Raw genomic sequence first — 72,089 nt, 5'->3', positions numbered from 1 at the left:
TAAAATCAATGGTAAATAAACGCGTAAAAACCACTGATCACTTGCAAATCTTTGATTTGATCTTGAAGGCTTTCTTTCTGAATTCAAATTGCTTTTGGCTCATTAGAAACAAGTTGGGAGCTAAATGCAAGAGTTGTTGGTGATTAAAGTCACTTTACTAGAATGGAAGTGTAACCTTTATGCTTGAAATGGAATGATTCAATGGTTAATGGCTTGAGCACTTGGATCATAGCCCTAAAGAGTGTATAATCTTCTGATTATGGTGTTAAAATAGTTAGAGTGACTGTACTTTAAATATCTTTCAGATTTGAACCAAATTCAAACGTGTTCTTCATGTTCATCTTCACTTTTCAAGTGTTCATGGTGCCTTCTTCACAAAATCATATCTCATGGATGGAGTCATGGATTTTCATGCTATTTATATCTTTGGAAATCCCTTGCTACATAATTTAATTCACTTGTTGAAAGTTTCCTCAAATTCTTTTTGGATCATTGAGAAAAATGGTCATAAAGTTAAGAAAAAATCCAACTAAAACACTTGAAAATATCTAAGTCTTTTGAAAATTATCTTCTTAATTCCATATCTCTCAAAATAATCATTTTTTGCAAAAAGTTCCATTGTGATAAGTTGTATTTTCTGCCAAGATCTACAACTTTCATGTTGGGAGATTTTAGAGTGTGTAAGCAAAATTTTGAGTTCCCAAAATTAGGTCAAATTCACTTAAAACCTTAACTTTGACTTTTTGTTGACTTTTTTATTCTTGATGAAATCTTTGAATTTTCTTTGATAAAATGTCTTCAATATCCATATGATGATGATTTGGATCCTTAAAAGTCCATGGTTGACTATTTTTCTCAAAAGTCAAAGGTTGACTTGCATAGTTGACTTTTTCCAAAAGAACTTTAGTTTTGTGATTTCCAAATGAATCAAGCTCTCCTATTCAAATGAATGATATGAATGGACTATAATGTTGATTTGGATGCCCTTGAATCATATTTTGAGACTTAGAACCATCTCCTGATTAAAAGTCAACCCTCCAGTGAAATTAGGTCAAAAACCCTAATTGGAGCTTTTGATGAACTTGAAGGTGATTGATCTTGCATTGACCCATCCTTGGACCTTGGTATTGATTAGAGAATCCCTTGAACCATAGAATAATGTTGGGTTTCTTTGTGGTCCCCAAAACCCTAATTTTTCCAGTCGCTTTTTGATCAATCTCTTGTCTTGGGACACAAGCAACAAACAACAATTTTTTGTATTTTAGTTAGGAAATTATAAATGAATGATGATTATAATGACATTGATGATCCTAATATTTAAGATATGGTGGGATCTCATTGGTCAAAAATTGGGGTGCAATACAAATGCATTTCATAATCAGAGTAAAAGAATGCATATCAAGAGGGAATCACATGTATTACAAATTACAACAACAATAAACTTCATAAAGCCTCAAGTCATGTTCATAACACACATTTGAATGTCATGTTTCATATGCACATCACAGAAGAATAATAAAAAGATACCAATTAACAATATCTCAACATATAATAATCCATGCATACACAAGTATTAGACACTAAGGCCACATCACAAAAACCAACATATTCAAAACTATAAATAGAGTAATACAATATGTTTCAAAACATAACATGAAACCAAACTTAAACCCATATTGTTACATAACCAAAGCACGAGACTATCTCTACCTAGGAAAATGATAAAAAGAAAGAAAATCTCCTCGGCTAAATCCTCGTAAACAAACGAGCACCTCTACTCCTTCATACCTGAGCAATGTTGTACAAAATATCATTTTAACAGAAGGGTGAGAATTCATATCATTATGGAAATATATAATAATAAGAAAATGCATAACAATATACAACAGCAAATTCTACACACTTCTAACATACATGTATTCAACACTTTATAAATACATAACATATGTTTACATGTAAGACGTAGCTCAATAGTTTCAAGATAAACAAGTAATCCAACACAATCATCATCAAAATACTAATTTATGCAATTAGCACAAAACCACATAAACACAATTCACATCGATCCATGTGAATCCAATGAGACTCAATGAAAATGCATGTGGCACCAATAAGCCCGTCCTCTAAGCTTCAAAATAGTCCTCTAGGTTTGGGACAAGTCAATAGCTCCCATAAAACTAACAAATATTGTCTCTTTCTCACCGAATGAATGCATGTGCAATATCAACAACTATATGCAATTAAGACCATCCCACAATCTTAATCATACAACCATATATCTCACCATTCATCACGTATGAACTTCACATAATTGCACAAACATACACATATTTCATATAATCAATCACACATGAGAAAATTTTCACAACACTCACCAAATCAACACACCACCAATAAAAAGTAGCAAACAACTCCTAACAATATTATTCTTAACCAATAGTAACTCACAACATACATACATACATACAAAATTCAGGTATCATGTTATCACAAAGATTTGATTAAGAAACCATCTAAATGATTCCATAAAATTATGGAAAATTAACTATAATTCATGATAAATCATAAGTATCCAAAACCCAGTCCTATTTCACATAAATATAAAATTTTGCAGAACAAGGTGTGCTAAGTCTGCCCAACCGCGCTAAGCGCGATTACAATTCTGCAGAAAAATTCTTTTGCGAACAACATTTTGTCCAACACGAATTCTTCACTAAAACCCATCCAAAATAGCAAATTGATCATGGAAAGGATGTATTCTAACATATATATATATATATATATATATATATATATATATATATATATATATATATATATATATATATAACATATAGAATCATGTAGCAACACAAAAACAAGATTTCATGACATTGATTTCATCACCTCATTTCAAACTCGACCCTAAAATTTCAAGTCTATGAAGATGATAAACAAATCCTAGTTTTATGCTACTACTCTTGCATAATCATTATATAAACCCTAATTTCAATAAACTCTGACACTTAACTTAGATTCTTCCTCCTAGGATTGCCTCCTCATCTCTCTTTCTCTTATCTTCTCTTTCTCCTCTTTTCCTCTTTTTTCTTACTACCTTTCTCTTTTCTCTTATTTTGTTAAAACCTCACTAACACAATATTATCTAAATGGGCTTACTCATTAACACCTCACTATTTCTCATTTTAACCAACATTAGGCCAAAATCAACTATTTTATTAGTTTCACACTTACTAACCCAAAACACAAATATCACATATATTTCACAAAACACATATTTAATCAATTATCATACCACATAATAATTAATAAAATAAAAAATAAAAATACTAAAAACAACATGTTACAACTCTCCCCCACTTAAAAGATTTCCGTCCTCAAAAATCTACCTCAAACGAACAATTCAGGATACGACTCCCTCATCTTACTCTCGAGTTCCTAAGTCACATTCCCATATGTCGGTCCTCCGCAAACAACCTTCACCAAAGCAATCTCTTTACCATAAAGTTGTTTCAACTCTCAATCCTCAATTCTCATAGGTAAAGTCTCCACAATAAGGTTATCATTCACTTGCACATCATTTACATGGACTACATGCGAAGGATCCGCAATGTACATCCTTAACTAAGACACATAGAATACATCATGAAGATTAGTAAGTAATAGAGGCATAGCAATCTAATAAGCCACTTCACCTACTCTCTTCAAAATCTCATAAGGTCTAATAAAACGTGGCGTCAACTTACGCGACTTCAAAGCTCGTGCAACACCCTTTATCGGAGTAACTCTAAGAAACATATGATCTCCAACATCAAACTCGAGTTCTTTCCTCCTCTTATTATGATAACTCTTCTGAAGACTCTGAGAAGCCTTCATATTCACCTGGTTCCTTTAACTACGGTTTTGCAAATAGATTTTGAGTAAGCAAATAATATAAAAGAAGTAAAATAACAATTATGAAAGTTCATGTCATTAATTCAATGCAATTACACTTATTGGATCCTTTAACTACTGGGTCATGCCCACTTGGAGAAATTAAAATCACAATATTGTAGAAATTATATATAATAGTAATTTAAAGTTACATAATTTTTCATTCAAAAGGATTTATTAATAATTCTCTTGGGTATGTTTTGCTTGCTAACAAGGAACCAATTTTTTAAATGTGTTTCAAAGTACTCAAAACCTTAACAATATTTTAACTTATAAAAAATACTATAAACAATGAAACAAGATTAAAAACAATGAAACAACTTATATTTAAGCTCAAAACTATCAATTAATGTACACAAATTGGTTAATCTTGTTAACCGATTAATAACAATGAAACAACTAATATTTGTAGTTTTAATATACACAAAAACTAATCAAACGAGATTAAAATATAATAAAACATAAGGAAGACTCTATACTGAATCTTATATTCATGCAATATATATTGAGGCAAAAAAAGACTAGCCGATTTGTGTCAAATTTGCAAACCAATAACTCATCGGTGAAATTGTGCTCGGTTTCTAAGGAGATGAACGAGGCGTTTTTTGGTGAGCCATCGAGTCGTTGCAACCTTTGTACAAAGAGATGGACGAAGAAGGGAGTATTTGTGTGATTGGATTCTGGGTGTTTGGTTTCTTAGGGGTGGTGAATGTTGTTCGGTTCAAGATTCTGGTGAAATTCCTTTGTCGTGCCATGCGTTTTAGAGAGGTGAAAGGTTGTCAGAATGGGTCCATCGAAGATAAATAGATATTTTATAAACAAAATAATAATTAAATAAATGAGAAAAGTAATAGTTATTATTCAGGCGCAATTTATTTATCATAAAATTGCACCTTATTTTAATATAACGGGAGTAATAGAGATTTGATGATAAATAATATTTCAATTTTATACCCATTTTTTAAAAATAGGGTGTCTATTGTTACGCGCTAAAACATAGAAATAGGCTTTATTTACAAAATTGTCACCACGTTTGTTATTTACACGCGTTTTAGTACAATGGGTGTAAATTCTCAAATTATATTCTTCTTTTTGCACTAATTTCATATTTTTAATTAAAATCGACGGACACCCTAACACCTATGTTGCATACTTTCTTATATTTTTATGAGAAGAATTGTTGAAGCGGTAAAGCGGAAAGCAAAAAGTAATAGGTATATTTATTACCGGGTGATATAGGTTATATCGTATCATAGTCCATAGAGATTGGTAGAGAAAAACTGTCATTCAAGGTTCTCGTATTCTAGGTTTCAAGATTGGGTTACGGAAAGTAAAATGTGGGAAAAGTAAAAAAAATCAAATAAACAATCTATTGTAGCTTAAGATAATTCATTCTGGAATCGTATTTCTACTCAACCCGTCGAATACTTAAATCTGAAAATCTTACGCTCAACACTCACAATACGCATCAAAATCACCGGGCATCATTCGAGACGCCACATCAATGTCCATTTCTACAACATCGACGAAAGCTCAACCGTACTATTCACATCAGCGATTTCCCAACCGACACAAACAACATGGAGGCATTAAACTCGATACCCATTGCAATTATTAGCCCCAAATTTATTTCTACAATTTATAAACTAATAGTTATCACAATTTAGAAACTAATAGTTATCATTCCTACAATTTATCTATGATGTCTATTTCTACAACAACACAAATCCAGAGCATTTAAGCAAAAAGATCAAGAACAACAACAATGATGATTTGTAAAGCAAATATATAAACGATCCCAAGATCAACAAATATATATACAAGAGAGGAAAAATATTACAAACCCCACCATTGGAATGGGTCACAGGGATGAAGAAGAAGAACAAATGGAAACTTCTGGTGTTGTCGGCACAATCGGAGACCACCCGCGTTCATATCGACATGATGAACCACCCAATAGTGTTGCTTGAACCTCTAAACTATAAAGAATGGATCAGAGCTCAACTTTGTCAAAGAAGAGATGATAAACCTTAACTAAAACAAAGTTGTATATAAATAGAAAAACAAAAATACTCAGAGCACGTTTAGCACGGTCCAGTGCGCGTAGCACGCCTTCACTAAAAACTTAAACCGCCTTAGAGCGCGTCGCACCCTCGAGGTCGCGCGTCGCGCGGTAACTTCTGCCAAACCAAGCTCTTCATCTCCCAGACCGCGCTTAGCGCGGTATAGCGCGCTACACCAGAACAACAAACTTTATTTCTTCAAAACGCGTTCGCAGCCGTGTCTTCGACACTGTATTCCTCGAAGCTCTGAATACGCAAAAATACCTACAAAAAGATACACAAACTATCAAACAGTATAAAAGTAAACGTATTTACATAAATTCACAATGTATACAAAATTACACAAAAACGGAGAATTATTCAAATGGTATAAAAAAAGTATCGATAAGTGCCACTATTTATATACACCAAATAACTACATTTTGGCACTTATCAAACGTGCACCTCTACTCCTCGGTACCTGAGCGATGTCCTACAAAACATCATTTCAATAGAAGGATGAGAATTCATATCATTATGGGATATATAATAATATGTAATGCATAACAAACATTCACCAATTAAATTCATCACACTTCACATATTTATGTATTCAACACATTCGAATACATTTCATATATTCACATATACAACATTACTCCACAATTCAAGATATCAAAGATAATCATTCACAATTACCAAAAATTTAACAATTAAATCAATTATCACATATTGCACACCAAAACATAACATTCACATTGACACATGTGACTCCATTGCAGCTCAATACAATATGCATGTGGTACCAATCGTGAACACTAGGTTCACCTTGTTCCAGATCCCCACCATAGGATCAGAGCCACCAAATATGAACATATAGTTCACCGTTTCATATCCCCACCATAGGATCTGAACCACCAAATATTAACATATAGTTCACCGTTCCATATCCCCACCATAGGACCAGAGCCACCAATCGGACACCAGCTTTCCATGAATGCATGTACAAAACAATAAATATATGCAATTAAGACCATCACGAAATCTTAATCATTTAAGCATATATCTCACCAATTCATCGCATATAAATTCATCACAAATTTGCACAAACATACAAAATTCCATGTTATTAAATACACATGAAAATATCTCCATAGCACATCACCAAATCAACTCATCATCAATAACAAGTAGCAATGCATAACTCAACAATGCTATTCTCAAGTAATCACACTCCACAACATACATACATGGAAATTCACGTATCATGTTATCTCGAAGAATTGATTCAAAACCACACCAAACAATTCCAGAAAATTCACCACAATTTATAATAAATCATAAGGATCTAAGATACAGTCCCATTTTACAAAATATAAAAATCTGAAAACCAGACCTCGCTAAGCGAACTCGCGAAAAACCAAAAAAATCTGCATTTGAACAACATTATGTCCAACATGAATTTCTCACCAAAAACCATCCAAAACAACAATTTAATCATAGAAATGAAGTATTATAACATATACATAACATATAGAATCATTTAGCATCATTAAAACAAGATTTCATGACATTGATTTCTTCACCTCATTTCAAACCCTAACATTTAAAGCTATGAAAATGATGAACAATTCACAATCTCATGAAATAAAAATATTTTAACATATATACATCATATAACAATAAGTATTAACATCAAAACATGCTTCAATCACCAATTTCATGGAATCTCAACCAAAACCTAACATGTTAAAACTAAAATCAAAATATTTCTCAATCCTAACATATTTCTAACCATCACATCATACAAACCCATAAATCAATAAATCTCACCCTTACCTTAGGTTTTCTCCTTCTAGGTTTCCGTCTTCTTCCTTTCTCTTCTCTTCTCCTTTGTTCCCTTTTTCCTACTTTTTTCTCTTTTCTTTCTATCTTTCTCTTTTCTCTTAGTTTTAATTAACTCTTACCAACTTCTATCTCACTAATGGGCTTAAGAAATAACACCTCCCTATTTCTCATACTAACTCAACATAAGTCCAATTAGTTATTTTCTTATTTTCACACTTATAACCTAAAACCACCTATATTACAATTATATCACAAAATACAAATCTAATCAATTATCATACCACATAATAATTAATAAAATAAACAAATAATAAAATAATTAATAAATAATAAACACTAAAAATAAGATGTTGCAATGTGTTCCTGCATTATGAAAACCAGCCATTGTGCAATATAACTAGTTTATTCTGAACCCAGTTGGGTCCGACTACCAAATGAAACAGTTCTCCAGAAGCTGGACTAGCGCGACGCCATGTGCAACATGCCAAATATAATCCCACTATTGCCTCCATGCTTCAATCAACTCAGCCTCATTCAAATGAAAATATCACACCCAATTTTAATCGTTCCAATAGCCTATTTCAGAGATCTTCAAAATCAGCCTCCCCATACTACTATATAGCTCTGGATAAGTTAAGGCCAACTCAGAATTACCCAACCATATAGCCCTCTAAAAATTCAAATGTTTCTGGTTACGAAGCTTTCCTTTTATATTGTTGGAGAACTTGAAATAATTGGTCAGTTGACCGCTTCCAAGCATAGAGAGATCCCTTCACCAAATTGAATCTCTCCTACCTATTCCAAAAGTTGAGTCCTCACTAACCATAAATAATATATCTCCATATCTAAATGATAGAACACCATGCCAAATAGCCTCTTTCTCGCCTAAAATTCTCCATATCCATTTGGTCAAGAGAGCTTTGTTAAAAATTTTACCATGATTCACTCCTAAGCCACCATTCCTCTTATCGTGACACACCTTTTTCCAACTCAACCAATTTATCATCCTCCTTCCACCTCCTCTCATAAGAAATTTATGTATATCTTAATGAACTCTTTAATAACCATTTTTTAAGCCACCATCCCCCTTATCATGACACACATTTATTCAGTATTTTAGTGCAAAGAAAATAAATCACTACTAATTAAAAAGTCGTCATAACCGCGAAAAATCATTATTACGGCCAATATGAAATTTTCGAAATCAAAGTACTAAAAATACAAATCACAAAATGTATTATATATAATTGCAAAATTCTAAACTAAAATTTTGTACATAATAAAAATAGAATCAAATTGTAGGGTTGTGAATTATTCACACCGCAACGACCACAATCTTAATACAACAGTATTGTGATTTATTCACACCACAACGACCACAATCTATATCTTAAAACTTATACAAACTGAAATTGTAAAAGTCTTTACGCAACTACAAAGTGACCGCAATCACTTAGTTCACTACTACAAAAAAAATACATATAACAACGGTCGCGAAAGACCTATAATAATGGTTGAACAAGCATTATTAGGTAGGGTATAGTTGTATGTGGATAATTTACCATCACAATCTATTGCCCGTGGTAGTAAACTCGATAACACGTTACATACAACCACGGTTATATTAAACAACCGTTGTTATATGTCTTTTAATAAAATTTAAAAAAAATGCAGCTGTTATACCCCAAAATTTTCCCGCATCTTTTTCAGAGAGAAGACAACAGACTTCTGTCTAAAAATTGGGAGTTTTATATAATCTTGGATTTTATTTCGTAAATATCCTGATTTTATGAATATTCAGTTTTTAGAAGGTTTTATACGGTATTTTGGTTCGCTGTTGAATTTATTCTTACACAAACGCCAAATACTATTTATCACTTCACACACGCCGTTTATTTGAGATTTATTTTCAGATAAATAATACTGACGCAATTGGTACAGAATTAAATTTTGCAGGCGCAAAGTCCGGGGATTCAGACTGTACTGGTAACAATTAAATTATTATTAGTTTTTGTTTCCCACTAATTTTTGTACTATACTATTGTTTTCAAATCTTTTCCTTTCTTTTCAAATCTATTTCTTTCAAATCAAATCCTAACTTTATTCCATACACTTTCTTTCAAATCCTACTACCACTCAAATTTTCCTTTTTTGTACGGTATCACTTCATTCCCCAACGTCTCTATCCTTCTTTTCACTCTATAAATACCCCTCATTTTTTTTCATAAATTCTCACATCAAATTTCACTCATTTCCCAAATTTCTATCTCATAATTATTTTCTCTTCTTCCCCGGCAAAAATGGCAAAGTGGATGGACACGTTTTTTCTTATGGTCATCACTGTTTTGGTGGTGATCATGTCTTTTTTCTGTCTGCATAGTCCTGAAAAATGCGGACCTGGGATGTTTACACTCCCGTGCACCTATATATTGTTATTTATAGCATGGGTTTTCAATCGTCATACTTAAAGTTTGTGGTATCTTTTGCTTTCAAATAATGTACTGTTCATTTTGTTGTACTGTTCGCTATATTATTATGTAATATTTGTACTGTCAGTATTAAAAATTGTATTGTCTGTCGTACCGTCGTTTAATTATCAAGATAGTATTATGTGTGTTTATTGCTAGTTAAATATTTATTTATCTGTGCATTAAATATTTTTTCAAGATTATTATCGGTAATTTCGTTCGCGTACGGTATATTTTATTTATTTATTATGTTTGTGTTTTTCTAACAACTCATGTAAATAAATTTTCACCATTAACACAATAAAAAAACAAAAAGAAAAATTAACTTTAACTGTTAAAGTTTTCACTTTAACTGTTATGGTAATTCCCGGACAGCCAGTTAACAGTCAAACCCGCTGACAGCAAGATTCTCCGTGTTTGTACTATCATTCAAATCAATCTTTCATATTTCAAAATTCCAAGATTTTTGTTCTAGAAGTCTTCTGATAATCACATGATCAGCAGAGACTCAACACTGCACAAAAATCAGGTACGCTTAACTGTCTCCTACACAAACAGTCCCTAACTAGGGTTTTTGTTTTTTTCAGGAGAACAAGTTTTTTGAGACCTCAAATGGATTTCATGGACCTCCATATGTCTCAAAGTACCACCAGACAAATTTTCAAACTTCAATTCGCTCGGACGCACAGTCAGCAGCTCAAACAGTCAACAGACGACCAGTTTGACCGAAAAGTCAACAGACAGTCAAAAAAATGAATTTTTTTGTCAACATCCATATTTTGTCAAAAGATTCATCATTTGATCAATGGTTGATCATAATTCATCAAGAAAAGTTCAGAAATCAACAAAACCCTAAGTTTCAAAATTAGGGTTTTCTCCTAAAAAAGTCAACTGAACTTTGACCGGCCATAACTCTCTCCTCGTTCATTCAAAAAATTCCAACCAAAGCTTTTTTTGAAGGAAATTCAATTATCTTTCAAATGAAATTCATCCTATGGTCATTGGATTTACCATTTGGAAAATATGAGCCAGGACATTACAGGTCATTTTCAAAGTCAACAAAAAGTGGTTTTTTGTCAAAGGCCATAACATCAAGATAACTTCTCCAAATGCAAAAAAGTTTCCCAAAGTATCTTGTAGAGGACATCTTGAGGTTTCTAAAAACTACAAGAACTCCTTCATATGATCAAAATTGAGGGAGATATGCCTTGTTGAAGTTGACTATTTTTTGGGAAAATGGATGAAACTAGCATTGATCAAAAATGTTTTTTTTCAAAAGAGGCCAAGCATTCATGATCCAAATATGTTTCTAATGATGTTAAAGGGCTCCCATGACCAACATTTGGCCCATGACATTTTTGTTTCTTTTTTAATTTAATTTTATTACATTTAAAATTAAATTAAAAAAGAAATGGTTCAAGACAATTATCCAAGGCTTTTGTCCTTAGCTTGAGTCACCAAGATGGCTTAACTTCTGCAGCATAGAGATTGTACAGCAGGCCTAGAGCAAGAGGGTGAAGAAAAATGAAGCCATGGCCAAAGAATTCAAAGCTTTATATATTAAAAAATTCAAAAGTTCAAAGCAATCAATAATTGTTAGCTTATGTTTGCAGCACTTTTGTTGCTCATAAATAGCTTAGCATACTTCAGTAAGAAGAGACACAAATTCAGAACAAACACATGCTTGTATCACTCTTGTATCAAACTTGAAATTTTGAAAGAAATTTGAAATTCGAATTTTAAGTTTAAGCTAATTTCAATCCAAACTAAACACTCAAACACGTTCCCTGACCTCCACTGAACATAACCAAATCAATTTCAAGCCTTGAAACCTCAAGAACACGTACATATAACCCACGGTTTGCACTTTTAAAAACTTCTTCGATTTCAATTATACACTCATAATAAATAAATTCTAATGGCATATTCATGATTGGTGTTACCTTGTGAACGTTTCTAGAGCTTTAATTGAAGTTTGGTCGCTTGTATGAGCACTTACCATTTTAGGGTTTTTGAGTTCAAAAAAAGGGATTCATGATTTAGGCAAAATTACAGGTTCTAAGTGGTACCATTAAACTCGTATGAACTAGACGAATCGAACCATGACCTCGCGCCAAATTTATATTGAGTCTAACCCCTATTCGTGTTGCACAGGTGTTATACGTTAGAGCTTTTTACAGCTCTCTACAAATGAGTGGTGTAAAAAGTGTTTCTTGAGGAAGAAGATGAGACGTGGCCCCCTCCTATTGGCCAGAGCGCGCGCGTTTTTATTTTCTTTTAAATTTTTGATTCAGTGCTTTGCAGGTTCTGTACGTGTCACGCATCCTCGCTTAATCACCATCAGATCAGTCCAATCACTTCATCCAACTCACATGACACGCTAGTCCATGTTATGGACTTACCAGCCAGCCACACATGATCCATATTTAATATATTTTACTTTTTTCTATTTTATTTAATTTTCTTTGCAAAATTATTTAAAAATAGTTTTAAAAATCAAAAAAATATACAAAAAATATTTTTAGGTTGATAAAATATTGTATTAATTTTTGACACAAAAATATTTTATTTTGCTTAATAATTAAAATATTTTGTTTAATTAATCAATATATATATTCATATATTTCCCTTTAAATTATTTTTAACCTATCAAAAAATCAAAAAAAATATTTTCTTTTTATTTAAATTAAGTTTATATATTATAAACTAATTTTGTACATATTTAGAATATTTTTCTCTTTAAGTTTAATTTATGTGTATAATTATTTGTGTAATTATATGTTAATTAACTTAATAATTTCAAAATCATTTCAAAAATCACAAAAAAATTAATTTTATTTTAAAATTAATTAGCAAGCAACTTGAAAACATTTTTAGACTTAATTTTTAGGTTTAAATTTTATTTCTAAATTATTGACATTTTAATTAAATTAATTATGCATTAATCTTGATTAAAATCAACCATCCAAAAATCCAAAAATATTTTCCCTTTATCTTATTGCAATTTAAATTCATAGATAAGTGTATAGGTTGTCAAACTCATGTAAATAGCGTAGTTTACATTTCTCGCACAATCGATGTAATAGCGTAGATTTACTTTCCGCACTTTACATTTCGCATTTTAATTTCTGTACATATTAAATTGCGTGTATGGCAAAGATAATAACTGAAGCGCTAGATAATTAATTTCAAAGACAAAAATATCTGAAAATAAAACACAATCACACTTGCACCTCTTAGGGTAATCCCTATGTTACTCTTTCCAAAATCAATTCTACTGTTTCAAAGGCGATTCAAATAATTTCTTTCTGTATCCAGTCAAAGAAAATTTTCTAAAAGAAATAAGAAAAGGACCTTACAAACTTAGGGTAGATCTCCTAATTGCTTGCTCAATCAAAGATAACAAAAGCTTTTCACATATCACTGTTTTTTCCAAAACAAAATTTTCAAAAAGACAATACTTTGTATACATCCAAACAAGGATCATTACGAAGTTAAAAAAAAATCTTTTTTGAACCATCAAAGTATCTTTCGAAAGATAAACACTTTGTATACATCTATACAAGGATCATTACAAAGTTAATTCTTTACAAAAGTATTTAAAACCACATACAAGCATTTCAAAGCAAGACTGTAACGCCCATAATTTAATTAATTATTTAATTAAATTAAATCAAGGATTTATTCGTTGGAATTAGTCGAAGTCGAGATTTATCGGTATTATTCTAAAGGCGTAATTGGATTAATATGTTGATTTGAGCAGTTAAGTTTATGTGTGGATTAGTCGGAGAAATACAATCGCGATTTGGTATTAACTAATTTAAGGAGCAAATGTAGTTGGGGAATATTATTGGGAATAATATTCGTTATGTTATGTGGCTATTCAATTATATGCGTTATTTGGCTTAATTGAGTAATTAGCGAAATATTATGAATTGAGCCTATATAGAATATGAGATTGGATTGTGGGTTAAGCCCAATTAAGAAAATAAGGATAGTAGGAGAGTTGGGGTTTTAGAGACATAACTCTCATTTGGTGAAATAAGAGAAAGAACGGAAGAAAGAGGAAAATTATGGCTTGAAGAGGAAAGGACTCCATTGAAGAAATTGAAGCTTTTGCTAAGGTAAGGGTGAGGTTCTTACTCTCTAAGGGTTGGCATGATGATGTTTATGGTGGATTAGATTGTATGTTATTCTCCATGGATGTGTGATTTTAAATTGTTAGGGTTTATGATAGAATCCATGAAATTGTGTCATTAATCATGTTGTTGATGTTTGTGTATGAACCCATGGTTAGAAACATGTTTAGGAACCTTACATGTGTGGTATTTTGCTTTAAATTGATGCATAAATGGTGTATGGATTAATGGGTGTTGTATGAGGGGATTAGGGAAGAAAAATGGTGATTTCCTGAGTTTTATGCAGCATAGGTCGACCTACACAGAGGCATGAGTCGACCTGAGCAGCCTAAAACAGCAGAAAATCCACTTTTCTTCAGCATGCGTCGACCTATGAATTCTGTGCGTCGACCTGTAGATCCCTTGCGTCGACTCATGGGTCGTCCTGCGCATACCCGAGGGGGACAAAAACGTTTATGCGTCGACCTGAAGATCCTTTGCGTCGACCTGCAGATTTCCAAATTTTGACTGATTTTGTAAGGACCATAACTTTTGATCCGTAACTCCGTTTTAGGCGCTGTTCGAAGCGTTGGAAAGCTAACGCAACAAACTATACCATGATGCAATAAAATGATCCGTATGATATAGTTTACTATTATGTTTATTAGGCTTAAGTGATGAACTATGTTGTGTTAACATATGAGGTATGCTCTTTGCAACGAATTGACATAACTATGTTGTAGTATAACTTGATGTATGTTTTCTTATGATGATACAATGTTATTGAGATGAAGATATGTACTTTCCTTATGATGAGATAATGATGTATGTGATGATATGCATAATTGATAAAGATGTTGTATGCTATATGCGATTAATTATGCGTATTTGATATGTATGAGTCGACGATGATGCCATGCGATGAATTAACAATATATATGAAGTTGAATATAACGTATTATGATGATTACTTGAATTAAGAAATATGATGAATGTTTTGATGTTGTTGTCAATATGATGAATTGTTGATGTTTGTTATAACATGATAAATTTGTTGTTGTTGTTAACATGATGAATTTGTTGTCGTTGTCGCTAGTATGTGGAAATTGTTGTTGTTGTCGTAAAACCTATGGTCAATGTTGATAAGTTGTATTGTGATGTATTGTGAGGTGAATTATTGTTGTATGATGATGCAACATAGTGACGTGATTGTGAAGTGATGCATTCTTATGAATGATGATGATTTTGTTGTTGTTGAAGTTCGACATTATATTGATAATGTTCGATGGTGATTTAGACGATGTTGTGACGTATTAATTATGTGTGTTGTGTTTGTGTGGATGTTACATTTATTGAGTCACATCCATTGCATAAAGAGACGGTGGCCTTAATGGCAAAAGCGACGGTGGCCTTGATGGCAAATAGCGACGGTGTGCCCAATGGCAAATTTTGAGAAGGTGGGAGTTTTACTCCAAATGGTACCACATGCATTTGCATAAGTCGAGTCAATGGTGAATTGCATTTGAGTCTTATTTGATTATGTTTGTGGTGATGTGTTGACTTGATGATGAGATGTTTGTCGGGATGTGTTGGAATCTTACTTGTGAATTGCATATATTGTCATGGTTGATTGTTGACATTGTTGCTATTTCATAAGTTGAATATGTTATTTGAATTGTCGAGACGGTGATATGTTGTTGTGACATGATGTTAGTATAATTGTGAATTTGAATATGTTGTCTTAACTGATTAATGATATTGTTACCGTTTTGAAAGTTGTATTATATTGATAAGTTGTTTTGCGATGAAAATCGTTGTAAGATGTTATGAGATGCGAAGTGGTGAAATTATGTATGATCTATATCTCCTATATTATTTATCATGCATTCCTTTATATTGTAAGATATCTCACCCCTTTGCTGATATTTCCCCTACCATGGGAAATGGGCAGGTACTCAAGATTAGTCGTGGATGTTAGAGGTTATTGATGTGAAGTCTTTATGTTACTTTATGGCAAGTCGAGTTGGTGTTCATTGCTCTGATACGTAGCACTCGGGGTGATTAGTCGTTATTACTTGATTGTTGTATTCCATGATGACATTTGTGTTAAGTTGAATTAAAAGATATTTACAAGTTGAAATTGGAAGATGTTGGGTAAAGTCTTGTTTTCCGAATGCTATGTATCTTTGTTGATTACAATATGAGTATGTTTGTTTGGTTAAGTCGAAATGTGACATCCCATCGTTTGATGAATATTTTTTAATGAACTATGATTTTCGCTTATAACTGCGGGGTAGAATTGGGGTGTTACAATAGTGGTATCAGAGCCAGGTTGGTCTGTCCGACCAATGTTGTCTAATGTTGTTTATTCCCGTGTACGCGACAAGTGTTTGAAACACTGTCGGTACTCGTTGCTCTTCTGATCGTTTGTCTGCAGGAGTTGGTTTAAAGCTAAGTGGGGAGAAGATATGCTTCTCGGATATGTTCAGTTGTAAGGTGTTAGTATATTGCTTCTAGTGACAGTGCAAGTGTGGTTCAAGTTACGGTTGTTTATGAAGGTAACTTTTAAGTAACAAGAATAAATTCTAGAAGATGGAATTTAGAAGTAGTGATGTTCCAGCACTACTGATGGACTGTGAAGTCGTTGGTTGGGTAGCCTTGCGTAAGATGTCGATGTTGGATCAGTTATTAAGTAAGGTATTGTTGTAGACCTTACTATAGGATTATTGGTAAGTGATTGAGACAGTGGTAGAAGCTATTGAAGTTGTTGAAACGTTTTGAAGCGCGAGTAAGAATTGGAAATGCGAAGAGATGAGCATGATTTAAATAATAAGAAGTGTTGATAATAGCGTACGGGAATTTTGTTTTGATGTATCGTTAGAGGTGTTTTAGTAGGAAGCTGCAAGACGTCGGTGTTATTTTGTTCAGATGATTTTGGAAGGTTAGTGGATTATGGAATTATAGTGCTTCTGTGATATGAGTACAAGTTGGAAAAGAACATTATTAATGTTGGTAATGATGGTTTATACTCCATTATGGTTGTCACCTATCTATTGGCAAATTAAGGACTTGATCACGCTTAATCTCTTGTTGATAGTAGACGAAATCGTGATTGGGTGGCATAGACGTATCTTGCTAGCCTGATAGTGCGTAAAAGGATGAATGTTATATCGTGAAGATAATTGCTCTCTGGTTGGTGTGAATTAATGGAAAAGTATCCATGAATGGTTGAGAAGTAATGAACAAGTCAGAGAAGCTGATTTATAGGCGAGATAACATCGTAAAGTGAAGAATTGAGAATGTCGAGTGAGCCACAATTTTGTGAGGGATGTTTAAGGAAGTTTGAACTAGATTAAGACTTGTGAACCATGTAATTGACTGAAAGATTTAACATGGATGGTGACTTAAGATGGATTATCAGAGTTGTGCAGCGGATGTGTAAGGTGGCGCAATTGCTATGCGTGTGTGTTTGTTAGAGGTGAAGAACTAGGTATCGGATGTAACACCCTTCTAAACCCCGCGGAAATTAATAAAATAATTCAGAGTAAAACATGAAAACAAGGGTGCCACAATTCAATTTAAAACAATTATCATAAATCGATTGTCATGCTTCACTTAGGGACAAAATCATCAATTTAACAAAATCATGTTTCTACACAACGGAACATTAATCAACAGATAAGCATAACATCATCTATGCAATATCTCACAAAATTAATCCGATAACAACAAAAATAGAGTATCATCATAAACTCTAAACTAGAGTTCCCCCAGTATTACAATATCAGAGCATGACACCGACGCTATACTTAAACAAATTGGCCTATGAGCTATCCTCACCAAAGCCAAAGCCGCTACTCGCCAATCTGAAAATGTCAACAGTAAGGGTGAGTCTCATTCAAATTAACAAATGTTATCGAATCATAAATAATAACACATCATAGTTACATCATTCACCCAATTGTTTCATAAACAGACATTCAGACAAATTTCATCATCACAAAACAATCCACCAACACATCATCAATATTTATAACACTGGAATACATCCAATCATGTTATAAAAGTCATGCATATGAATGCAACTGACACTATGCATGTGGTACCAACATCATCAAATGGGAATAACCCATGACCGATCCAACATCATCAAGATACGGCCCTGCCAGCACAGATTCCACACAATGGGAATCATGCCCTTCACTGATCCAACACATCATCATGGATACAGCATCAACAATGAATATGAATGAATGCAAACATATATGAAACATACTTATACCATCGTCTAGTCTATGAGTAACATCATCTAATACTCAAATTATCATCATCATCATCAAAGTATGTTTATATACATTAGCATCATTCAAATACAATCAATCAATCATCATCATCATCATTAAAGAACATACATGTATTCACATCAATCATCATCATCAATAAGAAATAACATACATGTATCCACATCATTCCAAAAACAATCAATCATCATCATACAATTCAAACAAATCGTCATACGACTCATATTTTAAACACAACATACATCGTCATGTCTTATCATATATATCCACAACACGTCATACATCAAAACAAGCAAATGATGATAAAATAAATTCAAGATGCTGCTCATTTCATTATTATAACACAAAGAATATTTCATAAGCCTCATCCTGCTCGAAACGGTACTTAAAACAGGCCAACGGTTCAAAAGTTATGCATCTTTAAACTTTCCAAAATCACTAGCAGCACGCGGCGCCACACAATGTTCGCGACGCGCTGCCAGGAAACGACGCCTTCGCGGCGCCAACAAGGGACGCGGCGCGAACTGAGTAAAATAATTTTCCTTAAGCTTTCTGCCAAGCAGTTCGCGGCGCCAACACATGGACGCGGCGCGAACTGGCGATTTCACAGATTCTCAATCGCAAAATGACGGCATACGAACTTGAATCCCAAATTCCTCAATCTTGACCAAATCGATTCAAGTTGATCAAACACCACAAAACAGCCACACAACATATATCATACACACATATAACATATATTATGCATCATCAAACATCATACAACACCAAATTCATGGAGATTCATCAAAACAGATAATTATCAACAAACATCCCCAAAATCCCAACTCTATCATACGACTCAATTGACATGAAATAATATATCTATATCAGTCCTATTATTCATAACCCGATAATAGATGTTAATCGGAAGAGTCCCCCCTTACCTTAGCCAAGAATCTGGACTTTTCCCCTTCTTCATCAAACCCGTAAGCCCTTTTCCCTCAAATTTAGCAAGAATCTCCCATCTTCAAACTCGCTTATATCCCTCATCGAGAACCTCCCTGACACGAATTAATATATCAAATCGAAGGAAATTTCATATAGAATCTGAATCTTCGAGAATTACCTGATTTGGAGTTACGAGCCGAGAGTTATGACCCATTTTGTGAAGGCTGCACCATGAATACGAAAATGGCTTTTGTATATGAGTTCTTCTTCTCTCCCTCTTAGGTCTTTCTCCTCTCTTTTCAATTTTCTCTTATTTTCTTGTTTTATCAAAACATAACATAATTTAGTAATGGGTTTCTTCACACTAACACCCCCACATTACTAACTCCACCAATGGCCCAACACTACATTTTATTATTTCTTCCCCACATAATTCCAATAAAATGCCAATTCAAATTAATTAATTTAAAACTTAATTAAATTAATTAAATAATAAATTTTGGGATGTTACAACTCTCCCCCACTAAAAGAGTTTTCGTCCTCGAAAACATCCTTCAATCAAAGAGTTCCGGATATGAGTCTTTCATCGGGCTCTCCAGTTCCCAAGTAACATTTCTATCAGTCAATCCTCAAAATCCATCTGACATAACCAACAGGAAACACATCTCACACATTCAATCTCAGCTCTTACGTCGCATTTGACTACCCAAAGGTGTACTACTCGTTATACCTCTAAAAGGTTAATAACAATAGAACATTGAGGTACAACCCATTCAATACGCCCAATAACTGAATTATATAATTACGCAACCATGGTATGATCACATTGTTAGTTACCAATTTGTGTAAATATCTTAGGTAATTTTTGGTAACTTTCAAGTCTTTTTGTGGTTAATAGTAGTATTTTATTATCATTTGGTATATATTTATTCTTATATTTATATTATTGTTGAATAGTTCTTATCTTTGCAATCTATGTTGGATTTTGTAGTTTTTTTTAGATAATTGGAAGCTTGGACCGTGGAAAAAGGACTTTGAAGATGTTCCAAGACCAAAGCCAAAGATTGCTGAAAAGAGGTAGCGCGCTAAGCGAGGTTGAGCCCGCTAAGCGCGATTTTGAAGAAAAGAAGGAAGTTCTGGCAAAGAGTTCCGCGCTAAGCGAGGTCTGGAGCCCGCTTAGCGCGGTTGGGCGGTTTAAGCAATTTTTGATGGCGCGCTTAGCGGGCTACACCGCGCTAAGCGCGGCCTGCGAAACTTTGTTTATTTGATTAGGGGCCAAATCACTTTGAGATGTATGTAGAGATATTTTAGAGAGAACCAAGAGCATAATATACTGTAGCAAACATAGAGTTGAAGATTGGAAGCCTTGATCGTCGATTAATCGCCTTTGATGCTTGTTGATCTTCATCCTTTCCTTCTTGTGCAAGCTACCATTCTCATGGATAGCTAAATCCCTTTTGTATCAAGATAAGATGTAATCTTCCTAGCCTTTTGTATGTTTTTCTTGTGAATATAGGTGTATGAACAAGTGATGATCAATATAGATGGTTTAGTTTGTTTATTAAAGCTTTTTCTTTGGTATAAATGTTTGAGACATCAATGTTTGTATCTAGACCTAACTCATCATCTTTCAAACTATAAGTTGCAGACATGGATTTAGAGTTTGATGTTTACTAAGTATCGGTTTTAAAACGTTATTTGTATTGTTTAAACGGTGGAGAAATCGTCGGTTAAACAATACGGTAAATCTAGCTATATCGTTGCGGACACGGACGATATAGGTGTCGATACGTAATTATATTGATCGTTAGCAAGTTCATAAGCATATATTTATAAGGAAACATACAAACTTAGGTCGATGAAATCGAATCTTGATGCATTTTCTTTAACTTAGAACCTTCATTAATTTACTCTTTGCTACTAAAGTGATTGAATGACCTTTTGCAAACCTAAAACTAAAGTAAAATTAACTCAAGACAAAATAGGCTATAGAACGGCGGTGATATCGCAATAATCCTTGTGGATACGATATAAACGAAAAGTACACCACAATACTCTTTCAACACACATTGATCAACACTGCAGTAATGCATTCCATCTACCAAACATACCAACCTTAGACACACTCTTCCATCTGAGCGATAAAATAATACTTACACTTTTTACCAACTGCTTCCTTCAAGAAACTCAATACTCATATTCCTTTACCATTGAATTCCAATTATCTGACTCCTCTTAAGTCACACCATCAATTATCTAACACTTTACATCCTGCTTTCACTACACTACTCTGATTACTCATTACAGTCATCTATACCAATTAGATTACTGAGTTATACCCAACTCTGGTCCTCTTTACTCACTCGTTCAAGAATCATTCTTTACCATCCATGGTACTAGTCCACCACTCATCTATACTTACTCGCACTCAAAAACAAATTCCTGATTTACTTCACCTATTAAACATTCCAACCATCGGAATGAGTGTACACAAGTAGTTATAATCACACTCATCAGCCTGGATATACCATTGCTTACATAATAGCTCAAACTGAATCTCACTCTTCTTTAAGAATTAAATCAACTTCGTCCTTTATAGAGTATAATTCCTCATTATATCTGGAATCCACAATATCACCTTAACAACGAAACAAAATTATTATAACATCATATAGTATCAACTCGTCATCTTAACTTTGCCAAATACATACCTGTTAACTACGTACAACCATAATAACATGTTCGTCATCTCGAAAATTATTCAAAAGAGTTCTAATTCTTCAATACGACATCATTACCTCCACTAGATTCTAAATCCAACATATAAATCAATACATATTCTCTATGTAGGCTTCCGACATATTAATTCCTCACTGTCCACGAATAGTACTTGCACACTACTTCACATCACACTTTCGCTGCGCGACTCTGATTACCCGTCTTAAGTCATCATCCAATATATTGCACTCTTTCGTATTCACTTCTTCATAAGTTCACACAACATGGTGAGTGATTATTCTCACGGCTTAGTATTCATCACATCTTAAACCATTAAGGTAATAAAACAAGCTCATCTCATTTATATGATTTCCGTCTACTATCAACAAGAGATTAAGGGTGATCAAGTCCTCAATTTGTCAATAGATAGCCGACAACCATATTTAAGCATAAACTGTCGTTACTACATAATAGTGTCCTTTCCGAGTTTGCACTCAAACTCATTAACATTGTCATAGTCCAATAATTCACTTTGAGTCTTTATAACTTGCACACTTCCTTCTCATTGGATCTTGTCGGTGAGACACCAACGTCCAAACATTTTACGCAATCCGCTTCATAGTCACTTAGCATCACACACTTGTTAAGTACTTCCGAACTTCATAATCACTAATATACTCGTACATTACTATTCATCTCGTTTCAATCAAATCCTGATTTTAGAAAAAGACCGCGACAACATTAATAACTCGTGGTTTCATTCTAAATCTGATGACATCTTTCGCGTTCAAGTATCATTCCACTCGAAATCTCAACATAGTCTTCCTCACATCAATAGGTGTTAGAAATTCTCTACAATTCTTCTTTTATACCTATCGTTACTTTGGCATCACAATTACGACTTCAACTGTTCCCAAAGTTTATTCCACCCTTCCTACTAATTTACTCTTCACTAAAATCCATCGGCACTCAAATCATCTTTATTATCGAACATCTCATCAGCCTATTCATCAACAACATGTTCCACTCAATTGTGTTTCAAACAATCGCGGTAGTAGGTATTCCTATTCAACAAGTTCCACGCTTCCTTAACCGAATTCAAAATATCTCCTCATAGTATCACCTCTACTGTATTTATAACTCTCTCATAAGGTAGAACATAATCTCTCTTCTTCGTAGGTTCAAACGGCACGTTGATCCGACACTCGGAACTCAAGATATGAATTTTCCAATTGTTGTCCGAAAATGCAACACTGACGCCATGCAGCGACACTTTAAATGATATTTCCAAAACTACTCAAAGGGTACACTTAATTCCTAAAATTGCTTCTCAACAAACCTTTTAATTATTCCTTCAATTTGTTCAACTCTGACACTGACATCCCCTGCGGTATCAACGAACAAGTCTAGTTCTAAGGACAAGTGTAACTGTAACTCCACCTCTTTTCAATATCATCCTGTCACAATTAAATATGTTACAGCTGCTGCAACTATTTTTATAACAAAGTTCATATTGATAGCTTTCCGTCGCTTCAAACGGAACTCGAATCGGATGTCCAGAACTCCAGTTATGAATTTTTGAAGTTCTGCAGCTATTCAGCAATTTTTCTGCGTTTTGCTTACGAACATCTCACTCCAAAACTCATTCTCTTCAACTCGATCACATTCCAAACAGCCCCTTATCATATCTCTTTGCTTCCAAACATTCTTACAACTTGAGCAACACATTCCATCACCGAAGTTTCTTTTCTGAAACGTCACGACAGCAATCCTCTCTGCAAACTTGCAACTGAACCTCTTCCGAGACGCAAAGCTACTCAACTGACAACTTCGCAGTACACCAGCAGAGCTGATACATTGCAATTTTCTAATTTTCCTCTTCTACAAATAATCATCAATTACATCTATTCATTCTCCTTCAAGATGCTCCAACTTAATTACCAGCCAAGTCTTTATTCCAAGTCACCCTCGATTCGGAAAACAACAACTCCAACAATGCTTGCACTGTTGCCAACAACAGCCGACTGAATCAATCATCTTACAACTGAAACATAACTGAGAAGCGAAGCTTCTCCCCCACTTGTTTCAAACCAACTTCCACAACAAACAACCAAGTACCGACAGTGATTCACTCACATGTCGCGTACCAAGGGATAATATGCCGACAGTATTCGACTGTCGTGCAACTCAACTGACTCGACAATTGGCCGGACGGACCAACCTGCTCTGATACCACTATTGTAACACCCTTCTAAACCCCGCGGAAATTAATAAAATAATTCAGAGTAAAACATGAAAACAAGGGTGCCACAATTCAATTTAAAACAATTATCATAAATCGATTGTCATGCTTCACTTAGGGACAAAATCATCAATTTAACAAAATCATGTTCCTACACAACGGAACATTAATCAACAGATAAGCATAACATCATCTATGCCATATCTCACAAAATTAATCCGATAACAACAAAAATAGAGTATCATCATAAACTCTAAACTAGCGTTCCCCCAGTATTACAATATCAGAGCATGACACCGACGCTATACTTAAACAAATTGGCCTATGAGCTATCCTCACCAAAGCCAAAGTCGCTACTCGCCAATCTGAAAATGTCAACAGTAAGGGTGAGTCTCATTCAAATTAACAAATGTTATCGAATCATAAATAATAACACATCATAGTTACATCATTCACCCAATTGTTTCATAAACAGACATTCAGACAAATTTCATCATCACAAAACAATCCACCAACACATCATCAATATTTATAACACTGGAATACATCCAATCATGTTATAAAAGTCATGCATATGAATGCAACTGACACTATGCATGTGGTACCAACATCATCAAATGGGAATAACCCATGACCGATCCAACATCATCAAGATACGGCCCTGCCAGCACAGATTCCACACAATGGGAATCATGCCCTTCACTGATCCAACACATCATCATGGATACAGCATCAACAATGAATATGAATGAATGCAAACATATATGAAACATACTTATACCATCGTCTAGTCTATGAGTAACATCATCTAATACTCAAATTATCATCATCATCATCAAAGTATGTTTATATACATTAGCATCATTCAAATACAATCAATCAATCATCATCATCATCATTAAAGAACATACATGTATTCACATCAATCATCATCATCAATAAGAAATAACATACATGTATCCACATCATTCCAAAAACAATCAATCATCATCATACAATTCAAACAAATCGTCATACGACTCATATTTTAAACACAACATACATCGTCATGTCTTATCATATATATCCACAACACGTCATACATCAAAACAAGCAAATGATGATAAAATAAATTCAAGATGCTGCTCATTTCATTATTATAACACAAAGAATATTTCATAAGCCTCATCCTGCTCGAAACGGTACTTAAAACAGGCCAACGGTTCAAAAGTTATGCATCTTTAAACTTTCCAAAATCACTAGCAGCACGCGGCGCCACACAATGTTCGCGACGCGCTGCCAGGAAACGACGCCTTCGCGGCGCCAACAAGGGACGCGGCGCGAACTGAGTAAAATAATTTTCCTTAAGCTTTCTGCCAAGCAGTTCGCGGCGCCAACACATGGACGCGGCGCGAACTGGCGATTTCACAGATTCTCAATCGCAAAATGACGGCATACGAACTTGAATCCCAAATTCCTCAACCTTGACCAAATCGATTCAAGTTGATCAAACACCACAAAACAGCCACACAACATATATCATACACACATATAACATATATTATGCATCATCAAACATCATACAACACCAAATTCATGGAGATTCATCAAAACAGATAATTATCAACAAACATCCCCAAAATCCCAACTCTATCATACGACTCAATTGACATGAAATAATATATCTATATCAGTCCTATTATTCATAACCCGATAATAGATGTTAATCGGAAGAGTCCCCCCTTACCTTAGCCAAGAATCTGGACTTTTCCCCTTCTTCTTCATCAAACCCGTAAGCCCTTTTCCCTCAAATTTAGCAAGAATCTCCCATCTTCAAACTCGCTTATATCCCTCATCGAGAACCTCCCTGACACGAATTAATATATCAAATCGAAGGAAATTTCGTATAGAATCTGAATCTTCGAGAATTACCTGATTTGGAGTTACAAGCCGAGAGTTATGACCCATTTTGTGAAGGCTGCACCATGAATACGAAAATGGCTTTTGTATATGAGTTCTTCTTCTCTCCCTCTTAGGTCTTTCTCCTCTCTTTCTCAATTTTCTCTTATTTTCTTGTTTTATCAAAACATAACATAATTTAGTAATGGGCTTCTTCACACTAACACCCCCACATTACTAACTCCACCAATGGCCCAACACTACATTTTATTATTTCTTCCCCACATAATTCCAATAAAATGCCAATTCAAATTAATTAATTTAAAACTTAATTAAATTAATTAAATAATAAATTTTGGGATGTTACATCGGAAGCCTAGGAGAATGATATGTTTTGATCTGCATGTTTGATTTGGTGAGTGTTGAGATAAGAACGATGTATCAGAGATATGGTATTTTCTCGTGAATACTTGCTGAGTTTATAAGGATGATATAAGGGATGTTAGTTGATGGTGGAGTTGAGTGTATTCGTTGAGTAATCTTGTTAAGTTGACGTTATAGTGATTTGATTTCTGTTGTCATGATATTACTGAGTTGAGTATGCTGGCTATGTTGATGTCACTATAAGATTGATACAACGAGGCAGCGAGAAAGTTGTTAGTGTTTGTTGAAGATTGGCATGTATAATTATGGGAATAAAAGTATGTATGTGTTCTGATGTTAAGGATGTCGTTACGATAATGGTATGGTGTTGAAAACCCAAGTATATGAGAGTTACGGGTGTTACTACCTTAAGAATCATATGTCAAGGTATTGTTGAGCAAGGATGATCGGTCGCTAAGTTAATGACATGAGACTATATCTCCACGTTTAAGTGTGTTATAGTTGTTGCTACCTTAAGCATTGATAAGCCGCGAGATTCCTGAGGTGGTTAGTAAGTTGTTAACAAGTGTGTCGTAGAGATGTCGGATAATTGACGCTGGATTTAAGTCGGATTAAGTTGTTTTGGTAGTCGAAGTGTTGTCAAGCGCAACTTAGAATCGGAGGGTTAGAAGCGAAGTTGAGGATGGTTATGTCGGATAGATTTTCGAGGAAGAAAATATTCTAAGTGGGGGAGAGTTGTAACGCCCCAAATTTAATTAATTATTTAATTAAATTAAATCAAGGATTTATTCATTGGAATTAGTCGAAGTCGAGATTTATCGGTATTATTCTAAAGGCGTAATTGGATTAATATGTTGATTTGAGCAGTTAAGTTTATGGTCGGATTAGTCGGAGAAATACAACCGCGAGTTGGTATTAACTAAGTTAAGGAGCAATTGTAGTTAAGGAATATTATTGGGAATAATATTCGTTATGTTATGTGGCTTTTCAATTATATGTTTTATTTGGCTTAATTGAGTAATTAGCAAAATATTATGAATTGGGCCTATATAGAATATGAGATTGGATTGTGGGTTAAGCCCAATTAAGAAAATAAGGATAGTAGGAGAGTTGGGGTTTTAGAGACATAACTCTCATTTGGTGAAAGAAGAGAAAGAAGGGAAGAAAGAGGAAAACTATGGCTTGAAGAGGAAAGGACTCCATTGAAGAAATTGAAGCTTTTGCTAAGGTAAGGGTGGGGTTCTTACTCTCTAAGGGTTGGCATGATGATGTTTATGGTGGATTAGATTGTATGTTATTCTCCATGGATGTGTGATTTTAAATTGTTAGGGTTTATGATAGAATCCATGAAATTGTGTCATTAATCATGTTGTTGATGTTTGTGTATGAACCCATGGTTAGAAACATGTTTAGGAACCTTACTTGTGTGGTATTTTGCTTTCAATTGATGCATAAATGGTGTATGGGTTAATGGATGTTGTATGAGGGGATTAGGGAAGAAAAATGGTGATTTCCTGAGTTTTATGCAGCATAGGTCGACCTACACAGAGGCATGAGTCGACCTGAGCAGCCTAAAACAGCAGAAAATCCACTTTTCTTCAGCATGCGTCGACCTATGAATTCTGTGCGTCGACCTGTAGATCCCTTGCGTCGACTCATGGGTCGTCCTGCGCATTCCCGAGGGGACAGAAACGTTTATGCGTCGACCTGAAGATCCTTTGCGACGACTTGCAGATTTCCAAATTTTGACAGATTTTGTAAGGACCATAACTTTTGATCCGTAACTCCGTTTTAGGCGCCGTTCGAAGCGTTGGAAAGCTAACGCAACAAACTATACCATGATGCAATAAAATGATCCATATGATATAGTTTACTATTATGTTTATTAGGATTAAGTAATGAACTATGTTGTGTTAACATATGAGGTATGCTCTTTGCAACGAATTGACATAACTATGTTGTAGTATAACTTGATGTATGTTTTCTTATGATGATACAATGTTATTGAGATGAAGATATGTACTTTCCTTATGATGAGATAATGATGTATGTGATGATATGCATAATTGATAAAGATGTTGTATGCTATATGCGATTAATTATGCGTATTTGATATGTATGAGTCGACGATGATGCCATGCGATGAATTAACAATATATATGAAGTTGAATATAACGTATTATGATGATTACTTGAATTAAGAAATATGATGAATGTTCTGATGTTGTTGTCAATATGATGAATTGTTGATGTTTGTTATAACATGAAAAATTTGTTGTTGTTGTTAACATGATGAATTTGTTGTCGTTGTCGCTAGTATGTGGAAATTGTTGTTGTCGTAGAACCTATGGTCAATGTTGATAAGTTGTATTGTGATGTATTGTGAGGTGAATTATTGTTGTATGATGATGCAACATAGTGACGTGATTGTGAAGTGATGCATTCTTATGAATGATGATGATTTTGTTGTTGTTGTAGTTCGACATTATATTGATAATGTTCGATGGTGATTTAGACGATGTTGTGACGTATTACTTATGTGTGTTGTGTTTGTGTGGATGTTACATTTATTGAGTCACATCCATTGCATAAAGAGACGGTGGCCTTAATGGCAAAAGCGACGATGGCCTTGATGGCAAATAGCGACGGTGTGCCCAATGGCAAATTTTGAGACGGTGGGAGTTTTACTCCAAATGGTACCACATGCATTTGCATAAGTCGAGTCACATGTGAATTGCATACTTATTTGATTATGTTTGTGGTGATGTGTTGACTTGATGATGAGATGTTTGTCGGGATGTGTTGGAATCTTACTTGTGAATTGCATATATTGTCATGGTTGATTGTTGACATTGTTGCCATTTCATAAGTTGAATATGTTATTTGAATTGTCGAGACGGTGATATGTTGTTGTGACGTGATGTTAGTATAATTGTGAATTTGAATATGTTGGCTTTACTGATTAATGATATTGTTGCCGTTTTGAAAGTTGTATTATATTGATAAGTTGTTTTGCGATGAAAATCGTTGTAAGATGTTATGAGATGCGAAGTGGTGAAATTATGTATGATCTATATCTCCTATATTATTTATCATGCATTCCTTTATATTGTAAGATATCTCACCCCTTTGCTGATATTTCCCCTACCATGGGAAATGGGCAGGTACTCAAGATTAGTCGTGGATGTTCGAGGTTATTGATGTGAAGTCTTTATGTTGCTTTATGGCAAGTCGAGTTGGTGTTCATTGCTCTGATACGTAGCACTCGGGGGGATTAGTCGTTATTACTTGATTGTTGTATTCCATGATGACATTTGTGTTAAGTTGAATTAAAAGATATTTACAAGTTGAAATTGGAAGATGTTGGATAAAGTCTTGTTTTCCGAATGCTATATATCTTTGTTGATTACAATATGAGTATGTTTGTTTGGTTAAGTCGAAATGTGACATCCCATCGTTTGATGAATATTTTTTAATGCACTCTGATTTTCGCTTATAACTGCGGGGTAGAATTGGGGTGTTACAATATTGGTATCAGAGCCCGGTTGGTCTGTCCGGCCAATGTTGTCTAATGTTGTTTATTCCCACGAAAAATAAAAGAAGAGTCAGTTCGTATCCCACGAAAAAAACCGAGGACGACAGCAGCATTAGAACAACAACAACAAGAAGGAGAAGAAGAAGAAGAAGAAGAAGAAGAAGAAGAAGAAGAAGAAGAAGAAGAAGAAGAAGAAGAAGAAGAAGAAGAAGAAGAAGAAGAAGAAGAAGAACAACAACAACAACAACAACAACAACAACAACAACAACAACAACAACAACAACAATAAGAAGAAGAAGAAGAACAACAACAACAACAATAGCAAGAAGAAGAAGAAGAAGAAGAACAACAACAACAACAACAACAACCACAACAAGAACAACAAGATCAACAAAACAACAACAATAAAAACAACAAGAACAACAATAACAAACAAAAGAAGAACAACAACTAACATTGCTAACTCGAATCCATACTTTTCTTGTCTCATTCAAGTTGAAGAAGAGATGATGTAGTTCTAAAAATTGTTAATGAAAGAAATGATGTTTTCGAGTTTTGTTTATGAAAGAAATGATGTTTTTGAGTTTGGTTTAGTGGAGGAATAGAGTGTAGTAAATGAAAAATTATGTTTAGAGGTAGAAGATGAAATTCATCTAAGTTGAAAGTTTGTTTAAGTTTTAGGTTTCACGCGGATCACTAATAGTAGTGTCTTGAGCGCTGATAATCACTGAATGGGCGGCTAGGATTTGTTTAAAGACAGTGAAGAAACTCAATATGGGTGTTACATGCAACAATAGTTATATTAAATAATTGTTGTTGTACATCTTTTTATATATAAAAAATGCAGTAGTAGAACAACAACAACAACAACAATAAAAACAAGATTCGAACTCATGAGAATGTGCTACATACAACAACGATTGTACTAAACAATTGTTGTTGTATGTGGTTTGATAAAATATAAAAAAATGTAGCAGTAGAACATCAATAACAACAAGATTCGAACTCATGACGATACGTCACTTTTCACCACTTTTAAAAGTTCCAACCGTGGTGAAAAGTAGGCTTAAAAATTAAAATAAAAGAAAACTATTCAATTGAATAGATTCTACCATAATAAATTCTTTAGCCGTCGTGAAATAAAATTCGTTGGTGTTGCAAAAAAATACTTTTTATAGTACTAGTTAGTATCATACATGAGTTTTTTTACTAGTAGATTAGTTATTCCTACATGAGTTTTTTTCCTAGCAGATTAATAATTCCTACCATATCTTACTTGAGTCAATAATGATACTTTTCAAGTCAAACAAACTTATACACATTATAACGCTAGTGTACCATAAAAATAATATCTAACTACATCTAGATACATTAAATTGGTGTAAAATCAAGGTGAGATCAATTGGGAGATACAACTACAATCCATTCTATGTCATATTGAAAAAGATGTATAGTACTAATATAAGTAAACAAAAATGTCACCCTATTGGTTTTGTGAGTAAAATTTGCGAGTCCTAAAATATAGAATCAAAGCCAATAAAGTCCCAAGGCAACAGAAGGAACCCCAAATGATAAAAGTGTTACTAAAACATTCCATGCCCATGCATTTTCCATGTCCATTTTCTTTCTTACGGTAGATAAGTGCAGCTGAGTAACCAAATAAAAAAGATCCAATTGGAATATTAGCCACAACCACATTATGGTTTACAGAGAAATTCTTAGTTCCAAATAGTTCAGTGGTTGTGGAAATAGCAGTGGAAGTGATTACTCCAGTTGAGACTCCAATCACAGCTGTGCTTATGTAAAGAGCAATGTCAGTTTTGTTGAGAAGTAAGAAGAATGCACCTGCTGTTGGTGCCATTACTGCCACCATTGAGGCAGGTCTTGAAATTGTACGTTTTCCCCTGAAATTAAAATAATTGTTATTCTCATTCCTAAGACAATGAAAGTAGATAATAAAAAAATTTTAGAAAAAATATTAAACAGATTCTTTTTCAAATATATTAAATAACTGATGTATTTAATATAGAAAAATGCTAATTGTTAAGAAAACATAAAAATAAGAAAGACAAGAATAAATCTCAATCATTTATTATCACCACCACCGTATGATTCCTATTAAAAATAAAATTAAATTAAAATTTTCCCTATAATATAGTGACATGTGTTCATTCTTGCATTCCTTCTCCAATTTCCTTCATACTAAATAGCATTACTCTTTAATATATGTCTACTGATTAACTATTTTGAGATGGAAGAGTAAATATTAACTTTCATATGAAATTGGAAGCTTTTAATTTTGATGGTTTGATTGTCTTCATCAATGTAGATCAACCAACATTTCTATTATCATTATTTCCATTAAATGGAAACATAAATGCAATGTTTCAGTCGGTATTTCATTTCATTATGTTTTTTTTTGTAAAAAAAATGTCTGTCAGTCGGTATTTTATTTCACTATGTTAAATTTTATTTTTTTTATAAATCGAGTTTCATCCGCGCATAATAGTAAAAAATAATCTCCAATGTCGGGTAGGACAGTAATAAACAATAAAATACTCTTTCAAAAAATTTAACACGGTTATAGGTTCAGAATTCAGTATACATATAAGATATATATTTAAATTAAAAGAAACACTTATTATCTCAACCAAATATTATTATTAAAACATTATAGCTTTTGTTGTTTAGTCTACAAATAACTACTTTCTTCTATCTCACTCTTATAAAAAGAATATTTTTTATATTTATTGAATAATTAATATATCTAACCTAGATCAGAAATAATATATTGTTATTCAGTAAATTTAAAAACTATTTTTTTTAGGGTTAAATATGTTTTTGATTCGTATAAAATTATCAAATTTTATTTTTGATTTCTATTTAAAAATGACATGTGTCGATCCCTACAAAATTATTATGCACGTAGTTTTAGTCTCTAATGTTAAACCGATGTATATTGAATGGTTATTTTACAGACATGTTATGAACGTTATAAAAAGCTTCTTAAAAAAAAGATTTTATTTTTAAATCGATATTTGCATTATTTTTATCATTATCTTTTGAAATTTAAAAAATTCATATTTAATTTTTCATGTTAAAAAATTCTATAATTTAATAAAGAAATATTATGTAATATTTTAAACTAGTATAAAAAAAATTATTCAAAAATTTTAAAGTTTAAGGATAATAAAACAGTTTCAAAATTTTAAAAACTAACAAGAACTAAAACTGCACGCACAAAAATTTTATAGTTATTAAACTGCACGCACAAAAATTTTATAGATATTAAAATATGTTAATTTTTAATATGGCCAAAAATATATTTAATTTTTTTTAAATAGCAATCTTTTTTATTATAATAATATTGAAGTAAGTATGATTTAAGTTGCATAAGACATATCAACCGCATTTCTTTACTATATAAAAAACTAACAAAATTATAAGTGTGAAAGAAATTTAAAACAAGTAAAAGGCATAGAAATTGTTCCAAATTACCTGTAAAAGTAGTCTAGAAGAGATGGAATGAGACGACCAAAGAATCCAAAAGAAGAAGACAAAGACACCAAATATGAAGTTGCAGAGCAACCTCTTGATTCAGCTATTTGTCCCAAATTGTTGAGAAATACTAAACCAATTGTTGCACCAAAAAAATACACAAAGAAATATAACCAGAAATTCATTCTCTTCAACATTAACTTCACACCAATTTCTTCCATAACACAACCATCTTCAACTTCACTCTCTTTCTCATAACTCTCTATCCTCTCTTTGTTAATATTCTCCTCCATGGTAAAATGGTAGATTCTTAGTTTTTCTCTTTTCTTATGCAATGATTCAACTATCTCCTTGGTTTTCACACAAATTGGGAGTAGAAGAGGTAAGAGAAGAGATACTAGAATACCAATAAGAACACCAAGTGATGAAATTTTGTTTGTGAAAACTTGCAAGCTGCTAATCACAGCATATATTCCAGTGGCTATTGTAATAATAAACATCAAAGCAAAAACAACACTAAAATGCTTTGAACTTTTCACTTCAGTTTCTCTTACTATAGGTGCTAATACTAAGCAAACAGCTACAGGTACTATAGAGTTCAAGAAAAGAAAAGTTTTAGCTTTATTGTATGGAGAAACAACATCAGCAATATTTGTATAAATCTTTGCACTTAATCCTTGATAACTAGTTGTTAATCCGACCGCGACCTGGCGATCGGATAGAAAGTTTCGTATGGCAACAACATAACAGACAGTGTTGATCCAACAAATGCTATTGCCAGCAAGAAATGTTAGGAAGAAGACATGCCAATATGATAGATAAGAAATTTGGTTGGTTATGAAGAGATATTGTACACCATAACCGATTAGTCCGAGAAACGAACCGATGATGAGGACGAGCCAGAGCGGGAGGTAAATGGCAGCAAGGCCGGAAAACCAACCAAAAAGCTTGCCAGCATCAGATGCAAAAGCAAGGTTGTTGAGTTCAATTTGTGAAATGGAGAGAAGCTGTTTTAGCTGGGAAGAATAAGCTGGGAAGTTTGTGTTTGTTCCATTTATGACTTGGAGCCAAATGATGCCAACTAGGCTAAGCCATTGAAGAGAAGAAGAAGAAGGCATTGTGAAGAAGATTGATAACTAAAATTTTAAGCTGGTAAGAGAGGTTATATGGTGTGGTGTGGTGTGTGAAGGATTAAATGTTGATAAGAAAAAAGAATGGGCTAGATGATTAAGGTAGGCAACAAAGTCAAGAAATTAATATGGTGACACATAAAATCGAATAACGTGGCTGTACCTGTATGTGTAAGATGTTGTTTTTGTATTATGGACATTAATTTATACTACTCATCATTCTTATAAACAAATTTTACTTTTTAAATTAGTTAAATAACTTATAAATTTGGTTTATATTAACTTAGATATATCCGTTATTTAATATATTAATTATTCAACTTTAAAAATTAAATTTTTATTTATAATAGAAATCCGAGAACATTAAATAATATGCGCAAAGAGGATATATAGTTTATATAAAAAAAAATTGATAAATAATATATATTATAATAGTAACCATTGAAATAAATAGAAATTAAACGACAAGGGCGTTCCAATATAAAACTCAGAATTACAATATGGTAAGACGGACATCAAATTGATACTTTAATAATGGTGTTGATCATAATCTTAACATGAGCTCAGATATGATTGATGCTTTGGTACGACACTGGGGGTAGTAACTGCAAACAATTTGGTGTTCAAGTTAGTAGTTATTAGAGGCGGGCATGATTGCTTAGGCCTTTTTATCAGGTAGGTGGAGTAGCCAGAGTCGTCTCAAGTCTTTGGAGGCTCCATGTAGGTCAGCCACAGTTTAACCATGGAAAAACAAATAGAGGCCATATATACTCACTATTTAATCTAGTAAATATTTTATGAGGCCCTATTTAGGTATAATTTAACTCTGACAAATTTGAGGCCCTGTGCGGTGTTAGGAGTAAATTAATGGTAAATTCATGTGTTAATAGAAGTAATTTAGTCTCCAAACCAATGCAGAATGTGATAAATCCATAGGTTTTTATTAAGAATTGAACTGAACAAGTTGAGTTCGTGCGTAAAGCAAATCGAATCACTTGTGGGTGTTATTGTTGCAGGTTTAGAGCTGAATTGAAGCTTGAGAAGAACATGAGGAGGAAAGAGAGCTGGAAGTCTCAAAGGCAGAAGAAAAAGATGGAAGTTGCAAAGGGCGCGCCGCGGAAGTCCTGTGAGGCGCCGCAAAAATATCTCTGTTTTGAAGCGCGCCGCGCCAGTCCGATGCCGCGCCGCGGCCTCGGCGTTAAAAGCCCAAAACTTCTATTTAAAAGCCCTAGCTTCCAAGAGAAAAATAACTTTGGGAAGAGCGAAATTAGGAGAGCAATCTGAAGGTGCAGCCACAATCATCAATTGAAGACCAATTCTCTATCAAGCGAAGACATTCCTTTGATGAAGATGAATTCTTCCATTAATCTTTGTGTGTTCTTCATGTCTATGGAGAGCTAAACCCCTCGTGTTGAATCTAAGGTAGTAGTTAACCTATGAATATACAATACCATTAATTAATTCCTGTGAACAATTGTTTGAATTCATTATCAATAAGAAATCCTGTTTTTATTCTTAAATTATCGTTGAATCTTTGATCGAAAGAAAGGATTTAACTTTTGCCCTAGGTTACTATATTGATTCAATACCAATTCGCAGAGATGGAATTGGGATTGAGTTTTCATAATTATCGTTCTTAATTACTATTATCGATATTGATATTTGGAGAGATCGAATCCCATACCGGTAAAAGTTATCTAATTTGATTTGCAGACATGGAATCTTATTTGAGGATAAGTGAAGATAATGATTTAAAAGATTGTTCAATTGTGAATTAAGTAATAATTGTATAGGAGTAGGTTGATGAACCCTAAGGTTCAACATATTTCTCTAATCATTAACAACAGTTCATTACTCGCTTTTAATTTATTGTTTACTTTTGATATTATTAAAATCATAAAATAAATCAACTCAATTTTCCTAACTCAAAATAAACAACTATAGAACGGCAGTGATATTAACCAATCCCTGTGGATACGATATATTACCGAAAATATTTACCCACAAATACTTTCAACAAATTGGCGCCGTTGCCGGGGATTGGTGTCAATATTGCACGCATTGCAATAGTTCTTATTTTAAGTTTTAAATTTTATTTTCTTTATATTGGTTGTTTCACGTGTTTGTTAGTTTGTGCAGCAATTCGTGTATGCGCAGCAAAGTTCCCAGTGACCAACTTCTTTTTGATCCCGAGATCGAAAGGACTGCTAGGAGGCTAAATAGCAAGGCACGAAGAAGAGCAAGCATAGCAAAGACAAGAGACAACGCAGCTGCGTCATCGTCACAACAACTCGAAACAATTGACGAGTCGCAAGAAGGACTCTTCTTTCACGAACTATTTGAGGAAGAAGAAACAGAAGTTACTAGGCAACCGATTGCTGTTATAATGGCTGCCCCTGGACCATGTGCAAACAGTCCAAGACTTAATCCGCAGTTCGCCAGAACTGCCGCCAACGGGCGAACGTCAGAATTGAAGACCGGTATCATCCAGTTGATATGTGCAAGTCCTTTCGCCGGATTGGACCACGAAGACCCTTATACACATCTGACTAGATTCTATGAGTTAGCATGTACAACTGGTGTAGCTCAAGCTGATGAAGAAGCATTGTTTAAGAGGTTGTTCCCACACTCTTTACTATCTAAAGCCAAAGATTGGTATCTGGATCAACCCGAAGCAGTGATGACTAATTGGAACACATTAGAAGAAAAATTTCTGGAAAGGTTTTACTCTCAAAACCGATTCTTCGAAGCAAAAACAGCAATAGCAGTATTTTCTCAAGGTAGTAATGAATCTTTGAATGAAGCATGGGAAAGGTATAAAGCTATGTTGAGAAAGTGCAAAGGACACGGTTTTACAGACGTTGATCAAATCCATATGTTCCGTAACGGTCTCACAGCTACAAACAAGACACTCTTGGACGCCACAGCTGGTGGTTCACTCATGTCCAAAACACCTGAGGAAGCTACTCAGATAATAGAGCGAATGGCTCTAAATGATCGTCAAGGCAACCATGATCGAACGGTAAGAGATAAGAAACCCGGAGTGTTGGAGCTGAACAACAGTGATGCTCTACTTGCTCAGAATAAATTGCTAACTTCACAAGTGGAAATTTTGACACAACAAATGTCCAAACTACCACAACAACTTAAGGAGCTGAACGGGATATCCAATTCTTATCAGGTTGCGAAGTGTGAATTATGCAAGGGCAATCATCAAACAGGATTCTGTCCACCAGTCCTAGAAGAAGAAGTAAACTACATGAACAACACTCAAGGACCAAGGCAGAATCAATACCAAAGTCAGCCATATCAACAGAATTATCCTCCGAGGAATAACAACCAAGGATATCAACAAAGACCCAACAATCAAGGGTATCAACAACAAACTTTTCAACCATACACTCAACCGCCACCACAACAACAAGGAGGACAATCTAAGTTAGAAGAGACCATGAATCAATTCATGCAAATGTCAATGACAAATCAGAAGAACCAGGAAGCTGCAATTAAAAATCTGGAAACTCAAGTAGGGCAACTGGCTAAACAAATTGCAGCTACTCAGTCAAAGGCAGCATTCTCCGCCAACACTCAAGAAAATCCTAAAGAGCAGTGTAACGCAGTGGTAACGAGAACACGCCACCAAGGCGAGGGCAATGAAGTTGAAAGTAATGATACCGAAAAAAGAAATACTAATCATGCTGCAGAAGATGAGGAGAATGATAATATAGTGAGTACCATGAACAAAGAGGCTGAAAGAGACATAAAGGAGAAAAGAAAAAGCGGCAAGAAAACGAAGGTAGATCATGCGATACCCAGCCAACATTTACCATACCCCCACGCTCCGTCAAAGTCAGACAATGCCAGGCAATATAACAGGTTTATGAGCATCTTCAAGCAACTCCATATAAACATACCGTTGGCTGAAGCATTAGAGCAAATGCCCAAATACGCAAAGTTTATGAAGAACATGCTCACAAAGAAAAAGAGATGCACTGACGAAAAAACGGTGGTGCTTGATGCTCAATGTAGTGCTATAATCCAAAGAACTACTCCAAGAAAGGAATCCGATCCGGGGCGAGTAACCTTACCATTAAATATTGGAGGTAATTTCACTGGCGATGGGTTAATTGATCTGGGGTCGAGCATCAACCTAATCCCTTTATCCATTGTCAAGAAGCTAGGGAATATTGTGATGAAGCCCACTAGTATGACTTTACAATTGGCCGACAAGTCTATCACTTCACCCTATGGAGTGATTCAAGATCTGCTAATTAAAGTAGACAAATTCTTTTTCCCGGTAGACTTTGTGGTTGTTGACATGGAAGAAGATCATGAGGTACCTGTGATTCTAGGAAGGCCATTCATGAAAACCGCTCGGATGATGATTGATCTGGATGAAGGGATCATGAAAATAAGGGTGCAAGATGAAGAGGTAAAGTTTACTCTGTTCAAGGCCAAGAAGCATCTTAAGAACAAGAGTGATATCTTCCAAATCGATACAACTAAGGGAGCAACCAAGAAAGACAAAAATCAACCTCCGAGCTACTTCCAAGTTGGACAAGAGGTACTCCTGTGCAACTCAAAACTAAGATGTCTCTCGGGTAAAGCAACAACAAAATGGTCTGGACCACTGATAGTAAAAGATATATGCGACCACGGTGCCATTATGGTAGAGAATCCACTGACAAAAGAGAGGAGAACCGTTAATGGAAAACGGTTAAAAGATTTCTTCGGGGGAGTGGAGCAACATGCACCATTTTTAGTTCCTTGAAAGCATGAACCGTCGAGCCATGCGACGTTAAACGAAGCACTTCGTGGGAGGTAACCCACACTTCTAATGTTTTATTTTGTTTTGTTTATTTTTATTTCAGGAAATAATAAGGGAACCTTTCTGGTGAAAGCTAGGAAGAGGCAATTGATATTGCAATTCCCTCTGTGAGTCAACCTTCTCGGGACTTGTTACAAAACATTGAGGTCAATGTTTAGTTCAAGTTTGGGGGTGGATTTACTCTTTTGCATTTTTCAATTTTATGCTTGTATGTTTGTTATTTGCTCCCAGTTAGAGTAAGTAGTCCCATAACAAAACGAGAATCTCAAGCGAAGTATCAACAATGAAGCAACATGTATGAAAGTGGTAGGAAGTGAATGTTCAGAATTTTTCAGTTTCACTCTCTTTTTCAATAAGTAACAAAGCAGGTATGAATTTTCAAACTCAAACTCTTAATGTGTGCAATGAAACTTAAGGTGTTAGTAAATACTGTCAGAAGTTCTTTATGGTACATTGTTTATTGGATCAGCTTAGCCTTAACCATTGTGAGGAAAGCTTTCCATTGTTTACTATATGCAGGAGACCATCAATTATTTTGATGTGTTTGTATCATGCTAAACCGGTTGTTGCATCGTCTGTGGAAATCTGTGAAAGTGATTTAGGCAATTGTTTGAATCTGAGAGTTCTTTTAGCCTATTCTAAACATGCAACTTAATTTCTTCTGTGAGAGTGTGATCTTTTGCAAACCATTCTTTGAGCCTGAGGTCAAGATAAGCATCATAATATGCACCAAGGAAAATACCTGGTGAGTTTTGATCTCAATAAAAAGTTTTGTTCTGGATCATCAACCATAAAATTTGGTGATGTGTTTTCTCTTTGACCCTTTTTAGAAAGTAGGGGAGCATTCATATAATCTGAATACAGGTTGATCTCCAAGTTGGGGAGAGTCACAGTCAAAAGAAGAGTAAGTACTTATGGTAATCGGTGAAAGAAAAAAAGTCGTAGCTTGAAAAAAAAAGAGAAGTAACAACGTTTGAATATAACGATTGTTGAAAAAAAAAGTGAAAACGAAGAATCAAGCTACGAATGAATGGAAAAAGATGGACAGGTAAAGGAATTAGAGTTTTAGAGAAAAAGAAATAAGTTATGAATTGGATGCTTCCCTATATTAGGAACAACCCTTGATTATCTTCTTTTCTTTGAATCTAAACCACATTACAACCACAGAAAGACCTTCTGATTCTCAGATTCCACAGTACTTGATGCTAGCAATTTGGTGAACGTATGATATGGATTTTTGTTGATTTAATTGTTTGGATGAGTGTTTAACCCCTCTTTGAGTCATCATATTTTCTGATAAGAGTGATTAGTGCTGGTTCAAGCAATTATGTAGTGTTTTGAACTTCTGGAGGTAATTTGCTTTCAAAGTTTGTCTCATGTGTATATTCTGAGTTTGCAGGTAGAAGAGGAGTATTTGACTTAATTACTGGATTGAACCACTTGAGAAAAACTTTTTGAAAAACTTGTTGCATGATTGTCGGTAAACTTTGCTGGAGGTAAGTAATTTTGTTTAGGGACAAACAAAACTCTAAGTTGGGGAGAGTTTGTTAGGAGTAAATTAATGGTAAATTCATGTGTTAATAGAAGTAATTTAGTCTCCAAACCAATGCAGAATGTGATAAATCCATAGGTTTTTATTAAGAATTGAACTGAACAAGTTGAGTTCGTGCGTAAAGCAAATCGAATCACTTGTGGGTGTTATTGTTGCAGGTTTAGAGCTGAATTGAAGCTTGAGAAGAACATGAGGAGGAAAGAGAGCTAGAAGTCTCAAAGGCAGAAGAAAAAGATGGAAGTTGCAAAGGGCGCGCCGCGGAATTCCTGTGAGGCGCCGCGAAAATATCTCTGTTTTGAAGCGCGCCGCGCCAGTCCGATGCCGCGCCGCGGCCTCGGCGTTAAAAGCCCAAAACTTCTATTTAAAAGCCCTAGCTTCCAAGAGAAAAATAACTTTGGGAAGAGCGAAATTAGGAGAGCAATCTGAAGGTGCAGCCACAATCATCAATTGAAGACCAATTCTCTATCAAGCGAAGACATTCCTTTGATGAAGATGAATTCTTCCATTAATCTTTGTGTGTTCTTCATGTCTATGGAGAGCTAAACCCCTCGTGTTGAATCTAAGGTAGTAGTTAACCTATGAATATACAATACCATTAATTAATTCCTGTGAACAATTGTTTGAATTCATTATCAATAAGAAATCTTGTTTTTATTCTTAAATTATCGTTGAATCTTTGATCGAAAGAAAGGATTTAACTTTTGCCCTAGGTTACTATATTGATTCAATACCAATTCGCAGAGATGGAATTGGGATTGAGTTTTCATAATTATCGTTCTTAATTACTATTATCGATATTGATATTTGGAGAGATCGAATCTCATACCGGTAAAAGTTATCTAATTTGATTTGCAGACATGGAATCTTATTTGAAGATAAGTGAAGATAATGATTTAAAAGATTGTTCAATTGTGAATTAAGTAATAATTGTATAGGAGTAGGTTGATGAACCCTAAGGTTCAACATATTTCTCTAATCATTAACAACAGTTCATTACTCGCTTTTAATTTATTGTTTACTTTTGATATTATTAAAATCATAAAATAAATCAACTCAATTTTCCTAACTCAAAATAAACAACTATAGAACGACAGTGATATTAACCAATCCCAGTGGATACGATATATTACCGAAAATATTTACCCACAAATACTTTCAACATGCGGTAGCTCGCTTTGCACGCCCTCAAAGACGGTCTTGAGTAGCCCCCCAAGCCTTTGCTGATGAGAAGAGTGTAGTGTCTCATTGGGTTCGGGGACTTTGATTATGATTTACATTTTGTGTCTCTGATTTTATCGGCATCCTATCATTTCTAAGAATAAGTTCTCAGCCAAGACGTAAAATTCCCCTTCTCCGAACTAAGGAATAGCCCTTGATTCAAGGTGGATATAGAATCATTATCCATCAACTTTGATGGCTATTAGAGAAGTGGTGTACTGTCATTATGTTATTAATATCGGTCTACCAAGCGTAAAAGAAACTTGAAAGGGGACGATTTATTGAAAATAAGGGGTTGTGACTCTCACTCGGCCAAGCATATAAGCTTGGAGTGGGAGACCAACTTTCTTTCCTACATAATAAAAATATATTCTGGCCAATTCCAAATAAAAGCTTTACTCCATCACTATATAAGTTTATCAGTGGAAAATGAACTAAAATGGTCAAATTTGTTTGATCGGTTATCTGGGTCAGTCATGAACCCATTTGGGTGGAGTTAGGGGCTCATTTGTCTTTGCATTAGGGCCTTGATTAATGATCATTTTCACCAATTTGTTGTGCCAACAAACACAAAATGAAGAGTGACAATATTGAATGTTAGCACTTCAAGGAACTATAAGTTAGTTTAACTAATATAGATTATATTTTTCCATTTCTTGAATAGTAAGTGTGAAGATACTCTTCAACAGAACGGATGGGTCGAGTGAAGGAGCTTAGTTTTTGAGTTGTCTGGTCTTTTCTCGTCCCAACTAAAGAGCTAAGCGAGGGAGATGACTCTCTTAATATTGAAGTTATACTTATCCCCTATTTATCTACTAGAATGTTTAATGGTTTGTACATAATACTGCGTACAAAATTAGACATATAAGCTAATATGTATCATGAATCTCATAAATAAAACGGGTTTCCCTTGTAGGGAAACTACATGTGGCAGTGAGGATAAAATCATCCTCTCAGAGATTCCACACTTTAGGCTTGTTGTTTTCCATTATCTTTTGGTTCTTTTCTATAGCGGATTGTGTTCCTTATAAAGTTTTTCACTATTAGTTAATGTGAATCTTTTAACGAACATAGCATAAAAATGAGTAAGTTAAATATTTGAGCTACTATTCGACTGAGTCATGAGTGCATTGTGTCAGAATCACAAAAATAATGGTGTAACGTCATCTATTAAAAGTAAAGCAATTGCATTTATCTTAGTCGTTTAGGCATCAACTAGGTATTCACCTTTATAGGGTGTATAAGGTTGTGTGTCGTTGGAGGACGCATTAGGCTTTCTGCCTCTGTGACCGGTGTCCATTTTAAAGGAGGTAATGATTTTGTCATATGGATTGACAAGGAAATGGCCTATTATAATAGACACACTGGGTGAGACCATGGACTATTAACTGAATAGTTTATACATGTATTTTAGGTTTGTGTTGTTACGTTCGACTTTTTCCTCTAAGACGATTTCTCGCGTATTTACTATGTTATTTGTTAGTTGTCCATTCTTGGGTTGTGCCATATGAGGCTTATAGTATGAAGGGTCGGATATATGGGATTAGGGGTGTGTAAAATATCCGGTTGTAAGACCCATATCCAAATCCGTTTTAAATATCCGAATATAATTAAATGGTTATTAACATGTTTAGTTATTAATGAGTGGTTATTCATCCATATAATCCAGATATAATTAAATAGTTATTCACCAATTAAATTATTTTTGGATTCGGTTATAATTCGATTATTATTTAAAATTCAAAATTAATCCAAATATTTTAATTCAATTAAAAATAATATTTTCAAAATAAAAAATATTTTTAAAATTGGATTTTTTTTAAAAACAACAAACTATTATATATAATCATAACTAAATTTATAACCGACTTAATAATCAGTTTTGATTGAAATGTGATTATGGTTGTAAATTCAAACTATTTAAATAGTTTGAAAATGTTATGATTTGATCATAAACATCCCTATATGCCATAATATCCATAGAAAAATTTACACCATTTCCTAATAAACGTGTGTGACCCTATTATCATCTTTGAAGGAGGCCGCATTAGATTTTCTTCCATTGGAGACCGCATATCGCCTATGGATAAAATATCTAGCGTTATAAAGATTCATTTACCTTTAACTTACATGTATACGGTTGGTCGCACAAATTGTGCCATGTTACAACGTGCCCTAAAAAACAAAAGGCATTTGTGGTTTTCAAATGACTTCAAAAAATACTCGACATTTACATGTTAGTCGTGCTTAGATGTATTGTAATCAAATTTATAAAAGTAAATAAAATAAAATAGGTTCACTTTTCTGTTTGAGTTTATGGTATTTGTATTGTTCATCGCTTCCTTTCACAACCGGTCCTCCACGCCCTTGCCATTTAATAGGTAATTGTACGTTTTCAATACCAATTTCATGTTGAAACTATAATGATTAATCTCTCTATTATTTCAGACTAATGCTTCTCTTTTGAGACGTAATTTCATTTATATTATTGGTCCATGCCATAGAAGGTTTAGAGTGGATAAGACTGAAAACATTTAACTTTCCTTAAATAAGTTTTAGACATCCTTCAATGGACGCAATAGATGACCCTCTAGTGGACGTATTTCAATAATTATCATAAGTTTAATGTGTTAAATCTTACCATAAGCAATGTATATTTTATTATTATCATATTTTATTCCTATATTACATACGGGAAAATAGATTCTTGACAAATATATATATATATATATATATATATATATATATATATATATATATATATATATATATATATATATATATATATATATATATATATATATATATATATATATATAAAAGGAGGGATATTCTTACTCCACGAGTAAGTTATGAAGAATTATCATGAATATTGATTCTTTTCAATTTAATGCTTAAAAATTAATAAGTAATTAAATATGGAAAGAGAAAATAATATTCATTAATTTTAACCATTAGAGTGAGAAGAATCAATGGTCATGATGAAGAGTAAGTCTTGATAACTTACTCTTAGAGTAAGGATATCCCTCCTCATATATATATATATATATATATATATATATATATATATATATATATATATATATATATATATATATATATATATATATATTTTATAGGAAATTTTCATTGCATCCATATACCTTATTAGTGATCTCTAGCGAAATTTTTTTTTTCCCTCAGAATTCGGATATGCATCTCCAAACGTACCAAATTTATAATTTTGGGTGTTTTCGGAGATGTATATCTGAAATAATTCAATTTTTTGTGTTGGAATTTTTCAGATATGTATATTCAAAATAACTAAATATCTGTTAAAAAATTAAAACCAAAGTGAATCAACACAATTAATAGTAAAACTTATTGTATTAATTAAAATATATAATTAAATATATATCATTATAATCAAGATATAATAATAATATCAACCTATTAAATATTTAAATCAACACATTATTTTCATATAAAATTAATTAAAGAAAAAAACTAATATAAATTAAAACTTATAATGTTAATAGGAGGATATTTTTAACATGATAATTTCATTAATTATAATACATAATGGTGTAATGGTTTAAAAATTAATTATTTGTATAATTTAAAAAAAATTGTGACAAATAAATTATTACAAAATTAAAATTTTATTTAATCTATTTATTCCTTATTTATTACATTTTGTATTTAAGTTATTCTTTATTAATAATAATTTACTTAATTATATTATAACTATATTATAAATAAATATCTTTTTAAAATAAAATAAAAAAAATTGGGATATTGATTAATTCGGAGATGCATATCCTAATTAATCAATATTTCAAAATTTTCAATTTCTTTTGGTTTTTTTCGGATATGCATATCCGAAAAAAACACCTGACACTTTAAATCCAACGTTTAAATAAAAAAACGTGTGAAAAAGGGTGAGTTCGAATATGCATATTCGAAATGTTTGAAAATGTAAAATGGGTGCCTTCGGATATGCATATCCGAAGGGTATTTTGACGCTTTCATAGATGTCTTTCACCCTATATAGATGCAATGAAAAAATCTCTTAAATCATATATATCATGTGTGGGTGGAGTTCCAGAGAGCTAAAATTAGGGATAACAAAATAGATAGTCTGCTCCGTCTTAACTCTATCATAATAAGAATAGGGTAGACAAATCTACCAAATTAAAATGACATTAAAACCTAATCCGTCCTGCCAAGGTGGAAGGCAAACTTGCCTATTTTTTTTAATAGATTAATAATTTTTTTTACGATTCAATTAATTTTTTTTAGAATTTTTTAGAATTTTTTTAAAACATCTTATTAATAAATTTTATTTTAATAAATATTACATATATTTACAAATTAATGTTTAAAATAAAAACATCAAAAATTTAAATTATTAAAATTAGTTAAAAAATGACGGACTTAAGGTGGAACAGAATGAATGAATAGGCGAGACAGATTTTGACGAGCAACAAATTTTAATAGTGCGACCTTTAACCGATGATGGATTTTGACGGAACAGGGAATCAACATCCTAATCTAACCCACATTTTTAACGGATGCGCAGACCGACCGTGCAGACAAGCATGTTTCGACACCCCTAGTTTTAGAAAATAGTAACTTGTGTCATGCATTAATAGATTTACGTGGGCCACTTATGATCGTTTTGTAACCATATATTTTATGGACCTACTTTGAAATTAAGAATTACGTTCATGGTATATGGGAATTAACAATAAATTCTGTATCATATTGATGGACATGGAGACTCGTCAGCCATAACCGTAGGTGAACGTATTAACTATGCTCAAAATCGAGATGGAATAGTTTAAATTCTCCAAGCAAGAGATACCTTTATACCCTACATTTGATTTGACATGATAATATACGACAAATTTTTAACATTTGATATTGTTGCCTCATCATAACTAACACTGTTGAATTGGTTAACGTGGCTTACATTAACACCTCATGTACGGTTGTTCAATTCCCCATTTTTGAAGTTCCTAGTGGAACCATGTTCTTAAAATAAGTAGTGAATAAGCTTAAGATACTATGTAGTATGTATGTACGGGAGACTCACACGACATAAACATATGCCAAATCCATGCATATGACAACGTATGAGCTTTATTTTTTCATGTGCTTAATCCCATAAGTGGGGGTTTAGATTATGTATGTTTGTTAAGTTTGGTCTAACTTGACCTGATGTAGGTACTGGCCTAATGTGTGTAGGATTGAATTTGGAGTACTATTACTTTTTGGTAAAGTATGAATTTGGATTTTGTACTATCACTTAGTTAGTCACGTTTTTGTCCATCTAAAGGCTTGAAATGATAAGTTCTATAGTCTAATAAAAGTCCTAGTTTTTAGGATATTTTGTTATATGATTTGATTTGATCAAGTTCATTTTCTATTTCTTGATCAAGTTCATTTTCTATTTCTTAGGTAGAACGTGGTTGTGAATGTGATTTCTAGTTTACTTATTTTATTTCTATTTTTTTTTATACTTACTCTTCTAATTCAAAATACATGCATTTAATGTTCTCGCACTCTTCTAATTCAAGATACATGCATTTAATATTCTCGCATCAGAGCACTGGCTTGAGAGAAAACACGTAAAAGAGTGAAGAGAAATGTTAAAAAAATAAATACGTAAGCGAGTGAAGAAAGATAAAGTCAGAAACAAACCGTTTTAAAACCACCTTTCATTTCGAAGTTTGATGGCAACTATAATTATTGGAGCATGGTCATGGAGAATCTTCTTCGATCTAAAGAATATGGAATTGTTGCCGAATCAGGTTACTCACATCCTCGGAGTATGGACGACGAAAACACAAAAGTAAAATTTAGAGGAGATGAAGCCATAGGATTTAAAGGCTAAGAATTACATGTTTCAAACTCTTGACTAGTCAATTCTAAAGACAGACACACAAAATAAGACAATTAAGCAGCTTTGGGACTAGATAAATATGAAGTGTCAAGGCAATGCTCAAGTCAAGAGAGCTCAACTCAACTATCTACAGAGAAATTTTGAGGTTTTGGCAACGAAGCAAGATTAATCTATCAATGATTACTTTGTTCGAATAATGACGGTTGCAATCGACATGACAAATTATAGGGATGATATAATATTTTGAGAACCCATACCGATAAATGGACTTATATTGTTTATTCGATTGAAGAATCCAATGATGACCAACTCTTTGTGGATGCCTTACAAAGTTCTATGCTCGTTCATGAGTAAAAATTCAAAATAAATGGAGAAGAATAACACGCTTCAAAGATGATTCACAAAGAGATTAATGGTGCTAGAGGTAGTGGAAGAGCCACTTTTAGGGGAGGGTATGGACAAGGAAGAGGTAAGGATCGTCAAAATTGGAATAAAGAGACCATTGAGTGTTATAAATGTCATAAACTTGGAAATTTTTAATATGAATTACACGAAATTTATACAGATAGAAAGATTCATAGGAGATGATATTAATGACGCATGTCAAAATTGGAATAAAGAGACCATTTAGTGTTATAAATGTCATAAACTCTGACATTTCCAATATGGACTTCATAAAGGTTATGCTTAATTGGAAGATTCACAGGAGACAGTATTAATGACAGAAATTATAAAGGTTCGTTCGATCTCTCGGCCTAATCTTCTCTTCAAGAAACAAATTTCTTGAGAGTTCAACTAATAATATTAATATTGTTGAATTTTTACTATGTAATGTCGATGAACCTTATTACACACAACTAAGAGATATTACAAGGCTGATCCTTCAAACAAAAAGTGGAGTTTTTCACAAGGCTAAGCTTGCTGCGAATCAAGAACGAGATTTTGACAGGTTAATCTTAAAAAAAAGGTTTTGTTGGACAACCTCCTAAACCAATCAAGAGAGATTTTAAGAGAATCTCAATCTTGATGAAATAGTTGAACACCAGTACAACTAAAATCTCGCAAGACATTACTACAACTTATAAATAAATAAATAATATAAAAGAGGGGCTAAACAAGAGAAAAATAATTTAAAATTGAATTTATAGTATAAAAAAATAGTGAGATTTAATTATGAACTTTTATGTTTTGACTTACATAATACTTATTTTTGCACAAGACTTACATAATACTACATAATTATGGTTTAGGGTATATCATGGTATATCTCAAAATAGTCGTTAAAGAATTACCCGTCCCTATAATACAGACGTTTTTATTTAAAACAATAAAATTCTTTATAAAATTTTACTAAAAATCATGTAATATTACTAAAAATAATGTAAAATAATATAAGTGTGTAAGAATGGAAATGATAATATGTATCTAAATATTTAATAACTCGTGAAACTTTTTGAAAAAAATCGTATGTCACAATGTTATAGATATTGGCAGTAATTCATACTCCCATTTACTGTTTTATTTAGAATAATTATTGTCAAGTATTATTGTTAATTTTTATTTATATTTTATTTGATGCACATTCAAATTTCATTTAGACTTTTAAGATTCATTAACTGTGTATAACCAACACTTGTAACTCAATTAAAGAAAATCAATGCAATTGTGAGAGTACATTTGGTTCTAGTAACTTCATCCCCCCTCTTTCCCTCTCTTTCCCTCTTTCTCTCTCTAAACTGTGTGGATGTGATGTGTGCAATGAGTTCACATTCAACTTCAACAAATTGGTATCCAGAGTCAGGTCTTCATCATTTTGAGAGGTGTGTGCGATTTCGTTCCTCAAATTTACACTGAATTGTAATACGCAGTTGAAGAGAATCACAATCTTTGATTCTCAGGGTAGGGTAAACACGAGTGTTGGTGAGAAACAAGTGAATTTCACATAAAACGACGATGAACAGGGCAAACGGTGGAATGAACACAAATTTACCAGTGTTCAATGGAAATAATTGGAATCGTTGGTCGATCCAAATACGTGTGTTGTTCGGTGCTCAAGATGTGCTTTAGCTTGTCAATGACAGTTACACACTAGTAGGTGAGAACGCAACAAAAGCTCAAAGAAACACGCAACGTAAGACGAGGAAGAAATGTCATAAAGAGTTGTTGTATATTCATCAATGTGTATACACGAAGGTCTTTGAGAAGATTGTTAATGTGATGACGGAGAAGGCGGTGTGGGACATACTTGTAAGGTGCTATGGTGTTTACGCATCCGTGAAGAAGGTGAAATTGCAATATCTTCACAAAGAATGGGAGAATCTGAACATCAAGAGCAATGAGAAGGTTCCTGATTACATCTCACGAGTGATTGCAGTGACGAATCAGATGAAGACTTGCGGAGAAACATTCTCAGAGAAAACAATTGTTAAAAAGGTACTAAGATCACTTACTACTCAGTTTGATTACATAGTTGTAGTAATTGAACACTCGAATGACACTAGCACAAAGAAAATTGAGAAATTGCAAAGTAGTTTAGAGGCACATGAACTAAGATTGATTGAGAGAAATTCTGAAAGAGAAATAGAACTGGCTCTTAAGGCTCAAACTATTAAGAAAAGAAATAGTGATAAGTCTAATTGGAGGAATACAAATGGTAGTATAAGAAACAGGCAGGGATAGAGAACACAAATAAGAAAAATGGTGATAATAATGAGGGGGGAAGAATTTTCCAATCAAGGTGGAAAGAAAAATAAGAGTTACCAAAGAGGAAAGGACAAATTTGATAAGAGAAAGATTCACTACAGACAATAAGTTTGGTCACTTTGATGGTGAATGTTGGTCAAATAAGGATAATAAGAATGAAGAAGCTAACATACCTAGAGGTGATTAATATGAGGAACTTATGTTATTAACCAGGGGCGAATCCATGTAGACTAGAATGGGGGCTCAAGCCCCCACAAAAAGTTTTTAATTTCATTTAAAGTATTATATTATTATTTATTTAGCCCCCATTAAATTTAATTAAATTCATTAAATTACACTTATTCAATTACCATAAAGTCATATTATAACTCTTTAATTAAAACCTCCACACATTTATACTCCTTAATTTTTAGGCATTTTCTCCTTTGACTTTCTATTAGTTGTTTTACTTCAACCTATAAAATTTTGATTTTTAATGCTAAAATTATAGGTTTTATCTTTTATTTCTTTAATTATTTTACTTTAATACATTTAATTTTGCCCTTTTATTTATGCTACAAAAGTAAGTTTGAAAGTTTTTTTTTTTTTGTTATAAGTTTTATTAAAAATGATTTATGTTTGTAGCATGTGTTATTGTTGAAAAGAAATTATTCAGTAGGAATTTTGTGAAAAATAGAATGCACAACTGTATGAAAGATGAATTGTTAAATGATTATTGAGTTATTAGTTATATATATATAAACTAAAATATTTGATAGTATTGTTGGCGATGAAAAAAAAGTCATAAAACATTGTTAGAATATGAAAACTAGTATATTTGATGGTGTTGTTGGAAATGAAAAAAAAATTATATGATTTTTTTTGTATTTTAAAAAATCATAAAAAATTCTTTAATCAAATATATAAAATATTTTTTGCCCCCACTGAAGAAAATTTCAGGATCCACCACTGTTATTAACTGTGACTGTAGATGATGGTGGAGTGGTGGTATATCGACATAGGCTTCTCAAATTATATAATTGGAAACAAACAGTGGTTGATCAATTTTAATTCTAGCAAAAGAACCAAAATCATATGTCTTGATGATGAGTACTTAATTGTTGAAGGAATGAGAAATGTCTTGGTGAAGGTGAGGGATGGTAGAAATGTCCTGATTGAAGACGTGTGGTATGTACCTGGCATGAAAATAACTTGATGAGTGTATGTCAGTTGTTGGAGAAAGGATATCCAGTGACCATGGAAGAGAATCTGTTGAAGTTATATGATTGTGAGAAGAGGCTAATTATGCAGTCTAAATTGGACAAGATTTAAACATTCAAGGTGAATGTTGAATCAACAGAGACATAATGTCTTAGTGCAACATACATGGAGAAAGAAAGTGCATTGTGGCACAAGAGACTATGGTATCTGAACTTTAGGAGTTTGGGTCATTTGAAGTCCAAGAATTTAGTACAGGGAATTCCTATAAATGTGACGCCAAAGAAATCATGTGATGTGTGCATGAGAGGCAAGAAATCAAGGCTTCTGTTCTCATCTGAGTTGCCTTCTATAGCCATACATGTCTTGTGAATAGTACATTATGATGTCTGGGGAGCTTTTGAGGTGCCTTCACTTGGTGGAAATAAGTATTTTGTTCCATTTGTGGATGAATTCACAAGGATGTTGTGGGTGGCACTCATTAAATTTAAGCATGAAGTGTTTGCTAAATTTTAGAAGTTGAAGGTGAAAGTTAAAAAACAAAGTGGTCAGTAATTAAAGATATTCAGAACTGATGGTGGAGGAGAATTCAACTCAAAATCAGTTCAAAGAATTTTGTGAAGAGCATGGAATTGAACATGAGATGAATGCTCCATATACACCAGATCATAATTTTTTTATGAAAGGAGAAACATGGCTTTGCTTGACATGGCAAGGAGCATGTTAAAAGAGAAAAACTTACCTCACATACTGTGGGGTAAGGATTAGTACTTCAACATACATACTTAACAGGTGTCCAACAAAATAGCTAAAGGAAATGGTTCCGCTTGAGAAAAGGACTAGGAGAAGACAGAGTGTTACTTATCTCAAGGTGTTTGGATTATTATAATTTAAGCATGTGCTTGATGCCATTAGGAGAAAGCTGGATGATAAGAGTAAGGTCATGATACTTGTAGGCTACCACTCCATATGTGCTTACAAGATCTGTTTCCCTATTACCAACAAGATTGAAATCAGTAGAGAGGTGTTACTGAAGGTATTAGAAACGTGGTGATGATGATGTTGTATAACCTACTGATGATGAAATAGTACCACTGAATGAGGTACCAGTTGACGAGCCACAAAATGAGCATCATTATGAAAATGAATAAAAAGGTGAGAGTGGTGATGAATTAGTGTATATTCAAAGGGCACAAAGAATTAGACAGATGCCAAAAAGCTTGACAAATTTTGAATTAATTCAAGATACTGAGGTTGACAGTGAAGGAGAAGTCATACATTGTGCATTGTTGATGGATGTTGAACCTGTTAGCATTAATGAGGCGCTCAAGAAGAAAGTGTGGGTGAAGGCCATGAAGAAAGAGCTTGAGGCAATTGAAAGAAACAAGACATGGGACTTGATTGTTTTGCCAAAGAACAAGAAATCCACCAGTGTGAGAGAATGGGTCAATTGTCAAGCATAAAGCAATGTTAGTAGCTAGAGAATTCCTAAAAAAATGTATTTTATAATACTTTGAAGTGATTGCACCAGTAACTAAACATGAAACAATAAGAATGATGATTGCTATATTTCCAAGTAGGAATTGGCCTCTCCTACATTTAAATGTCAATTCTGTATTTCTAAATGGTCCCTTAAAATAAGAGGTTTATGTGTCACAACCTCCTGAATTTGTGACGAAGAATAAAGAAGATATTGTGTACAAGCTACATAAAGCCTGATATGGGCTTAAACAAGCTTCAAGAGCTTGGAATCTGAAAATTAATTTATTTTCAAGCAGCAGGGATTCAAGAAATGTGAACTGAAGTATGTGTGTATGTGCAACACACCTCTAAAGGCAATAGGCACATGGAGATGCACCACTGAGATGAACAAGTTCAAAAAGATATTGTTGAATGCTTTTGATATGACTAACCTTGGCAACATGATATAATTTCTAGGGATGTGGATTTTGTATAATGCTAAGGGGATCGTTATGCACCAACTGAAGCATGAGATTGAGTTGCTAAAGAGAATTGAGCTGATGAATTGCAAGCCTACAGATACACCAGCAGAGACAAACCACGAGTTAGAAGCTAACAACGATGGTGAAGATGTGGATTCTACTATTTTCAAGCAACTGGTTGGTTCTTTGAGGTACCTATGTAACATTAGGCCTGATATCTGTTATGAAGTTTGGGTGATTAGTATGTTTATGAGTAAACCAAAGTGGTTACACTATCAGGAAACCATTAAAATACTTAAATACCTTAAAGAAACTCTGAAGTTTGAGATTATTTTTCCATTTAGTACAGTTAGCAATGATGCTGAGTTGGTCTGTTAGTCAGACTCTGACTAGTGTGGAGATAGGGTGGATAGGAGAAACACAATAGGATATTTGTTTACATATTTGGGGACTTCTATTTCATGGTGCTCCAAAAAGTAACTAATAGTTGCAGTGTCTACTTGTGAAGCATATATATAGTTAGAGCTGTAATTGGTTGTCAAACTATTCGACTAATTAATTTGTTGCATGAATTGAAGTTTAGTGTGCATACACCAGTGAAGCTGTTGATTGGCAACTGATCAACCATAAGTCTTACAAAAAAATCTCGTATTGCACAAGAAGAGCAAGCATATTGACACAAAGTTCCATTTTCTGCACAATCAAATTCATAGTGGAGTGCTTGAGGTTATCTACTGCAGCACTCAAAGGCAACTTGCAAATGTTCTTACAAAGTCAATCAAGACAGATCAATTCATCAAGTTGAGGAATGATCTTGGTGTTATTTCTTTTGAGAATATGAATTAAGGGATGATATTGGTAGTAATTTATACTCTAATTTACTGTTTTACTTAGAATAATTACTATCAAGTATTAATGCAAGTTTGAGATTTGATTTAGACACTTAAGATTCATTACTCGTAGATAACCAACACTTATAATTCAGTTAGAGAATTAATGCAAGTTTGAGATTTGATTTGGTTCTAATAACTTCATCTTCTCTCTCGCTCTGAACCGTGTGGGTGTGAGGTCTGCAATGGAGTTCACATTCAACTTCAACAATAGAGTTATTGCTCCAAACACTGTTAAATAGTAATCCTCATAATTAAGTACAAAACTTAGATACAGTAAAATAACTATCGTTGGTACTGTTGTCCAATATAAAAATTATACGTGTTTATTTTCTCTCCAAAAAAACATCACGAAAATGATATCATGTCACCGTCCTCTTGATGAAAACTATGGACAACACAACCTTCACCAACTTGGTTGGCCAAAACACATTATTATACCACCTGCAATCAATTATAAACATCTGAATCATCAAACACATAGACAGAGACACTTAAATCCATGAACTGTGAGATAAAGAGGAAGAATCAGTGGTTTGCTGCTATGCTTCGTAGCACAAGTGATCTTGACCAATGGTCGTCTGAACAGAAAAATTACTACATGTTCACCACATCATGGATCTACAAGATCATCTGAGCAGAAAAATGACTACATGTTCACCACATAAACATTACACACACGCCCATAACCCGATGCCAACGAAATCATGATTTTTTTATAAGCAATGATAATTTTGAATAGAATGGAAAGAACCTAAGCACAAGATGTCTCTAAGAACACCGCCCAGAATAGGTTTATACACAAAACAAGATTATGCTACTCCACACAAAAATGCCAAAAAACTGCAATGGTACAGCTGAGAACTCCAGAAGGCAACTTTACATTTAGAATACAACTCAGCTTCCAAACCCGAAAGTTATCAACCAGATTATGACCAGCTTCGATGCAGATTATTTTGAAGCATATCGGCAACACATAAACAGAAATGGCTTTGAAAAATTAAAACCTAGAGGAAGAAAAAATGTACCTTCAAATTCCAATGAACTAGTTTTGATGATTTGAAGAATTGAACATCACCAATCAGTTAAGAAACCAAATCTTTAGAATGTTAATTTTTGAATCAAAATGTTCCAACCTTCTACGATACCAAGCCTAAATCAATATCCCTCGTGATTATCATATACAAGCATTTTTCAATTGCATTTGCTGATCAACAAATGCTCTGAACATGATTATGGTGTACACAAGAAGCCCCAAGTCAAATAAAACTCTATTTCCCCTCTAAGAAAAACACAAAATCCAGGAGCACCATACACCGTCCATTCAGATGAAAACTCTACTGGCAGAATTGTTAAATACCACTAGCGAAATTTCAAGATTTTAAAAAACGGTCCGTTACCGCAAAAACAGCCTCGACAAAACGGTATCGAAAGGTGCCGATGCAGATATCGTTATTCACCGTTTTGTGATAAAGAACAAATTGTGGTTAATTCACAACATGACGACCGCAATTATTATCGTAACACCTGTATCGACTGAAATCGCGAAAGCCTTCGCTCGACCGCACCCGTTATTTAAAACCTTGGTAATTTCTATCTTAGGTGTCTTGACTGAAAACAATTTGGTGAATAATCCCTCCCAAAAAATCCCTTGCTTGGGAGACTTGATTGACTGAGTAAGGTGTTATGGAAAATTTATCCCTTTCTTCCAAGAGCGCCAAGGACCTTCCATCCGGATGAAAATCCTACCAACATGATTGTCAAATAGAACTATATCTTGAATGATATCTCACAGGATATGCGTGAAAATGTTTTGGTAACTAAACCCTCCTTATCATTCCGTTGCTTGAAAAACCAACCCCCTTCTTCTCCTACATCATGCTACGCAGTTGAGCTGTTTTTGTGAGTAACCAGCTTCAGTTATACTCAGTCCTATTATTTCTAGCATTCTGTAAATGTCTGAAGAATGGTCATGGTCTCTGTCTCCTGCAGCAACAAAGCAATGAACTCTAGTCTCCGATGAACTCTACTCTCCGCTTCAATCAAGCTCCAACCCCCAACTTTATTGGCAACTCTCTCAACCATTAACCTTCGAACTCTAACCACATCTTCCTATTTTCTTGCTTTTGCATAGATTCCAGATAACTTAATTTATATCTTATGACCCTTGACTAAAAACGTTTTGCCGAATAATCCCTCTCAATAAATCCCTTCCTTGGGAAACCTAATTGACTGAGCAGGATGTTTTGGTTGATATTTATCCTACTGACATAACTGTTAAATAAAACAATATCTTGAATGATCTCATGGGTCGTGCATGAAAATGTTTTGGTAACTAAATCCTCCCTATCATTCCCCTGTTTCGAAAATTGAATACCTTCTTCTCTTATATCATGCTACTCAGGTGAGCTGTTTTGGTGAGTGACCAGCTTCAGTTATCCTCAGTGCTATTATTTCTAGCATTCTGTAAATGTCAGAAGAATGATCATGATCTCTGTCTCCTGCAGCAAAGCGATGAACTTTACCCTCCGCTTCAATTAAGCTCCAACCCGCAACTTTATTGGCAACTCTCTCAACCATTAACCTTCTAACTCTAACGACATCTTCCCATTTTCTTGCTTTTGCATAGATTCCAGCTAACTGCACATAATGACCATCGTGTGTCGGATCCAACTTTAACAACTTATTTCCAATTGTTTCTCCCATTTCCACCAATCCATGAATCTTACAAGCATCAAGCAATGTTGCCCACATTACAGGATCCGGTGCAACAGTCATTGTCTCAATCAACCGAACCGCTTCATCTATTAATCCCGCACGAGCCAGAAGATCAACCATGCACCCATAGTGCTCCATATCCGGTTGAATTCCATAACCATCCACCATCAACTTAAAGTAATGCCTTCCCTCACTAACAAAACCCGCCCTACTACAAGCATTTAAAACCCCAACAAAAGTCACATTCACAGGACTAAAGCCCTCACTAATAAACTCATGAAATAACTCAAGTGCTTCCTTTGCACGATCATGTGAAGCTAGCCCACAAATCATAACATTCCAAGTCCATATATCTTTCTTCAACATACGATCAAACAAGGCTCTCGACTCTTCAATGCAACCACACTTCGCATACATATCAACCAAAGCAGTCCCAATCGGTACACTTATTCGAAATCTCAAATAATCAATTGCGGAATGAATAAACCTCCCACACCCTAACAAACCCATCTGAGCAGAAGCAGAAAGCACAGTAACCAAAATAGCCTCATTGGGTCTTATCCCTTTCTCCCTCATTAACCTAAAACACTCCAACCCATCTTCCAAATCCCCATTTTGAACATACCCCATTATCATAGTACTCCAAGAAACAACATCTCTGTCCGGCATTTCATCAAACATCTTCTCCGCAACACCAACCTCTCCTTTTCTAACCAAACCAGCTAACATAGAGTTCCACGTAACAACATCACTGCAAAGGGTATCCGTATCTTCATCAAAAACCCTTTTGGAATACTCAGTCGTTGAAAAACCCTCAAAGTAAAAATGAATGAGTGCATTTCGAACAAACACATGGCGTGCGTAACCGAGCTTGATCACATGACCATGAACCTGAACACCAGGGGTAGTTGTGGACGTGAACGTGAGAGTCCTCCCCTTGGTGCATGCATGAAGGAGGAAAGTGAAGGTGTGTTGATTGGGATTGAGGAAACGACGTCGCATGGAGGAATAAAGTGAAATGGAGTTGAAAGGAGGTGAATATGATTTTGCGTGACAACGAATGATGGAGTTGAAAGCGAAAACTGTTGGGGAAGAAATTGAGTTGAAAACGGAGAGGGAGTAGTTGAGTGGGAATGTAGAGAGAGAAAGTAGAGAGAGAATGTGGAGGATGAGACGGGACTGGGATTGGCCTGAAACGATGATGTGTGCGTGGGTTAGTTTGATTTGGTGGAGTGAAGGTCGTCGTGGGAGAGAATTGAAAACGGTTTTGATTTTATGGGCAAACATAGACATAGATGAAAAAAAATTTGTTACTCTAACGATAAGGTGGCAATGGTGGTGGCTACGGATTAGGATTCACTGCAGTTGTTTTTCTCCTGTAGTCACTGCAGTTTACTCAAAATGATCTCAACCAATTTTTTAAGTTAGAAAATTTATCTTCTCTCTCCTTTCAAAAACAAGACAAGCACTCACAAAATACACTTGACTGTGTGTAACTGCAGGAATTTTGACTGCAGGCAATCCAAATACGGTGTCTACCTTGTCCGTTGATTCTAGGTATGGGAGAGAACAACGACGGTGGCTCTACTAATTACTATGTATTTGACGCAGTCCGAAGTCCGAATCACAAAGGATTAAGGTAAATTCTAGAATCCATAAAATAAATGGCGAACACCCTATATCCTTGAATTTATTTGGGTATCGGTATTCTCAACCAATCAAACATTATAATTCATTGTCATGTCATATTTTTATTTTATTTTAAATTAAATTAAATTTTTAATATAACACTAAATTTTCTTAATCGCATGTCCTACATGTCCTCCTTTTCTTGTTGATCAAACATTTGATCTTTGACTCTCTTCCATTACAACGATAACACTTGTCTCCGGTGGGTTTAACATATAAATTATTCTGCCTTTGGATTGGTGTTTTACCCTGTTAGACACCATTAGGGTTGATAGTCCCCTTACTCTCAAGGTTGGAATCTTTGATTGCTGCACTCTTTTTCTTGTCGTATAACCCTTCAAAGCTAGATTGGATGCCTCAACCATGGTCCATACAAATTGTAAACTCATATTCTCATGCAAGGATCCCTTTAAGCCATTGATGTATCATGCCACTTTCTGGCTCTCTGATTCTCCCAATTCATTATGCTTAGAGAAACGCATGAACTTAGCTACGTATTATGTTTTAGTTCTATTTTCCTGAACACACTCAATATACATCTTATAAAGAATTTGCTCATAATCCTCCGGTAAAAACTGCTCAAACATCAATTGTTTCATTTTCTGCTAAGATCTGACTGACCCTTTGCTTTGCTTTGAACAACAAAATTATCGCACCAAACATCAACTGTACTCTTTAGCCTGATCGCCACCATCCTAACTTTCTTGTTCTCGGGGACATCTATAACATCGAAGAACCTGTCAATGTCGATTTGAAAATCTAGAAACTTATCCACTCAGATTATTCCGTAGAATAATGGAATATCACCCTTCACTCGATAGCCATGGTTATTTTGTCGATTCCCTTGATCAACCTCTTTCTCGTAGTGTTCTTTTTCTTTAGAACTCGATTTTTCAGCAAAAATAGTACAATTGTTTCCACCCTGCAGTATCCCAATTGGTTCCCTTCTCTTATAACACCATCAACTTCATGTGTAGGGACAAATGGTCCTTCTTTCACACTTTTCAAAATACCCCAATTCATCCCTTCTATGAAAATTTTCATTTTCTCTTTCCACAAATTATACCTTTCTCCATTTAAGGATAAAGGTTTGTTTAGTGAATAGCTTGAAGAAAATTTTTCCTCCTGAGACGATTAGTCCTTAACAGGATTTAGGCTCTGATACCAGTTGTTGGATAAGTTACTTTAAACATAAGAGGGGGGTTAATTCTGGTATTTAAAATTCATGATTAATTTTGTACCTTTCTCAATTAAGATCGTATTAGTAATTTAGGTTGAGTAATTGATAGTGAAAATAAAATACTAAAAGTAAATTAAGGAAATTAAAAGGAAAGGGTTAGAGAAGTTACATCAGAGACTTATACAAGTTTGATCGAACTTTGGCCTAGTCCTTTCTCCAAGAGGTCTTCTAGAGATTTTGACTATAAACTTTGAGTTTTAAAGGTTATGCCCACGAACCTTAATACAATCTGATCTTGAGATTTTTACAAGCTTATCCCCAGCGAATGAAAACTTTTATCCCAGGATAAGCTAACGAACCATTTAGAGATTTATGACTTATCGCAATAACCAAAACAAAGCTTATTCCCATAAAGTTTAAGAAACTAAATACAAAGATTTTATGGAAGGTTTATCTCAAGAACCAAACTCGATCTTTTAAGATTATTGCACCCTTAATAATATAAACGACCAACACAATCACTTATGAAAATTCCTTTCTCACAAGCAAGGTTTCAATTACTAGCACTAAGGCAATATGAATTGAAAGAAAATATTTTCTAGAGATAGAGAGAAGGAGATTAAAGAGATAAATTACAATGAAATATGAAAACGTTAGAAAGTGGTGTATTTTGAAGTGAGAGTGTGTCTTCTTTTTATAGTAGCAGAAATAGAAATTATCCATTGGCTAAAATAATGATCTAATTGATTAGCATAAAGCTTTAATCGGTTAGACAACTCATTTTTAATCGAATAAACAAGCCCAAAAAGGAAGTTTTAGATATAGAGTCGTTGCAAGTCATTAATGTATTTTCCTTATCATTTGACTAATTGTTTAGCATTCTTTTAATTGATAGCTCAATGTGCTAATTGATTAGATGGCTCATAAATATTTTGTCAATCGATTGACACAACTTTCCAATCGAGTGGTTAGTTTTAAAATGGTTTGAAAAAATTTGAACAACTTTTTAATCACTTGTCTTGGCTTAGAAAATGATTAATAAGTTTAAGCACATTTGAGAAAATATTTTGAGGCATCTGTGTGTGTGTGTGTGTGTGTGAGAGAGAGAGTTGCCTTTGCACTCTTAAGCTACTTCATTACTTTTACAATACTCGGGTCACTTAGACAGACACACAGACATGACCTAGAAAACATTTACACCTTTCTCTAAAACTTCAAGACTTTTGCTAGATAGTTCTAATTATACGTGCACTTTGATCTTGAGTTCTTTTAATGAGTCATAAGATAATTTCTTTGGTTATATTCTCATCATCGAGATTGAAAGCTATTGTCATGTGTTGTCGTCATCAAAATTTCAGATGTTGAACTTTTATCTTCATCCTCTGATTTACAAGAGTTTGCAAATCAATTTTCTTACCCGGTAAAGAAGGCTCATCATTCAACAAGTGGCCATAATCCAGGTGCTCAGCCAATTGAGAGATCATTCCCCCAACTGAAATCTCTCCACAAGAAGCATTACCAACTTGCTTCAGGTGGTTAGCAGCAAAAGCAGCGACATTCACCCGGCTTACCTCAAGCATGTTATGCAACAAAAATAGCTCTCTTTTCGCACAGACCCCTGTACTATCCCCCCTCCCAAACAAGGTGAAAGCCAAACCTTTCTGAGCATAACGGAAACAAGGGTTATGAATCCCCGAGGCCTTAGCCTTGCTTGGATTGTACCCAGCTGCACCTGTAATGGCTTCCCAGAATTCACAGGCAGGAAAAGTTTCAGGGGGGGCGCCTGGTCCAGAGGACGGTAATTTCAGTGCCTCCCCTACCTCTTCCACAGACAACACATGCTTATGCCCAAACATATAAAACTCTAAATCACCAAAGTACTCCATTTCGGAGCCATTCCATTTGTGTCTCAATTTTAGGCCCAATAAATCTAACAACTCCAATTAAATCAAAATATCACTTTTATTAATATTCCAACAATATAATAAATTCCGACTTGTAAATAATATTATTCTTCGACCATCCGACTAAAATCCGACCTTTACTTAATAAATTCAAATACGCTTCTTAAAATAACACCGACAATCCATATTCGACCATATCCAATCTTTAAATCCTTCGATAATTTAATTAACCAATTTAATTAAATTCGGGGCGTTACATGGTTCGTGTCAAGAAACACGACATTCAGCAATCGAGTTCTGTTTCTACTTTGGCAGCTCCACTATCTCATGGAAAAGCAAAAAAAAACTAATATATAGTTTCACAATCATCTTCTGAAGCTGAATATTGTGCCTTAGCGAACGACACTTGTGAAGCTCAATGGTTGCCCTTTCTTTTTGTTCGTAACTTCGACATTACTCATAATCAACCAGTAATAATTTTTGCAATAACCGATCTACTATACACATCGCCAACAACCCGATTTTTTTAGGAACAGATAAATCATATATAGATGGACTACCACATTGTTCGTGATAAAGTCCGAGATAATATCATTTATCTCATGCTCATTCATTCTTCTAAACAAGTTGCCGATTTATTCATAAAGGGCCTCAACTTTGGCCTTTTCTTTGCTCTGTTTCTAAACTTGGATTGAACAGCATACACTCCGGTTTGAGGAAGGTCTTAAAATAAAAAGATTTTCTTTACAGACCCCCTATAGGGAGAACCTCCAGCGAAAATCCAAAAATACCCCTACTTCTGAAATGCAATTCCGAAGTAATTTTTTTCTAGATTTTCCTAGAATTCAGAGATGCATCTCCAAAAAAAATTGGGATTTTGATTATTTCGGAGATGCATCTCCGAAACACCAAAAAATTGGGATTTTGATTAATTCGGAAATGCATATCCAAAAAAAACCCCAAAAAATGATCAGAGGTTTTTTCGAATATGCATATCCGAAAATATCCCAAAAATTAAAAATTTTTGGGATATTGATTAATTCATATATTATAAAATTGATATAATTTATAAGTTATAAATAATAATGATAATTATACTGTTGATATTTCTATTATAATTTCAATTAAAATTAATAAATAAATTTCATATTAATAATTACTAAAACTATAACTAATACACAATAATTATTATAGAAAAAATAAATACATTAATAATTATTCAGCAAAATTTTAAAATAAAAGAGATCAAATAAGAATAAAATTATTTACTATTTTATTCATATTTTAATATAAATTTCAAATTACATAATTTTTTAAAATATTAAATAAAAATAAAAAATATAAAAATAATTTTAATAATTAATTATGATAAAAAATTATTTTTCATTTAGTTTAAAAAAATAAAAAGAAAATTTGTCTTAATTTTATTTAATGAATAAATAAAGTATATATTTAATTTTATATAATTCAAAATTTACTTATGAAATTAGAATATTTTTAATTTATATAAGTTAGTAAAATAATTTTTAACTCTAAAATTGTTTAGGAAATTTTGTTTATAAAATGATTTTTTTATAACTATAAAATTGTTTTTGAAAATTAGTTTATAAAATAATTTATTTTATGTATCATAAAAAAATAGAAAATAAATATCTTTATTATTATTATTATTATTAATTTTTTTATATAAAAATAAAATGTTAATTTAAATATTTATTAGGTTAATATTATTATTATTATTATATCTTGATTATAATGATATATATTTTATAATATATTTTAATTAATACAAGTAATTATACTATTAATTGTATTGATTCACATTGATTTTAATTTTTTAATAATTATTGAATTTTTTCGGAAATGCATATCCGAAACATTCCTAGACTAAAAATTAGAATATTTTGGATATACATCTCCGAAGGCACTCGCTCTCTAAAAAAAATTGATTTCGGAAATGCATCTCTGAAAACTCTTTTTTTTTTTGTGTTTTTGGAAATACATCTCCGAAAACACCTTTTTTTTTGTGTTTTCGGAAGTGTACTTCCGAAATCAACTTTTTTTCAGAAAAAAGTGATTTCGGAGATGCATCTCCGAAATATAAGGACATTTTGAAAATTTCGCCACAGATTTTCAAGAAGGCAGGGGTCTTTAAAGAAATTCTCAAAATAAATAGGCTTTCTTATTTTTATATTTGAGCCTAGCTAGTAAGAGAGTTATGTAAAGCCCAATTTCATAGGGTGTAGTGAGAAAATGCATTATCATAGACAATCTACTATCCTAACCATTACTATAAGATTGACCACTTTTCCTAATCTACCCTTCTACTAAAATAACTTTACACTACTCAAAGGCTATTTCAGTAAATAACTAATCATACTAGACTTTGTTCCTTTTTGTTTGCTAGATACAATTTTGCCCCTTCTTTGAGTATAGCACCACGTTAACTAATAATATTTAACCAAGGATAACAATGTAACAAACTATCTATTTTGGACACATCCATGCCAAGTGTTTGCTATTCATTGGTTCCTACATAAATTTCACTTTTTTCTCTTCCCTCCTTCCTAAACACTTACGGTGGTACCACTGACTTTCCTTTTCTTCTTAACACTCAAACCAGTCTTAACACTCTTCCTTTTGCAATCTCTCTCCAAGCAAGCGAAGTCATATCTCCCTCTCTCCCAGCGCACTCATCTCCTTCCTCAAGGTTGTTCTTTTTGGGTTTTGATATAACGTTGTGCTAACGTACTTGACCATGCCTTTGCCTCAGTTTATAATACATTTGCTTTTTTTATACAGACTCCTTCAAGAACAATGTCAAGGGCTCCGATATTCATCAAGGATTTGGTCAAAGGAAACCAAGTTTGGAAGATGCAAATAAGGGTTGTTGATTTGTGGGTCGTTAAGGAGAAAACCGGGCAGAAACACATCGAGTTGGTCATTCAGGATGTGAAGGTTTGATTATCTTTATCTCAAATTGCTCTATCTTTGTCTATTATTTGTAAACTTTGCTGCCGTGTGTTGTTGGTTTCTTTGTAACATGAATCTGTGTGTTATTTTTGTCTGTTCTTGGAGTGTTTTATTTTTTGTCTATATGGCTTGGAAACTCTGAATCTGTGTGTCTAATGTTTTTGTTACCTCAGAGGATATAGCTACAAAAGCATTAGCTATTCATATTATTAACCATTACTCTGAATCTGTGGGTCTCTTTCAAATGTATCCTGAAAATCTAGCAACTTTTATTCTAATCTATCTATGCTGCCCAATGATGTAAAATGAAGAATCTTGTGTGTGTTTTGTGATATCTATCTATCTGTAAATGGTCTACATCATTTGTTGTAGCTATATGAGAAAGAAGGCGATGTCTTTCCTTTTTTTTTCCTCTGTGCTGAAGTTATTGTTATTATTGCAAAAGGAGTTTCTGCTATGCTCTCATTGTAAGAAAGTTTTTTGCTATGCTTAATGAATACATATTGTATTACTATAGTGTGTTGTTGCAGAAACTCAACATCTATATTTTGGAAACTCTGAATCTTTGTGTCTAATGTTTTATTCATCTTTTGGCCTTGATTGGCACAGGGTGATCAAATTCACGTCACCACCCGTAGCCGAGATTTCAAAGATTGGATTGATCAAGTGAAAGAACATGAAACATATACACTTCATAATGGAGAGCCTATTGTTAATGATGGAACCTTAAAAGTTTGTTCTAACCCACTCAAGATTGTCTTCAATGGAGGGACTGCGATGACAAATGTGGCGTTTCCCGACATACCCCATCACAAATACAACTTTCACCCTATAGACAACTTTCTCAAAGGAAGCTTCAAGGCTGATATGCTTTATGGTGAGTATGCAAATTAGCATATAGGTTGTTTTTTATTTGTATACTTACCAACTTAGCATATGCATATAGGTTGTCTCTTTGGCCTTTCTCTAACCTAATAATAACTTAAATTGCAGATGTCATAGGTGTTTTACATGAAGTGCTTAGGACACAGATGGGAGGAGATGGTAGGAAGTCTTGCGTGAATATCACTTTACGTGATGTTGAAGGAAACGTGATTGAGGTTGTGTTATGGGATGATTATTGCAAGCAATTCTCGAGCTACAATACCTCTGGCACACAGAAAAAAAGTCCTACAATCATTGTCTTGACACATGCATGGTGCAAGCCAAACAAAGGTTTAATCAAATATTTTCCTAATCAGTTTTTCAATGATGCATCACACTAAACTTAAGCATTATTATATCTTTCAAAATGTTTCTTAACATGTAAGTTTATTATGTACAACAGTTTATGGTTTACCATCTCTCTCTAATGCATGGAATGGTTCTCGACTTCTCATTAACTTGGAACATCCACAAGTGGAAGAATTCAGAACTAGGTAATTCCAACTGTTGCTAAAGTATCATGGTTACTTATTGAAACTTCAATTGAAAACATCTACAATGTCAAACTGTTTCCACTTTCAGCTTTGGTGCAAATGATTCATCCAATGCCCCTGCGCTTTCCTTGTCCTTAACCTGTGATTCATCTCTTCAATCCGCTAACAAGAATTGGAAGAGTCTCGACGAGGTCAAAAGTATCCGTGCAATTGCTGAGTTAAAAAAGGTTTGTCTTTTTTAAATGTTCTTGCATAATATGCCATATAATACTGCATTGGATATTCAATTATGACATGTTACTGTTTTTACCCTTAAGGATTGTTTTGCAACCACTATTGGAACTACAAAGTATTTCAAAGCTTCAAAGTTTGGCTGGTTTTTTGAAGCATGCCCAGGCTGTAAAACTTCTAACAAGTCACTCGGTGATAAGTTTGAATGTTCGTGCGGAATTACCAATGTTGAACCTGTGACTAAGTAAGTCATTTATAACTTAAACTACATATAGTGAACATTCTGATTGTTTAAGCATTATCAAGTCGCTAACATTGATGTTTCCTTTTCTTTTAGATTCAAAATTGAGGTTGAGGTTGTGTATGATAATTACGATGGTACTTTTGCTTTTTGGGACAAGGATGTTATTCCTTACACAAAATTGAGTGCGAAGGAACTGAAACAAGTTATGAAGGAGGTAATAGTCTTCTCATTTGTTTTATATTTTTTATCATTTCACTTGGACCAGGAACTAATACACGAAAATGACTAAATAATAATCTTCTCTGTTTTTCTTACATGATTCCAATTATATGCAAAACTGATGTTAGTTTTTTGTTACCATGGTTAGGCTGGAGAGGATAACCCTAAGATTTGGCCTGCACATCTCGATGTACTGTTGAATAAAGACTTGGTCTTCCGCGTCAAGTATCAATCTGATTTTGAGCAATTCTCTATTGTGGCTATACTTCACGATGACAATTTATACGAAAAGTTTGACAACTACCTCACACCTAATGAGGTACTATTTTAGTCTTTATAACATTACATGTTAATTAAATTCATTCGTGACATAGAATTTGTAAGTTCTAACAAAAAAAATATCTGTTGAATTCTTGCAGATAGACTCAATTGCTGCTGTTAAAGAAATTCCGGCGGATGGTCATACTGAGGAGCCAATCACCGCTAATGTAAGCCATTTAATACAACATCTCAGCCTTTAATAATTTCAATGCAACTGCATCACCAAACAATGCACCAATGCTCATGTTTTCCCTTTTGCATAACTAGGGAACACACACTTCTGAACCAACAGATTCTGCTCCAATATCCGTCGCTGGCAACAATTCAGGGAGTCCAACTGCCAGCTCCAGCACTACTCCAGCCAAGAGGTTTGCTCCATCAACCTCTATCAATGATGCCATGTTGTCTGAAGAAATCACACCCAAGCAGTCTGCCACTAAAGCCAAGTCTATCAGGAAGACTAAGCTTATAAAGAAGGAGTAAACTGGTGGGCCTACCTCTGATGTTTTGGTTCCTTTTTGATGCATAACTTTATTTGACACCCTTTTTGTAAGGAGATTATCCAAATATTAAGTATGTTGTTAGTTAATTCGCGTCGTTATGCATGTTTTTACCCGTACTTTAACTCCTAACCTCATAGTTAGGTATTTGTAATGATGATATTCAGTTGCAAACTTAATTTAATTGCCATTATCTATATGCCTAAACTACTGAGTATTAGTCACACAAGTGTTGAATTATGAAATGCAAATTTTACAAGTTTTATTGCTTCGACCTTTTGCATATACTTTTCCTTGCAACCTCATTTAGTTTTTTGTAGCTTAAGTCTTTCAACCACCAATGACAGCACCCAATATGTATGACAGTATTTATATAATGTTCTTTGGCCTGTTATTTTTTTTGGTATTACACTGACCATCACAAAGCATATAATGAGTATAAGTTAAGTCATTTTTAGATGTATATGCCCGATGAATATAAAACTATTCATATAATTACATGACACACATTTATGTTGATTAATAGTAGACTATTTTCTGTTTTAAAATTTCACCCTGCAATAGCTCAAACATTATTTCACCACAATTTTTAGATGTTTCAGCCCAATGATCTGTTTTGTGTTTGCCTCCCATATCTTTGTGGTTTATTTAAGTTTTATATAATATCTGCATTGGTAACTGCATCAACCTTACTCCTGTCCTTTTCACTGCTGCAGCTATGGTATAAACAAAGACCTATTGACTTTGGCCAGAGTTTTGGGAAAATAAATCCTCCAAGGTCTCTTCAAACATAAATGCTAAGGATACTGACCCGAGGTAATAAACCCACTGAATGCTCTTTATGCTTATTTTATCATTCACTTTATTAGTAGGTATATTTAGATACATGGTTTGGAACGAGTTTTAATTGATTTAGCCTAAATACTTTCTGTGTTTGCCTCCCATTTCTGCGTACTTTTGTTCAAATTGTGTGACCTGTCATTTTCTCCGCAGGCTGTCCTTTCACTGCTGTAGATATGGGAGCAGCAGCACCTATTGACTTTGGCCATTGGATTGGGAAAATATTGAGTACAATGTCACTTCAACCTTAAATGCTAAAGATACTTCCCCAAGGTAACAAACCCACTCTTTGCACTTTATGCTGCATTTATGATTAACTTTATTTGTTGGGATATTTGTATCCTACGTTTTCCATGCACAGTCAAATAAATATTCTTTGTTTAAGGGGATGAAACCACTCAATGTTCATACTCTTTGCACAGCTGGCTGGCAGTCTGACATGTATGGTGCAGACTACTTTTTTAAATAGCTTGGCAGCCTCCTATCTAAATGTGTTATTAGTTCCAACTGCTAACAATATCAACTAGATATCATGATTACTTGTAGGTGATTGGAGTGCAATATATAAATAGCAAAAAAACTAACTAAATTACCTTTGCAATACAGATTACCTCCATATTGGTCATTTATTTTTAACACTGCCAACTTACATAACTAGATTAACTCGAAATTGGTCATATGTTTAGACCCATTCTTTATTACATTACTACATAAGTCATATGTTTACCAGACTTAGCTGAACATACAATGTAACAATGGAATAGACCTTGCAGCTATATTATTTCCAACAATTTGGACCAAACTATTAAATAAGTTATGTTACAATGTTAGAGATATTGTTGACTTCAAATAAAGATGCTATACCATTAATTCCAGATCATCCAACTAAATAAAATATATTCCTTTAAAACTAACATTATTTTATTATTAATTAAATAACTGATATTCTATTAGAAACTAACATTATCATATTTAAAAATTAAGAAAAAAACAACACCTGATTTTACACCTTGGAAATCAAGGCTTCTTCTGGTGCTTTGTGGATGTTGTCTTCCAATTGCTTCCGCACGAGCATAGGCTGCTAACTATTAATCATCTGCAATTGACAAAGATCCTAAGGCAAGTAGGTCAGTGTCAATAACTTTGTTTCTTTAAAAAACTACAAACATATGTATCGAAATATAAGTATGTGCAAGTAGGTTTTACTATAAAATAGGTGTGAGATATGTGTTAATTTGTTAGGGTATTGTTGATTTACCATGTATAAGTAATGAATTTGTGCTCAACCATGACATTAGGTACTTCTCTTTCAATGCTGAAATAATCTACGAATGTGCTTGGATTAGTTTCCATATATCTCCTCATATAGCTCTTCAGACTTGAATATAATGTTAGAAAACATAGGTGATTGTAGCTTATTCTAAGTTGTGGACTCTGGATAGCTTTGGTTGTCTTTACAGAAAAAATATCAGACTTCATTGCTGTTGAGACACTTAATATAGGATCCATAACTAAGGTGGTTGGTTTCGGTCATTTATGATGCATCATCTGCATATACATTTATGTTGGTTGGTTAATCTTTTAATGTTAGTAGATATGATTTCTTTTGGAAACTGTCCCATTCATTAAATGAAAAGGTAATGTTTTTTTTTAGTATGCCATAAGGTTAAAAAAATTTAGGGAGCTTCTATGTAGCTTAGTTCAATTATGTGATTAATGAAAATATCAGCAATTGTGGAATGACTATACACCTCTAAACTAATGTTTTAATTTCTTACATGATTTAGGGATTACTTAGTGTGAATGATGGATCCTCTTGAGATTATAACTCCACGGAAAAAAGCAAGAGCAAGACGAGCATTGATTTTGAAAGAAAATCGTTCCAAGCGTCCGAAATATTCTACTCAACTACCAATTGATTTTGACACAGACCATAGTTCTCCAACATCATTCACACTAAGACAACCTTTCTCCGACTTGACTCCGTCATTTCAAAACACGAATTTAAATTCACAACCTCCCACCGAAACTTCAAAACCTAGCCTATCAAGACATGCTTTTAAAAGAAATAGAAAGTGCAGCCAGATAGACTCGCTAGGAAGAAATTTATTGTCCAAGTTTTCGTCAAAGTCTACAGTTGAATCAACTGGAGGGATTAATCAATCAACCTTGGAAAATATAAAAGAGCAAGCGCCTTTTAATCATAGCATCATTAGTGAAGTTGGAAGTTCTTCTAATACACCGACGTTAGCTAAAATTCTTCATTTAATATCTGTATTATTGTAAACTTTATATTATATGACTCTTTGAATTTTGCAAACAGATCATTGGCAATTAATAAAACTGGTGGAGGCAGGCCTAAAACAAAGTTGGGAGTTCCCAGTCTAGCTTTAAACTTGACCAGAAAGTTTCCTATCGTTCCCCAAAAAAATGGGATTCCCTCTTCTAAAGTGACACCCGAATCGAGCTCACGGATAAGGTACTTACATATAAATTATACTGACTTCATATGTAATGAATATAGTTATTGATTTTTAAACCATGTGCTATTTTTATTTGTCATATTTTAATAAATTTCTTTAACTACGTTGTACAATAACAAATTAGTAAAA

The 72,089-nt window shown here is 33.7% G+C and overlaps 4 protein-coding genes across 4 annotated transcripts in view; 2 read left to right on the top strand and 2 right to left on the bottom strand.

Moving 5' to 3' along the window:
• Nucleotides 1-31,707: 31,707 nt before the first annotated feature.
• On the bottom strand, nucleotides 31,708-35,192 carry LOC131632570 (protein NUCLEAR FUSION DEFECTIVE 4-like). The gene is made up of 2 exons (XM_058903309.1): nucleotides 33,893-35,192; nucleotides 31,708-32,298 (listed from the first exon to the last, which is right to left on the bottom strand). The coding sequence occupies exons 1-2, from the start codon at nucleotides 35,008-35,010 to the stop codon at nucleotides 31,878-31,880; spliced, it is 1,539 nt and encodes a 512-aa protein (XP_058759292.1). The 5' UTR covers nucleotides 35,011-35,192; the 3' UTR covers nucleotides 31,708-31,877.
• A 19,719-nt stretch (nucleotides 35,193-54,911) lies between these two features.
• LOC131632577 (pentatricopeptide repeat-containing protein At5g66520-like) lies at nucleotides 54,912-59,530 on the bottom strand. The gene is made up of 2 exons (XM_058903315.1): nucleotides 56,269-59,530; nucleotides 54,912-55,684 (listed from the first exon to the last, which is right to left on the bottom strand). The coding sequence occupies exon 1, from the start codon at nucleotides 59,249-59,251 to the stop codon at nucleotides 57,641-57,643; it is 1,611 nt and encodes a 536-aa protein (XP_058759298.1). The 5' UTR covers nucleotides 59,252-59,530; the 3' UTR covers nucleotides 54,912-55,684; nucleotides 56,269-57,640.
• Nucleotides 59,531-65,548: 6,018 nt separating this feature from the next.
• LOC131632566 (uncharacterized) lies at nucleotides 65,549-68,620 on the top strand. Its single transcript, XM_058903306.1, has 10 exons — nucleotides 65,549-65,689; nucleotides 66,314-66,581; nucleotides 66,698-66,919; nucleotides 67,032-67,122; nucleotides 67,211-67,349; nucleotides 67,440-67,597; nucleotides 67,691-67,811; nucleotides 67,965-68,135; nucleotides 68,236-68,304; nucleotides 68,405-68,620. Exons 1-10 carry the CDS (start codon nucleotides 65,549-65,551, stop codon nucleotides 68,618-68,620), a joined length of 1,596 nt encoding a protein of 531 aa, XP_058759289.1.
• A 2,663-nt stretch (nucleotides 68,621-71,283) lies between these two features.
• Nucleotides 71,284-72,089, top strand: part of LOC131632565 (uncharacterized) — a 7,191-nt gene continuing 6,385 nt past the window's right edge. Inside the window, exons 1-3 of the mRNA XM_058903305.1 lie at nucleotides 71,284-71,723; nucleotides 71,801-71,956; nucleotides 72,085-72,089. The exon at nucleotides 72,085-72,089 is cut by the window's right edge and continues 151 nt beyond it. Coding sequence (XP_058759288.1) covers nucleotides 71,284-71,723; nucleotides 71,801-71,956; nucleotides 72,085-72,089 — 601 coding nt within the window. The remainder of the gene's footprint in view (nucleotides 71,724-71,800; nucleotides 71,957-72,084) is intronic.

The sequence above is a fragment of the Vicia villosa genome, unplaced genomic scaffold (genome assembly GCF_029867415.1).
Source record: "Vicia villosa cultivar HV-30 ecotype Madison, WI unplaced genomic scaffold, Vvil1.0 ctg.000966F_1_1, whole genome shotgun sequence".
Classification (NCBI taxonomy): domain Eukaryota; kingdom Viridiplantae; phylum Streptophyta; class Magnoliopsida; order Fabales; family Fabaceae; genus Vicia; species Vicia villosa.
This window is presented reverse-complemented; position numbering and strand designations above follow the sequence as displayed.

What these genes read in the sequence shown, in the direction of transcription:
- LOC131632570 (XM_058903309.1), bottom strand. Translation starts at nt 35,010, where the DNA reads ATGCCTTCTTCTTCTTCTCTTCAATGGCTTAGCCTAGTTGGCATCATT. An exon ending in CTTCTAGACTACTTTTACAG is followed by an intron (nt 32,299 to 33,892) that starts GTAATTTGGAAC and finishes TTTTAATTTCAG; the next exon opens with GGGAAAACGTACAATTTCAA.
- LOC131632577 (XM_058903315.1), bottom strand. Translation starts at nt 59,251, where the DNA reads ATGTCTATGTTTGCCCATAAAATCAAAACCGTTTTCAATTCTCTCCCA.
- LOC131632566 (XM_058903306.1), top strand. Translation starts at nt 65,549, where the DNA reads ATGTCAAGGGCTCCGATATTCATCAAGGATTTGGTCAAAGGAAACCAA. An exon ending in CAAGGCTGATATGCTTTATG is followed by an intron (nt 66,582 to 66,697) that starts GTGAGTATGCAA and finishes CTTAAATTGCAG; the next exon opens with ATGTCATAGGTGTTTTACAT. An exon ending in TGAAACAAGTTATGAAGGAG is followed by an intron (nt 67,812 to 67,964) that starts GTAATAGTCTTC and finishes TACCATGGTTAG; the next exon opens with GCTGGAGAGGATAACCCTAA.